The sequence below is a fragment of the Choloepus didactylus genome, chromosome 4 (assembly GCF_015220235.1).
Source record: "Choloepus didactylus isolate mChoDid1 chromosome 4, mChoDid1.pri, whole genome shotgun sequence".
NCBI classification, from domain to species: Eukaryota; Metazoa; Chordata; class Mammalia; order Pilosa; family Megalonychidae; genus Choloepus; species Choloepus didactylus.
Genome location: NC_051310.1, coordinates 458,103 through 516,144, shown reverse-complemented (window position 1 = coordinate 516,144; position 58,042 = coordinate 458,103). Strand labels below are relative to the sequence as shown.

Sequence of the window (58,042 nt, the reverse complement as noted above, 5' to 3'; positions counted from 1 at the left end):
GATGGACCAGATGACCTTGATAGAAAGATTGAGGAAGATGAACAACCAGCAAGTGATATGTGAGAGGTGGGATTGAGGGAGGAGCATGAGAAGAGACCTCAGTGTGCCTGTGAGTATGTGCATAGATACGTGTGAGTGTGTGATAGAGAATGTATGTGTGAGTTTGTGCTTTCCAGTGCTAGTGTGTGTAAGTTTGTGGGTGAGAGGATATATGTGTGCCCACATTGTGTGTGATTGCATATACTTGTGTATCTGTGTGTGTATTTCATGTTGTAAAACTGTATGTGTGTATCTGAGTGTGTATGTGTGCTACTGTGTACATTAATGTGCTACATGTATGCACATGCAAGGTATGTGTGAGGATGTGCATGTGTGCATGAGTGTGCAGCATCTTTGCTCCTCCCCTGTCCCATGAAGAGCTGGAGGGCAGTGATCTACCTGCATGGCATAAATCCCGTATATATCCTGGAGCTCCACCCGGTCCAGCACATGGAGGAAACCTGGATAGTGCCTCCAGGTTGAATAAAGATGGAAGCTTCCTTACTCTCCCCAAGGATTTTTTAGCCTGTAGGATTAGTAGGGAATATCTTTAGACCTCACCTACTTATCCTTTTCCCACTGATTTGTAGTTAAGGGTACTCTATTGTTCCACAGGGTCTCAGAATTTTCTGTTGCAGGTTATGGAAACCCCACCTCAAATAGTTCAAACTATGAGGAAATGTGCTGTCCCGTAATCAGAGGTCTGGGGCAGGGTGGACTCAATGGTTCCCTCATGCACTGGTCCAATTGTGCCATGGGTCACCAGGTCATATCCATCTCTCATTGCTATCATCCTAAGGATAATGGCTTTGTGAACACACTGCCTCCTTAAACTGTCAACTAGGGAATCTTTCAGTTAGGGAGAGATGTCATCAAATCTTGGATGACTTTCCTAACACTGAACATATGATTGTTACTAAATTGTTCCCATGGGAAGATGGATAGACAAAGCAGCACCTTCCTCTGGTAGTGGACCTTGAGATGGTCCCCAAAAGAGAGAGGGTGCTCTTATGAGGAATCAAGAACATCATGTCAAAAAGCTTTTCAACAGTGCCCACTGCACACAGACACTAAAAAATCTGTCAACTGCAGTTTATGACTTCTAGAACTGCTGCATTTGGGAACACACCAAAAAAGAAAAGGACACAATAGTGGCTATTAAGAATTTAAAGAGTAACTAACTGACTTAAGATAAATATCTGTGGATTAAATTCATCCTGAAATTGCTGGAGAGTTATTGGTAGTGGAAAATAACAACTAATTTAATGCTTCTTGAGAAACAAAAAGAGGGAGGATGTGAGAGCATTGAAAAAGGGCATATGGATGGAAAGAAAGAAGGAACGTAAAATGGAAGTAAGGGAGGATATAAGGTGCAAGTGAATAGAGAGACAGAGGATGGATGTATGACATGAGGGGATCTGTTCTGGAAAGAAGGAGAAGACGGAGAAGGGAGAGGAGGAGAGAAGATACAGGACAGAGAATGGAAGAATATATGGAAATGGTAATGGATATATGGAAGTGAGAGTGAAGAGGAGGATACAAGCTTGGAAGGAAGGACACAGGGAGGATGGGAAGAGAATGGGAGGAGTTAAAGAAGGATGGATAGAAGTGGGAGAGAAACAGGGAATCAGAGGGAGGAATAGCAGAAAATTTATGAATAAATGGGTTGACGGATGAAGGAAAGGAAGGGACAAAGAGATATGGAAATGAACATGAAGATATGATTGATGAACAGAGGAACTAGAAGGATGTTGTGAAGGCAGCCATGGGGATGTGTGAGGAGGGGGTGAGGCAGGTGAAAAAGTGGAATGAGGAAGGTCTGCGCGGAAGAATGAGAATGATGGAGGGAATGAAGTGACCTAGGAGAGTAGCAAGGAAGAATAAGTCAAGGGCGATGGGTGGGATGGATGGATGAATGGGATGGCAATGCGCTTGTGTGAGAGGGCAGGTAAATAGAAAAGGGATGGGATGGATATTATCATTTACAAGAGATGTCTGAGCACTTGAGTGTACACCTCCCATCTTGTATATATGTCATTGTCTCTTGAAGACAGTGGATACCACATGCTGGTCTTTGCCATGAACAACAGTTTTGCATGATTGAGCATAGAAATAATTTTCAAAATGGTAAAGTATGGTCACCACAGAAGACTTGTGCCTGCTTTATGATGGCTCTGTGTGATAAAATCAGTAAAGTGCTACTTCTTTTGGCTCTTCTGAAGAACCAAAGGCACAGATGCCTCTTTCTGAGGTGCTCCAAATACAGTATTGGCTATAGGTACAATAGGATTTCAGAGAAAAGCAGACCCTTTGCCAACTGCTTTGCAAGTGTTTTCATCCCATGTTTTGCCCAAAGGTTATAAGAATCCTGCTCACCAAACCCAGTCTCCACAACACACACACACACACACACACACACACACACACACACACACACTCAAAACTCCAGGAAAATGTCAAGTCATATGATAGACACTTCTTGTCAAGGACCTCTGATCAGTGAGCAGAATTTAATGTGGAGGAAAAGGACCATCAAGAGATATGGAAGCATCCAGGCTGTTATGACATCCACAAAAGTCACAAGAGGAGTTTGTACTACCACACACTGAAAGGAACATTTATACCAAGGAACAAATGACTCAAAGCCATCTAGTGGGCCATTACTCCTGCAATTACACATCAGCATGGCAAAAGAATGACCTGAAAAGTAACATTTTAGCCACAGGTTTCAGGAGGAGTTAGAGCCACCTGGGATGGCCTCTTCCCCTCCTCAAAGATCCGTACTGGTCTTCTCCTAATCAGCCTGTGACTCCTTGAGGTCTGACATTCATACTTGATGGAAGTAAGAATCATCCCTATCCAGCAGTACTATGTGGACAACATTTAATGTACATGAACTGCTTCTGCAGACACCATTCTTGGCCAAAAGAGGCACTCTAGATCTTCATGCTTTCCACAAATGCTCCTTAGAGTAATGCACGTTTCAGACCATGGCATGGGTGATGGGGGTTGGGGGGATGTACACATTACCCTCATTCTGAGTCTGGGGTCTCCTTGAGGACAGGCTCATGCCTTGGCATCTCCACATTCCCAGCATTTAACGTAGAACCTGACTCAGAGTCTGTTACTAACAATTAAATGGTATAATAGAAGGATCCTTAATATTAATACCTTCAAACAGAAAATGTAAAATGTGAGCACCCCTTGAAATTTTAACAAACTTCTAGATATTATGAATACTGGATGATTTAGTACAAGTCAATGTTTCTGAGATATCTCTAGACTCCTGAGCAGCACGACCATGCCATGCTGGAGTCCCTAGGGTGGGTGAGGACCTCTGGGGATGAAGACTTCTGTCTGGTGCTCAAGGGTGAGGACGCTGGTCCTCTCAGTGCTGGGCAAAGTTCTCCTTGGTTTCAGGCAGAGTTGAGATCTTTTAGGAGCTTACCTGGAATATTTCATTCAAGAAAAGACCTTTGTTCTTTTTTGTTGCATCTTTTGTTTTCTTTATTTTCACAGGTTGATTAATCCCTGCAAAATAAGAGGGATAAACTTCACTGAGTCTGAATTTGGGGCAAAGTCCCAGGATCCTGGAATCTTTCCTGCATCACAAGGACAGAAATGAGTTTACTTGAGCACCGCCAATGCTTAGTGAGGGAGTTCCAATGATCTTCAAAATGAAAATGGAGAGTGTGGATGAGGGAAAAGGAGCAGGATTTTCCGGCCCCTCAATCCCACGGGGTCTCCAGCCCACACAGGGAAGCACAGGGATGATGGGGAGTGGGGGTCAGAGCAGGACACCAGCCCCTCGCTCACTCTCCTGCTGTGCTCTCTCTGCGACCTCCAAGGGAAGCCCACAAGTAGTCCAGGGAGGTGCCGGAAGGGGCTCCTAGTCATGTGTTCTCTCCAATTTCAGGAGATGAGGCATTTTGTTTCAATGAGAGTTAATGTACAATCTTGCCCTAGATTGCAGATACATTTCTGTCAGATTTCAGGATAATTCAGGAATCCACAATGCTAGATCCCAGCATCCCTGTGGTGAAGCCCCCAAGCCCTGCTGTACCCCTGAGCTCTCCCACCTCCTGTTCCTGGGGAACCTGCTCTCACTTCTCCTTGTCATCCCCTAACACAGTGTGAAATGTCTGAAGGCAGAGTCTCCACCCCCCATCTATCCCCCACAGATCCTGCACACTGCTGGGCAAGTGCTGGTGCCCCTCCTGCTGCAAACCTAGAGAAATCACCCTCATTTTCTCACACTTCCATGATGTCGGACCAGCCGGGACGAAGCCCCCATAGGCCCATCACTGACTCTGCTCTGCCCTGGGCAGGGCTATCCCGGACAGACCTGCAGGTGTGCAGGGCATTTGCTCCTCTTGGGGGGGGGGGGCATTTGCAGGTGAGGTGTGGGTGAGTGCGGCTTCTGGACAGGGACATGGTGCTGAAACCAGCCATGACTTGAGGGTTCCATCACAGGTGTTAACCTGGAACCAGAGTGTTCTTCCAAAGGCTGCCAGCCCCTAAGCTATTTAAAGAGGCAGGTGTCTGGGTCATCTCTGGACTAAGTTTTCCAGATAAACACAGGATGCCCAGTTAAATTTGACTTTCAGATAAGCAATACGTAACTTTTGTATGAGAATTTCCCATGCAATGTTTGAGAGAGAGACAAAATATGTGTTTGTTGTTTATCTGAAATTCAAGCTTATCTGGTCATCCTGTATTGTGTGTGACATCCGGCAAACCCTATTTCAGACACACAACAGGCTCAGTCCCTGACCAGTAACCTAGTTATGCCATGAAACCCAGCCTTGGCACCTGCAGGGTCCTCTGCGAGATGGGGTGTGGCCACAGTGTACTCAAGGGCAGCAGCAGCAGGGCTGACAGGCTGGGAGTTAAAGTGAGTAAAGAAACCACCCCTGGACAAGGTGCCAGGTGTGTGTCTAAGATTTGAAGGTGTGTTACTTATTACACTTTTGTTTTGTTTTTGGTGTGGGAGATGGGTGAGCACTGAATGGCATGCTGCAGTGGAAGCTTGTACAAACATTAGTGATTTGCATAGAGCTGAAGCAATTGGGGAAGTTTAAATGGCCTTTAAGAGACAGACACTCAGTGTTTATCCTTCAGGGACATTTGTTGCTTGCACCTCAAAGACCCAGCATGTCTGCACTGAGCAGTTGGACAAAGCAAATCTGGGGAGGTCAGGATGGCAGCTGGGTGCCCATGCCACGTGCAAAAAACGCCTCCAAAACAACTGGGACAACCACAATAGTCTGCTATTCTCTGGTCTATAGCAAGCTTTGCATAGGAAATAGCCAAAATATGTATTTTGTGTGTATGTAGTTATAATTTTCAACCTCATTATAATGTTCATATCATATTAGCCAACTTGCCCTTTCAGTGTGACAGCAGAGGAGCTAGTTGCTTCACACACACCCTAAGGTAAGTGTCAACCCCAACTGGACCCTGATTACTAAGCTAATACACTTGATACACAGATGGGTTCCTCCATTTGGCTGCACCTCCAGGTTACAGAGTCTGGCTGGTGGGACTCACCTGTCCTGATTGAATGGCCTATGCAAATAACTCCCATATGTTATATGTTGATGGACACTGGGTTTTTTCCCCTTTTGGCTTTTGTTAGTATTTTCCCATGTACATTGGTGAACAAGTATTGGTTTGAGTACCTGTTTTCATTTCTTTGTGGGCTATAGCTAAAAGTGGAATTGCTGGGTTAATAAATAAAAAGTTTCAGTTTGGGGTAATGAAAAAGTTTTAGTAATAGAAAGTGGTGGGGGTAACACAGTGTAAAAGTAATTAATGCCAAGTATTATGCACTTAAACATGTTACTTTGACAGTTATATGTTGCAAATATTTTTTACCACATTAACTATAACAATAATTCCCTCCCCACTTGGTGGAGAGAACCTGAGCTTGGGTCATATGGGCCCCGATTCCATGTTCCCCTCTGTCCCACACCTCCTGGCTTTCAGGTGTTCCCAAGATCAGGAAGAAGCTGATCTTGACTGGCTAGTGTGGTTCTAGAACACTTGCTCTGGAATCTCCTGGGCCAGCTCCTGAAATGCAGGGTCCTGAGTAGGGTTGCAGAACAAGGTGTGGGGCACAGGTCTGAAATGTTAAACTTGCTCCAGGAAGGTGGTAAGGCTCTGGGTAGTTGCCAGTGCAAAGGTTTTCACAGCCCAGAATGTGGCAGTCAGCAATGCACAAGCTCATGGAATTCAGGTGGGGTCTCCTCCTAAGTGCCCAGAAGCAGCTGCTGCCATGTCTTCTGGCGGCCTGAGTCCTGTTGACCTGGTGGCTTCCCTGTGCTTGCACATCCTGGAGGCAGGTGGCAGCTCCTGGGAGTCAGATTCCTGGAGGGATGGCCTCTGGGTCCCTCCGTGAAAAGGGAGGTGTGTCATTCCCAGAGGGCCTGCTACTGTCTGTACCTGCACAGTGCTTGGTCACCTGCGTAGGGTAGATGTGTGCTTACTCCTTAAGGGGCAGTGTGGAGAGCAATAGCACCAGAGCATCAACTTTTTCTCCAGCTCCTCTGCCTTCTTTCTCAGAGTTGCCATTACATTTTGGGACACTTTCTCCCCAATTTCAATGCCTCCCATATAGGGGTATCACCTGATGGACTGGCTGGAGCATTGTCTTTCTCTCCCCTCAGGTAGGGTGGAGGCTTGTGGATGTGAGGCCCCATTTGCTTTGGCCTCTGGACCCTGGGAGCCTGAGACCAAGGGGTTAAAGTCAAATGCCTGAAAGTGCTCAAGGACATGAGCCACCTCCTTTGGCTCCTTGTCATGTTTGAGGTCTTCTCAAGGCTCCAATTTATCCATTGCTTGAATGGAAACTCCAAATTCCTTATTTTCCTTTCCAGAAAGGAGTGCTCATTAAAGGAAATCACACTTTTTTTTTAGTTAAAATAAAAACCCCCCACTCCTGACAAGGAAGAGGCTGGGGCTGTACCGCCCCATCACAGGTGAGCCAGCTCCACCCATAGGCGTTGGAAATAAGACAGAAGTGACTGTGTTCATGCTGCAGAGCTTCACCAAAGACCCTGGGCTCCAGGCCACCCTCTTCTACCTCTTCTTCTCCCTCTTTGTGGTGGCCTTGGTTGGAAATGGACTGATCACCATGGCCATCCACTGCAGCCACAATTTACACAGCTCCATGTACTACTTCCTGGCCAGCTTGGCCATGCTGGACATTATCTGCACCTTGCTCATCCTGCCCAAGGTCCATCAGAGCTTGGTTGTAGAGAGGGTGGAGCACATTCCCCTGGGATTGAGGACAACCTGGCCAACACTCCATTGTTCAGGGAGGGGAGATCCTGGGCTCTGGTGATGACAGAAGGTCTGCATGGATATTTTGGAGCAATCACTCCAGAATTTAGAGGGAGCAAGGCTGCTGCATGAGGGTGGGACAGCTGCTCTGTCAAGCACAGAGGACAGAATGTCTTTGTGTAAATGAGTCTCAGACTTTGACATCTGATGGAGTTTGCCTTAGGGTCTGGGAACCCCTGTTTTCCTTACAATTTATCCCCAATGCAAAGAGAACATTTATCCTATGACTGTCCCTCCTTTGAATATTGGGAGCAGATAACTTGTTCTACATTGCACGGTCAGAGGGGAATTTTGCCTTAGAACAAACCATGCCTGTAATTGATTTTGATAACACTTTGTATATAATATTGTATTGAAATGATTTAAGGTTTTTGTAATATTGTGACAGAATGAATGCATTTTGCCTATGGAAGGAACATATATTTTTGGGTTCCAGAGGGTGAAGTATGCAGGTTTGAATCTATTATGTGCCTCACAAAAGCCATGTTCCTTTAATCCAGTCTTGGGGAGGCAGACCTCTATTGTGGGTCAGGTAATTTGATTAGGATATTTCCATCAAGAATGGACCCATCCATTTGTGGGTGGGAACATTTGATTAGATTATTTCCATGGAGATGTGATCCCAGCCATTCATAGTGGGTCTTTTCATTACAATTCATTTTTATTGAAATATATTCACATACACTAGAATCATACAATCAGTTGTTCACAGTACCATCATATAGTTGTGCATTCATCACCACAATCAATTTTTGAAATTTTCATTACTCCAAAGAAATAAAAATAAGAATAAAAATAAAAATATAAAAGAACACCCAAAACCTCCCATATAACACCACACTCTTGTTCATTTAATTTTGTCCCCATTTTTCTATTCATCTGTCCATACATTGGATAAAGGGAGTGTGAGCACAAGGTTTTCACAATCTCACAGTTACACAGTGTATGCTATATATTTATACAATCATCTTCAAGAATCAAGGCTACTGGATTACAGTTAAACAGTTTCAGGTATATTCTTCTATCTATTCCAATACACCAAAAATTAAAAAGAGATATCTATACAATCCATAAGAATAACCTCCAGAATGTTCTCATTACTCCATTTGAAATCTCTCAACCACTGAAACTATTTTGTTTCATTTCTCTTCCCCCTTTTGGTCAAGAAGGCTTTCTAAATCCCACAATGCTGGGTATAGTCTCATCCCTGGGAATCATGTCCCACATTGCCAGGGAAATTTACACATGTAGGCATGAAGATCTTTGGTCCATTTTGAGTTAATTTTTGTGTAGGGGGTGAGGTAGGGGTCCTCTTTCATTCTTTTGGATATGGATATCCAACTCTCCCAGCCCCATTTGTTGAAAAGACCATTATGGCTCAGTTCGGTGACTTTGGGGGCCTTATCAAAGATCAGTCGGCCATAGATCTGAGGGTCTATCTCTGAATTCTCAATTCGATTCCATTGATCTATATGTCTATCTTTGTGCCAGTACCATGCTGTCTTGGCAACTGTGGCTTTATAATAAGCTTCAAAGTCAGGGAGTGTAAGTCCTCCCACTTCGTTTTTCTTTTTTAGAGTGTCTTTAGCAATTCGAGGCATCTCCCTTTCCAAATAAATTTGATAACTAGCTTTTCCAAGTCTGCAAAGTAGGTTGTTGGAATTTTGATTGGGATTGCATTGAATCTGTAGATGAGTTTGGGTAGAATTGACATCTTAATGACATTTAGCCTTCCTATCCATGAACATGGAATATTTTTCCATCTTTTAAGGTCCCCTTCTATTTCTTTCAGTAGAGTTATGTAGTTTTCTTTGTATAGGTCTTTTACATCTTTGGTTAAGTTGATTCCTAGGTACTTGATTTTTTTAGTTGCTATTGAAAATGGTATCTTTTTCTTGAGTGTCTCTTCAGTTTGTTCATTTCTAGCATATAGAAACATTACTGACTTATGTGCATTAATCTTGTATCCCGCTACTTTGCTAAATTTGTTTGTTAGCTCTAGTAGGTGTATCGTTGATTTCTCAGGGTTTTCTAGATATAAGATCATATCATCTGCAAACAATGACAGTTTTACTTCTTCTTTTCCAATTTGGATGCCTTTTATTTCTTTGTCTTGCCGGATTGCCCTGGCTAGCACTTCCAGCACAATGTTGAATAACAGTGGTGACAGCGGGCATCCTTGTCTTGTTCCTGATCTTAGAGGGAAGGCTTAGAGAGAGAGGCCACGTCTGAGCAACAAAAGTGGATCTCTGGGGATGATCCTTAGACTCAATTGTAGGTCAGCTGAGCCTACAGTAACATGCTTTATAAGGGCAAGCCCCAAAATTGAGGGCTCAACCTTCTAAATTGGTAATCCTCAATGCCTGTGAGAATGCTATAAATTCCCCAAGTAGGGAAGTTTAATATTTCCACCTTTTTCCCCAGTCTTCAAGGGGGCTTTGCGAATATTTTTTTATATTCTGCCCAAATTACTTTGGAATGTTTCATGGTTTCATACTTACCTGTACAAACCTACCAGATCTCACTCCCTATTCAAAGTTCCATGTTATGGTGTTTGAATAAACTGAGCATACAAGTTAAATTAGAGAGTGTGCTACAGAATTTTGCATCACATCTGTTCCTTTGGCCTCACACAGAAGTTGAAGTTTTAAACTCCATCAATATGATCCTTTACCCTTTAGTCTGATTTGCCTTAGTCCTTACTAGATCAGCATAATTTGTATCTCTAATTGAAGTCTGAACTCTTTTTCAGCTTTTATGAACAGTTGCTGTATGGGGTAATAGTGACATTCATAGCTGTTGAACTTTAGCTCTGAGTCTCAGGTGTCACACAGATACCTGAAGCTCCAGGGACCGACCAGGATAAAAATATAAAAGAACACCCAAAACATCCCATACCCCATACCTCACTATTATTCATTTAATTTTTGTCCCCATTTTTCTACTCATCTGTCCATACTTTGGATAAAGGGAGTGTGAGCGAGCTCAGCATGTCAGAATTTAGAGATACTCAGGAATAGATGTGACTGCTCTAAGAGCTTACAATTTACATACTTTTACAATAAGCCTTCCCCTGATAACCTATGCTCTAAATTTCAGTTCTCACCATTTGCACATTATAGTTAGTCCATATTAACGTGACATTATAATATTTTTCTTTTCATTTTTGGCTTATTTCACTCAAAATGCTGTCCTCAAGGCCCATTCACCTAGTTGCATGTCTCACAGCTTCATTCCTTTCTGCAGCCATTCAATATTCTTTTGTATGCATACACCACAGCTCACCATTCTTTTCATCAGTTGCTGTACCCTTAGGCCACCTCCATCCATTGCAAATTGTGAATACTGCCTCCATAAACACCACTGTGCAAATGTCCATTTGTATCCCTGCTCTCAGTTCATCCCAGTATATGCCCAGTAATATGGTTGCAAGACCTCATACTTAGGTTCTTGTGGAACAACCACACTGCCCTCCAAATGGGCTGCACCATTCTACTTCTATACCAACAGTGAATAGGTACAACTCCTCTCTCCACATTTGCTACAGCACATGTATCCCTTTCTTTATTTTTCATCCTGCAATTTTATTGAGATATATTCATATACCATACAAGTTGTATGGTATGTGAATATATCTCCATAAAGAATTTAAATTACTCCAAAAGAAATTAAAGTACTCCATAAAGAAATTAAATTACTCCAAAAGAAATTAAAGTAAGAATAATAAAAAAAGGAAAACTGAAGTAAAATAAGCTAAAATACAATACAAAGGTCAGACAACAATACCAACACCAAGAATCACATACCCCTCTCTTACACCCCCTCTTACAGACATTTATCTTTGGTACATTGCCTTTGTTGCAATTAATGGAAACATATTACAATGTTACTGCTAACTATAGACTCTGGTTTGCATTGATTGTATTTTCCCCAATACCATCACATTTTCAACACCTTGTAAAGTTGACATTCATTTGTTCAACTTCATGTAAAGACATTCTTATATTTGTACATTTATTCACCATCCCTGACCAATCTGGGTTTCACTAAGTTATACAATCTCAGTCTTTGTCTTCTATCTTTCCTTCTGCTGTCATATATGCCCCTACCCATCCTCTTTCAACTGTACTCATAGTCATCTTTGTTCAAAGTACTTACAATATTTTGCTGCTGTCACTCAGTATTGTGCTATCCACTTCTAGGTCTATACAATCTTATCGAGCATTCTATACTCCTTCAGCATCAAATGCCCAAAATCTGCCCTCCTATTTTCTTCTGATAACTTGTGTTCTCAGTTTTAATTTCCAAAGTTTGGTCATTAATGTTAGTTCATATTAGTGAGACCATACAGTATTTGTCTTTTTCTTTCTGGCTATTTTTGTTCAACATAATGTCCTCAAGTTTCAAGCACATTGTTATGTGCTCTGTGACTTTATTCTGTCTTATAGCTGTGTAATATTCCATTGTATGTATACACCACAGATTGTTTATCCACTCATCCATTGATGGACTTTGGGGCTGTTTCTGTCTCTTGGCAGTTGAGAATAATGCCACTATAAACATCAGTTTACAAATGTCCATTCATGTCCTAGCCTTCACTTCCTCTGAATATATACCTATTAATGGGATTCTTGGGTCTTAGTTTCCTGAGGAACCACCACACTGCCTTCCAGAGTGGTTGCACAATTCTACATTCAAACCAACAGTGAATAATTGTGCCTCTTTCTCCACATCCTCTCCAGCCCTTGTAATTTTCAGAATTAAAAAAAAAATAATGGCCTTTCTAGTAGGTGTGAGATATCTCATTGTGGTTTTGTTTTGTGTTCCCCTAATAGCCATTGAAGTTGAGAATCTTTTCATATGTTTTGATTCATTTGTATTTCCTCTTCAGAAAAGTGTCTGTCCATATCTTTTGCCCATTTTTAAATTGGTTTATTTGTCTTGTTTGCCTTTTTGTTGTTGAGTTGTAGGATATCTTTATATATTCTGGATATTAAACCCTTATCTCATAAGTGATTTCCAAATATTTTTGCCCACTGTGTAGGCTGCTTTTCTACTTTTCTGAAAAGTCTTTTGATGCACAGATGTGTTCAATTTTGAGGTGATCCCATTTATCTATTTCTTCTTTCATTGCTCATGCTTTGGGTATAAGTTGGGTCTATTTCTGAACACTCAATTCAATTCCATTTTTTAGTATATCTATCTTTATGCCAGTTCCATGCTGTTTTCACCACTGTATCTTTGTAATATGCTTTAAAGGCAGGTAGTGTGAGACCCCTACTTCATTTCTCTTTCTCAATATATTTTTGGCTATTCAGGGTACCCTGCCTTCCAAATAAATTTGGTTACTGATTTTTCTATTTCTGCAAAGTAAGATGGAAGTTTAATTGGTACTGCATTGAATCTATGAATCAATTTAGGAAGAACTGACATCTTAACTATATTTAGTCTTCCAATCCATAAACATGGTATGTACCCTGTTTATTTAGGTCCTCTGTGGTTTCTTTTAGCAATTACTTCTAATTTTCTGTGTATAGATCTTTCGTGGCCTTGGTTAAGTTTATTCTTAAATATTTGATTTTTTTGCTATTTTAAATAGAATATTTTCTTGATGTCCTCCTCATGTTGCTCATTGCTAGTGTATAGAAACACTACTTAATTTTGCATGTCAATTTTGTACCCTTCCACTTTGCTGAATTCATTTATTAGCTCTAGTACCTTTGCTATAGATTTTTCCAGATTTTCTACATATTGGATCTTGTCATCTGCAAACAGCGAGTTTTACTTCTTCCCCTGCAATTTGGATTCCTCTTATTTCTTTTTCTTAATTAATTGTTCTAGATAGAACTTCCAGCAAAATGTTAAATAATAATGGGGACATTGGGCATCCTTGTCTTGTTTCTGATCTTAGAGGGAAAGCTTTCAGTCTTTTCCCATTGAGTATGATATTTAGCTGCGGGACACTGTTATCGAGTTCTGACTTGGCGGGCCTGGGCCAGGGGAACTGATCAGCCCCTAGGAAAGGTAGTGGGCACGGACAGTACTATCCTCCACGGCCCCCCGGGCCTGAGAAAGTGGAGCCGGATGCAGGCCCCATTTCCTCACCCCAAAGTACAACCGTTGGGGAGGGCTTGCCGGAGAAAACCCCCCCCCCCCCCCCGTGCCTTACCCGCACCCTCCACCCTCTTCGTTACCGGAGCAACTCCCGCCCCTTTTCAAACAACCTCCGCGCCCTCTCAGAACCAATCCAAGCCTTTAACCCCTACAGCTACCCCGCCCTCTAAACCGCCCGATATAAGCTTGTACTCTCCCCTAATAAACTCTCTTGGCTTCCTCACCCTCAAAGAAATGTGTCCCGCCTGTTTCTTCTCGCTGCCCTCCACACCTTGCACGCCACCGCCGGGGACCGGGCCCAGTCCCCCGCCTCGCCCTCGCCTCCGGGAAAGAGCCCCCGCTGCCGGTAACCTCCGAGCAATCCCGAGAGCCTAGGATTTAGCAACCGGCCGCCACCCCCCCCCCCCAGAAGAGTCAACAGCGACCGCATTTAGCTGTGGGTTTTTCATATATTGCCTTTAACAAATTGAAGAGGATCCATTCTGTTCCTATCTTTTTGAGTGTTTGCATTAAGAAAGGATGCTGAATTTTGTCAAATTCCTTTTCTGCATCAATTGAGATAATCACTTGGCTTTTCCACTTTGATTTATTGTTGTGGTATATTACACTAATTGATTTTCTTGTGTTCAACCAGCCTTGCATACCTGGAATAAATTCCACTTGGACATGGTGTATAATTCTTTTAATGTGCTGCTGGATTTTATTTGTGGGTATTTTGTTGAGGAATTTTGCATCTATATTCTTAAAGAGATTGGTCTATAATTTTTTTTCTTGTACTATATTTGGCTGGCTTTGGTATTAGGGTGATGCTGGCTTCATAGAATGAGTTAGGTAGCTATCCATCCTCTTCAGTTTTTTTGAAGAGTATGAGCCAGATTGGTATTAATTCTTTCTTGGATGCTTCATAGAATTCACATTGGAAGCAATGTGGTCCTGGGTGGCTTTGATGAATCACTCAGTCTCTTTACTTGTGATGAGTTTGTTAAGGTCTCTATTTCTTCTCAAGTCATGGTTGTTCCTGCATTTCTAGGAAGTTGTCCATTTCATCTAACAATTATTAGCATATTGTTGGTTATAGTATCCTCTCATTATTTCCTTTATTTCTGAGGTGTAGAAGTTGTATCCCCTTTCCCATTTTGGATTTTATTTATTTTCATTCTCTCTCTTTTTTTTCTTAGCCTGTCTAAGGGTCCTTTGATTTTTATTGATTTTATCAAAGAAAAAACTTCTGTTTTTTTTTATTTACTCCATTGTTTTCATCATCTCAATTTCATTTATTTCTGCTCAAATCTTTGTTATTTCTTTCCTTCTGTTTGCTTTGAGGTAAGTTTGCTGTTCTTTCTCTACTTCCTCTAGGTGAATGGTTAATTTCTTGATTTTGCATTTTCTTTTTTTAAAATATACTCATTTAGGGCAATAAATATCTCTCTCAGCCATGCCCTTGCTGCATCCCATGAGGTTTGAAATGTTATGTTTTCATTTTCATTTGCCTCAATATATTTACTATTTTCTCCTGTGATTTCTTTCTTTCCACACTGGTTGCTTAAAAGTGTGTTTTTAGTCTCCATGTATTTGTGAATTTCCTCTCCTGGCTTCCAGCCAGATGTTTGGGGCAAGTCATTCCCAAGGGGCTGCATTCAAAATGGCTGAGCTTGAGGGTTCACTATATTCTGGACTAAAAACAGTGTCTCCCACTTAATTTTGTGAAATATATGATCAAAGAACTGAAGACTTGGTTCAGGGTGAAAGTTGAAATGATATCTCAGAGATCCCAAGCAAAAAAATAAACAACAACAACAAAACATTCCCCATGTAGGAACAAGTAGTTTAAAGAAAAGTAAAATATATGAATATAAAAGACATTGGAATAAAAGTTCCCCAATATCCTGTTCTCTGTAGGCCTTGAGGTCATTTATATCCATCTCTCTACCCATTCATTCATCTATTTATTTACTCATGTAAAAATATTTACTGCATTATGTATGTGTACGTGTGTGTATGTGCATGTGTGTGCTTCAGGCATGTTTCTGGGTCTACAAAGGTAAGCAAAGAAATAATTTTGGAACTTATATTATAGTTTGGTGACTGATGCAAAATAAATGACTTGCAAACATGTGACTTCAAGATGAGGTAAATGATATGAAAGAAAACAACCAGTAAAAAAGAGGGTGGTGGTGGACAGTCATGGGGGAACTGATCTACATTAAGAGGGGCACTTAGAAATCCTGTCTGTGGGTGGACTACTTGAACTGATTTCTGAGGAATTAACTAGATGAAGACAGGATGTCCAATTGGTCCAGAATCATTTGTTGAAAGGAATAATTGTTGAAAATAATTTGTACCATTACTTAATCCAAGATAAAATAAAATTGCTCCTATGGTTTCTTCTAATAATTTTATTGTTTAGCACTTATATTTAGTCTATGATCTATTTTAACTAAGTTAAAATTTAATTAATTAATGTGTGAGAAAGGAGTCAATTTTGTTCTTTTGCATGTGGATATCTCATTGTCTATAGTTAGAGTGGAAAAATGATTCTTTTCTCTTTGAATTCATTGGAGCCCTTGTTTAAAATAAAGTGACCATAAATATAAGGGTTTATATCTGGTCACTCAATTCTGTTCCATAAGCATATGTTTATGCTTATGCACACTATCTTGCTTACTTAGGTTTATGCTTTTTTTTTTAATGCAGAAAAAAATGTTTTACTGGAAAGATCTCAGGAAGCAGACATACAGCCAGGTTCAAAAAGGGACAGTATACAAAGTCGCTCTAGAAATCAACTTAGTAGGAACTCATTGATGATCTTGGTGGGACTCTGGGACAAGAATGAATTCTCACATTTCCCATCTGATTCATGTGAGATTGAATTGCATACTCAATACTGGAGGAGAGGATCCTATTACCCAACAATGGACCCAATACACAGCTTTGGCTATTGTGCCGGTTTGAGTGTATTGTGTCCCCCAAATGCCATTATCTTTGTGGTCTTGTGTGGGGCAGGCGTTTTGGTGATGGTTGGATTTGCTTGGAATGTGCCCCACCCAGCTGCGGGCAATGATTCTGATGAGATGTTCCCATGGAGGCGTGGCCCCGCCCATTCAGGGTGGGCCTTTATCGGTGGAGCTACATAAATGAGCTGACTCAAAGAGGAAAGAGAGTGCAGCTGGGAGTGATGTTTTGAAGAGAAGCAAGCTTGCTAGAAAGGAACGTCCTGGGAGAAAGCCGTTTTGAGGCCGGAGCTTTGGAGCAGATGCCAGCTGCCTTCCTAGCTAGCAGAGGTTTTCCGGACGCCATTGGCCATCCTCCGGTGAAAGTACCCGATTGCTGAGGTGTTACCTTGGACGCTTTGTGGCCTTAAGACTGTAACTGTGTAGTGAAATAAACCCCCGTTTTATAAAAGCCTATCCATCTCTGGTGTTTTGCATTCTGCAGCATTAGCAAACTAGAACAGCTATTTTAAAGGACACTACCACAAGGATGAACACAACAGAGATATTTTTCTCCAAAGAAAACTAAGGTACACTTATCAACAAATAGGGAGCAGATACTGAAGTTCAAAAATATAATAAACATTCATTATGATGTGTTCTTTTAAGAGACAGCCTGTAACAATTGCAAAACCTCCTTATGTGGACTATTGAGTAAGAAGTAAGAAGTTATTTGGAGTGAAACTGTATCCTTTCATTATGAAATATATGATTTGTTATAAATTATAACACAAAGAAATAAAGAGATGCTGCTGCTATTTCACACATAATATGGAGAACACTGGGAGATGTTATTCTACACACTATCAAATATATGTATAAAAAGTTACATTCAAAAATATCAAATTTTTTTTAAAAAAACTATTTAATGTTACTTGCGAAAGTCGCACTAAATATCCCATAACTTTCAGGATATATTACTGTTGTTTTTTTTTTTTGATCACTGGTATATGTATACTTAAAACAAAAAATTTCATAGTCTATCATGAAAGTCTACCACTTATAATGGACATTTTCTGTACTCTTTACAAAAACATACCTTCAAGTCTGGAATGTGATTTTTTCCATGTAACACATTCTATGGGAAAATGCTTTTCTGATTCATTCAATTTATAAGGTGTTTTCAGTTATGAATTCTCTGAATTAAATCTTCAAAATGATGCTACATTAGGAACATATACTCCTCCTCATTCCTTCAATTATTCTCTTGTCTACAAAGATTTGTATGACTTATTACTTCTGAAACATTTTGCACATTCTAAACATGACAGTCTCATATGACTTATCTGATGTAAGTATATTTTTAGAACCTCCTGCCTCCTGCTTGTATATCCTGTCTATATGATCATCTGAAGTCTCCTGAGGATCAGTTTTTGTGAGAATGCTTCCAACATTCACTCCATCATTCTGATTCTTCACTTGTGAGTTTTCCAATGTATAGAAAGCCCTGAATTCCAACAGAAGGATTTCCCACATTTGGAGCATTTCCATGGTTTCTCTCCTGTATGAACTCTGACGTTCACTGAGGTACGACTTATGAGTGAAAGCTTTCCCACATTCACTACATTTAAAAGGTTTCTCTCCTGGATGAGTTTTCTGGTGTACCTGGAGTGAGGCCTTCCTTGATATGCTTTTTCACATTCATTGTACTCATAAGTCTTTTCTGTTGAATGAGTTCTCTGATGCATAATGAGTTGAGATTTCCCACAAAAGTCTCTCTCACAGCAACCACATTCGTAGGGTCTCTTTCCAGTATGTGTTCTCCTATGCATAATGAGGTATGACTTGCTGCTGAAAACTTTCCCACATTCATCCATAGGGTCTCTCTCCTGCATGAGCTCTCAGATGGGCAGTGAGCAGTTCCTTCCTACCAAAGGCTTTCCCGCATTCACTGCATTCATAAGGATTATTTACTGTGTGAATTCCCTGATGTACAACAAGTTGTGTCTTCATATTGAAGGCTTTCCCACAGTCACTGCATTGATAAGGTTTCTCCCCTGTATGCATTCTGATGTGTACAAGGAGATATGACTTACTCCTAAAGGCTCTCCCATATTTACTGCATTTATGGAGTTTCATTCCAGTATGAGTTCTCTGGCATACAACAAACGGTGACTTCAAACTAAAGTCTTTCCCACATTCACTGCGTTCATAGGGTTTCACTCCTGTATGACTTCTCTGGTGTAAAATAAGCTGTGACTTCCAATTGTAGGCTTTCTCACATTCACTGTAACCATAGGGTTTTCTTCCTGTGTGAACTTCCTGACGGACAATGAGCTGTGGCCTGAAAGAGAAGACTTTTCCACATTCATTACATGCATAGGGTTTTTCTCCTGTATGAACTCTCTGATGAGCATTAAGTTTTGACTTGGCACTGAAGGCTCTTTCACACTTGGTGCACTCATAAGGTCTCTCTCCTGTATGAATTCTGATATGTACAATGAGCTGTTATTTACAATGAAAAGCTTTCCCACATTCACTACATACACAGCTATTTTCTACTATATGAATTCTTTGACATTTAAGAAAATATGACTCCTCACATCCATGAAATTTATCAAGATTCTTTCTTACATAACTTCTGGTAGAGCCCGAGTTTTGTGTCAAACCTTTTCCATGTTTGTTATACTTGTGGAGTCCTTGTCTTGAGGAAACACAGCTTGTGCTCAGATGAAGTTTTCCAAAAATATTATAAGCATAGCCTCTCTCAATCCTTGCAAGCTCATCTTGATTTTTTTGGTGCCATTCCTCCAACCCTTCTGAACAGCTCTGACTGGAAATGTTGGCATTTATTATCCGTGGCTCTTCTCCTGGCTCCAACTTGAGGATTAAATCAGGTTTGGTACCATGATATCCCACTGATACTAAGTTGTTATAATTTTCCAATATCACATCCCTATATGGGTACTTCCGTGCAGAATCCAGTAGCTGCCACTCTTCCCGGGTGATTTCCACAGATACATCCCCAACACTAAGCTGTCCGGAGCCTGAAGGCCACCCCCGCTTTAGTTCCGTGTGCCCGACATAGGGGAGAAGTGGGGCAGGGACCAAGACTGCCGAAACAGCCCCAGCACCTATCAGATCCTGGGATGCCAAACCGGAAACATTCCTGCAGGCACACGCCCTGCTGTATGCTAAGTTTTTGAAATAAAATTTTTTGAATTTTCCAAATATATTCTTTCTTGTCAAGATTCCTTTGGCTATTCTGGGTTCCTTTCATTTCTACATGGATTTTAGGATCTGCTTTTCATTTATCTACACATCCATCCGGCATTTTACTGGGGACAGAATCTGTGTTGAATCCGTAGATCAATTTGGAAAGTATTGATCTCTTACCAACATTCAGTTTTCTAATCTGTGAATGTGAGGTGTCTTTCCATTTATCCTATTTATTATCTTTCAACAATGTTTCATTGTTATCAGTGTAAATGTCTTGCAGATATTACAGGTCCAGGCTGCTGTAAAACCTTCTCTGCCACTTAGCCCATATGGTCCAGAAAATTCAATGGTAGCAAAAGTTTAAGTGGCAATTGGAGACATTGATTGATGGAGTTCAAGGACATTAGGACATTTTGAAAAATATAGGGATCATATGGTTTTTATTTTGCAAAGTTAAGAACAACTTAAATTAGTAATGGACTTCTCTTTACCTATTTTTTAATGACAAGTGTTTCATGTCATATTCTGCATATGGTTGCTTAGATAAATTGCTAGATTTTCCTTATCTATATTATATTCCTAGTTCCATCTCTGGGGCACATTGTAAGGAGAAGGTCATCAGATTCCTTATTGATTAGCTGTGAACCTTTTGGTCAGGTGGGGCAGGCAGCTGGCTGCAATGAGCTTACTGCACCATCACCCAGACCAGCAGCACTGAACCGGGCTCCATGTCTTTCTCCTCTGAGCATCCTGGGGGCTGAGGGCTGCCTGGCCCAGCACTGGGACTGACCCTGCCGAGTTGCCAGGAGCCAGGGCAGAGTCCATGGATGCTGAGCCTCCACCCTCATGGATTCCTGAGACCACCTCTGACACAGCCCTCAAGGACAGGCCAGTGTCTCTCCAGAGTCTATGGGCACACAGCATGTTGCTGACCATAAAACCAGAGTGACTAAACAATCCCATCTTATCAAGGTCAACATCTTCAGTGGGGCCCTGTTGAGAGCAGGCACCCTTGACAGGACGTGGTGGGATGGGCACTTTACCTCTGGGGTCTTCCTCTAAAACCCATATCCCAGTCTACTTATAAGGAGAACCTTAGGCATATCCCCCAGAGGGGCCTCCTACAGGGTCCCTGAGCTATCCTCCTCAAGTGGCCAAGGTCATCAAACAAGGACAGCCTGAGAAGGCTTCAGCAAGAAGCTGAGCCCAAGAAGAAGTGACCACTAAAAGTCATGTGGAGTCTGGTATGGATGCTGAGACAGAAATGGGGCATTTTGGAAAAACTGAGGAAATCTGAATAAGCATGGACTTCAGTTGACCATAATCTATTAATATTGCTTCTCTAACTATGACACATGCTCCAATCTGATGCAGCACACTACTTGCAGAGCACTGGGTTTGAGGTACCCAGGAGGGCTCTGAACCTCCTTCCCACACTGTTGTAAATCTACATTATTAGGAATTAATTTGACTTAAGAAATACCCTCCCTTCCTACCAGATGGGTTTGCACAGTCCCTTGTCTGCATCAATAAAGAAGGAGCATATGACCCAGTGGTCTGGGCAGGGACCCCAGCAGCTCCTCTGCTGGGCTCAGGCCACAGGGCAAGGGGCTTGCCCCAGGAGACAGGCCTGGGAGCCCCTCTGCATGACCTCAGGGCCCATCCTGCCCTGCCCCTCCCTCAGGTGCTGACTCATCCCCTCTGGATACTGCACCCTCAGGGGATTGTTTACCTGAAGCCTGGGGTAATTGCTCCCAGAGAGCCATTCCTGCTTCTCACCCAGGCTCCTCAGTGACCTTGGTGTCCACCCTGAACAGACAGGCTTTTTTAAAGGACAGCAGGAAACAAAGGAGGCACCAAACGGGAGGAATCGGTGCTTTTCACCCCAAAGATCATTCTCCCCTTTAATCGGGGTAAGGATATTGTTCATGTGTCATGAAAATGTGAACTGCTTCTATTTAGAGAATAAGCTTTTTGGGGACACATCCGTTATATGGACAGGGAATATATTAATCTGCACATCCACCCGTCAGTTGATTTTTGAGCTATCTTTCCTAATATTCTTTTCAATGTTTCTGAATCTACAGTTTTACTGTGGAAAATATGCCCCTTCCTTGGCTTTATTCCTGTCTTTCTCTATTTCAGTGTGGAATTCTGAGGCCAAGATTCTCCCAGCTCCGGGGCTGCACTGCCCCGGGCCCCATCCCTGTGGCTGATCGATAAGAGGGCAAAACAGTGCCTGGGGTTTAGACTCTAGAGAAGGTCAAGGCCTTTAAAACAAGCTGCTCTGGGTGCGGGAGCTGGAGGCGCTGACTCGGCTCCCTGCGAATCTGGGGTGGGAGCTGCCGCGGTGAACGTGCGCATGCGCAGGCAGAGTGCGCCCTGGATGTTAGCGGTGGACGTGGTTTGCAGTGCTCAGAGGAGCATCTGTGCCTGCAAGGGGGGTATCCCATGCATAGGGGAGAAGGGTGTGTGCGGTGGTTGCTGCATGGCCCTGGTGATGACCCTCAGATGTGAATCCCTTGGATTGAGGAGCCCCCACACCATCCTGCTGCCCCTTAGTGCTCCAGTTCTGCAGGGACACAGCTGGGGCTCCTGTCAGCAGCCTGTGTAATCCTTGGCCCGAGTAAGGGTGGGGGGCAAACAGGGTGAGGGGAGTGAGCAGTTCACAGTGGGCACTGTCTCAGAACATGGGGCACACCTGTTCCTGAGCTCTGCCTCTGGATATTCTCAGTCAGGTGCATATTTCTGAAAATCCACAGCATCTCTGTTCCTGGGGCCCTGGGGAGACCAGCCCTGTGGTTAGGGCACACACATTGGCAGCTCCATGTGCTCGGGCAGTCCTTACCCAGGGGAAACTCCCAGAGCAGGTGCTCAGATCTTCCCTCTTCCCTGGGTGCCTGGACCTGGGGTTCAGGGGATCAGAGAAGGGAGGGGAATGTTCAACTTAGGGTGGATGGATCAGCAGCAAATTAAGCCCAGGGTATGAAGGTCAGGAAGATGGCATTTTGCCTTCCCACTGCCTTCTCCTGCCTTGGGTCCAGGGTCAGGGTGGAATGACAGAGATGTGTGCGAGGTCAGGGTTGTCACAGGCCTTGCAGCTGGGTGATTGCATTGGCAGCAGGTCCCAGGTGGCTCCCAGGCTGGGTCTGTGCCTTTCTTTCCTGCATCCCCAGCCTCTGAAACAGCCTGACCCTCACGGAAAGGACCAGCTTCCCACATAGCCCAGGAGAACAAGGAGTGGGTTAGAGCCTGGAGTCAGGATCCTGCTGGCAGCTGATCTAGCTGCTCAGATGCTGCCCTGGGAGCCTCTCACCCAGCCATTCCCCAGACTCTGGGGAGCAGCACAGAGTGGATGAGGCAGGGTTGGGTGGCCGTGGCTTTAATGAGAGCCTGACAGCAGGTAAAGCACAGGATGTCTGACAGTGCCCGCTGCCTGCTCCTTTACTTGTGGCCACGCCCCAAGTCTCAGACTGTTCTGGAGTCACAGACCACTTCCCAGTCTGCACCCTGAGGTGCTAGACCCCTCAAGGCACCTGAAATCCCCACCTGAGCACCAGTTCTGCCCACTTTGCCTCCTTTGCAGGTGAGAATTCCATCCAGTCTTTGAGGCAATCTTCTCCCTGAAGCCTCACCCAATCCCCAGTTGGGATGATTTTTCCTCTATGGGAGGACAAGACCTAGAGCCACCTGGCCCGTGCCCTGGGCATCTGTGTCTTCTGAGCACCATGTACCACCTCCAGTTTACTTTCTGTGTTAGGTTAACCTAGGAAATATTCACAATTAACCTGAAAACAGGCTGCACTTTCTAAGTAAACTACTGAGTGTTGCTGCCCAGGCCACCACCCAGGAGGAGAAGCTGTCATGGCAGGGTAGTTCTGAGGGCAGAGAGTGATTCTTAGGATTGGGTGGGTCTGTAGGGGAGAGTTAACCCTCAGATCATCTCCCTTAGTGCAGGGACACACGTTAACATCTTTGCCAAGTGCTTCCAGGGCAGAGGCTCCACCACACACATCCCTGAGAGTCTTAGCAGGACCTGAGGGCAGAGAGGACACATCACTCACCTGGTCCTTGTGTCTTCCTCTGTCAGGTGCTGGCCGCTTCCCAGGAACCCCCGGAGACCCTCCACACCTAATGGCAGCAACCAACCACACGGCCGTGGTGGAGTTTCTCCTGCAGGGCCTCTCAGATAACCCCCGGCTGCAGGGTGTCTTCAGTGCTCTCTTCCTCCTCCTTTACCTGACTGCTCTTGCAGGGAACAGCCTCATCCTCATGGCCATCTACCTGAACCCGGGGCTCCACACCCCAATGTACTTCTTTCTTACCAACCTGGCCATCTTAGACATTGTCTGCACATCCACGGTTCTCCCCAAGTTGCTGGAGAATCTGATGGTTAAGGGCACCATCTCCTACAGGGCCTGCATGACCCAGACATTCTTCATGACATGGATCCTGGGGGCTGAGCTGCTGCTCCTCCCAGTCATGGCATATGACCGCTATGTGGCCGTCTGCCAGCCCCTGCACTATCACACACTGATGAGCAGACCCCACTGTGCCCTGCTGGCAGGCAGTGTGTGGGCAATCAGCGGGGTCAACACCTGTGTCCAAACTGGCCTGATGACACATGTAACATTCTGCGGCAACAATCAGATTCATACCTTTCTTTGTGAAGTGCCCACAGTGCTGTTGCTTGCCTGTGGTCCAAAGAACCTGAACAACATCATGATATTTACTGCAGATGGGTTCTTTGGGGTGTTCAACTTCCTGCTCACCATGTTGTCCTACGCCTTCATCATCGCCAGCATCCTGCGCATCCGCTCGGCCGAGGGCAAGCGCAGGGCCTTCTCCACCTGCTCCTCCCATCTCCTGGTGGTCTGCCTGTACTACTCCACTCTCATCTACACCTACTTCCTCCCAGGGTCCACCTCCTCCATGGAAAATAACAAAGTGGCTGCCATCATATATACGGCAGTCAGCCCCACCCTGAACCCACTCATCTACACTCTGCGCAACAAGGATGTAAAAGTGGCCCTCGGGAGGGTGCTTCCCACATTCAGGAAATGAAAGGAAAGGGCCGAGGTGAATTTTCACAGATGCTATGGAATTAGTTAAAAAAATAATTTTTGGAATCTGGTACCTGAGTCAAGGAGAAGGTAATTCATGTGATAGCCTTCTAAACAAAGTGCTCCCCCAATGGGAACTGGCCATTTCCTCTTTGATAGGGGGTCTCAGGTTCTCAGATGGGGCCAATTACACACACTGCAGGGTTCATTTGGACATGGGTTCTCTTCATGTCCTGCTTTGCAGAGCCTCACCTGGACCGAGATTCTGCAACTCAACTCCTCTTGGTGAGAGTTTGGGAAGAGACAAGAGTCACTGCTCCTCACCACATCTGTAAGTGTCATGGCCTTCATGCTGTGAAGGGGATGAGAGATGGCGTCAGAGCCTTCCGTTTTAGTGACCTGCACAAGAGAGGTTTATTTTAACTGATTTTTTCCTTTCAGAAAAGGGCAGTATCATTCTTTAACCAAGGAGCTTTGCTGTCCATCACAGGAAAGATTTGTTTTGGTTTTCAATTTGTGCAAAAGCTTCCTCTTCATTATTTTATGGGTTCAGTTCTACCTCAATCTCTTCCTTCTCCTTCTCTTACTCCTCCTCCTCCTTCTTCCATCCTTTTCTTTATTAGTCTTGTCTTCTGCTTCTAGCCTCTCAATATTTGTGCTCTTCACTGCTTCAGCCTATACTCTCCTCTCTTCTTTTGTAATTGCATTCAAACACACATCTGCATTTAGCATTCATATTTGCCAGCAATTTCTAAGTTTATAGCTGTTATGGTGCCTGCAAGTTAAAGTACGAGACAGCCAAACAGAATTTAAAGAGCCTTTATCAGCCGGCCGGCAACTGCTCACTGTCACTCCGCGCAGGGAGTTCAGTAAGCAGCCCCGACCTGTGTGTGCTGGTGCCTTATATAGACAGAAACCACATCCTGGAAACACAAGCAAGCTATTTTAACAGAAGCAGAGTTGGCAGTTAGCTATTGGTTACAAAAGACAATTTAGCAAGGTTGGCATTTAGAAATCTTACAAAAAGTTTCACTTGGTTACAAAAGGTTTCACTTGGAAATGGTGCAATTGTTGATTGTTATAACGGTTATGCTTGGCTGATGCTATACAACCGCAAGTTTCACTCCCTAAAACGGTACAGTTTCACTTCCTTCTTCTCAGGGCTTAATGCTTACACAACATTTTTTACTTTGCAGTCATTGCCGGTTGAGGGGGAGGGGACCCTCCTGTTACAGATTAAGGGGAGGGAGCCCACTTCAATAGCTAGCAACTACTCCTCATCTACAAAACCAGAATTATTGATCTAACTGCAGAGCTTACATAGCACTTGGCAGTTTTACAGGGATCTTATTCGACAGTCTGCATGTATGCTCATCAGTCCCCAATTCTGATCTAACTGTCAGGGTCAAGATAACTGAAAGATTCTCAGCCTCTTTCCCAGCCCCTGTCTGCAAAGCCTCCTCACAGGTAGTGATTGAATCTCTCACGTCTGCTTCTCCCTTCTCTAACCCTCACCCGCAGATGCCAGAGCATCCCTGCTGGATGTCTCAGCACTGCCACCTGGTCTGTCCACATCTATCCTTGACCTCCCAAGATCAGGTTTCTGTCCTGTATCCAGAGTTTTAAATTTCATAGCATTTCGTAATGTTAACATTTCAAGCATATAGCAAAGTTGAAAGAATTTTGCAGTGAACACTCATTTGCCCATCATCTAAATTCTACATTAGCTTGTTCCCACAGATATTTTACTACTTATCCATCCATCCATCAATTCAACTTGTTTCTTATGAATTTCAAAACAAGTTTCAAATGTTCGTACATTTTCCTTAAATAAAACTTTGTGATTATCTTTTATTTGTGTTCAAAATTTGTTTCATTTCTTTTCCCTTTGATGTAAAATTTTCAATGAAATGTATAAACAAGCATGCACATTTTCTGAGTTTTGACAACTGCATACAGCTGTGTAACCCAGACCCCCATCAAGGTATAGAATGCAACTCCCACCCTGAAGGTTCCCTCTGCCCTTGTCCAGTCGATCCCCACCCCACTCCTTGCTGAAGTCATCACTGTTCTGATTTTTTCACCATAGATCAGTTTTTTATGTGCTAGAACTTCATATAAATTGAATTACAGAGTTAACAGGGTTTTTTTTTTTACTTCACTTACTATTTTTTTTTGAGATTCATTCTGTATAATTAGTTTGTTCCTTTCTTTGATTAGTGTTAAATTTTATGAACAACACAACATTTTATTTATCCATTCACCAGTTGACAGACTTCTGTATTTTTTCTAAATCTGGCTATTATGAATAAAGAAGACATGCATATTTGCACCCAGACCCTTCTGCAAACATGTTTATGTTTCTCTTTGTTAAATGACTTGGGTGGGGTGTTCCTGGGTCTTAGGGAATGTATATATTTGCTTTTGTAAAAAAAACGTTTTCCCCAAAACGGTTGTACCATTTTACAGTCCCACCAGGAATGAGTGAGAGTTCTGTTTCTCCACATCCTCACAAACAATCTGCATTGTACAGAGAAGTGCTTTAAAAATAGAAATCTAATTGTGCTATTCCCCTGCTTAAAGTCATTGAGTGGCTTCCAATTACCCATGGGTGAAGTTAGAAATTCCATAGGATCTGTCCTGTACTTACTTCTTTTCTAGTATAGGGGTATAGTGCTGTAAACTTCCCCTTAAGTACAGTTTTAGTGACATCACGCAAAATCTGGTATGTTGTTCTACTATTTTCATTATGTTCACAATGCTTTCTAATTTGTTTGTGATTTCTTATTTGAACATGTGTAATTTAGTTTCCAAATATTGGGGTATTTTCCTGTTATCCCTGTATTGTTGATTTCTAATTTAAATCATTTATTATCATTGAACATAGATTGTGTGATTTGAATCCTTTTAAATTTGTAAGACAGGTTTTATAGTCTTTCTTGGTAAATGTCATCGAATGGTGAAGAGGAAGTCATAATAAACAGAGTTAGGGAAGAGGTTGGAGATCAGCAAACTGCTGCCCAGTGACCTCTCTCCTTTCCCTACATCTTCATCCAAAATGCAGGCTGCACAATTGTATCTGTCACATTCATTACAGTGTATCCAAGGTCCCTGTGATCCATGATCTTGCTTCCCTCTCCCCTCACTCCACTGCAGTCCTATCATCTGGCTGTCCATCTGTCCATCTGCCTGCCAGCCCCCTCCCTTGCATCTGTCACTTCTCCTGGCCCAAGTGTGTTGGTCCTGCAGGTCTCAGATGAAATGCCACCTCAGAGAATTCCTTCTGCCACTTTTTCTATACATTTCCTCCAACTAGGCACACTGAAATTCTGTTTATTTCCTTTAAAGCATTAATCACTATGTGAAATTACCTTGTTTATAATTTAGACATTCATGTTTTACTCTAATATAGGTTCCATGAGGGCTTGGGATTCCTCTGTTTGTTCCGCTGCTGTGCTCCTAGCATCCAGGACAGTAACTGGCATGCAGCAGATATCTAGTAAGTACCTGTAGAGTGAGCGAATGCCTCCCCACAGGGGAAGTGAGTCCCAGCAGTGTGTGGACCTTCTCTGCCTAATTCAAGCTGAGCATGAAGCAGAGGGCCTGGCACAGAGGAGGTGCCTGAAAAACACTTGTGGAGTGAATGGCACTCCATGTCCTTCTGGAGAACTCTGTGCTGACTACTTCCTGTAAATGTGATCTCTGTAGGAGACTTAGAGTTGGATCACTCATCTGCGTGATGTTTTATGACCAAAGTCAGCTTTCACCGATGACTAGGAAGTCAAAGAAGCCAAATGGCAGGGTTGACAAAACTCCACTGCAGTGGACAGGAGGGAAAGATGATGGCATAGGAAGGGTGGAAATAGTCAGTGTCCATTTTTTGAAAGTAGGACTGAAAAAGCACGTTTCCCTCTAACAGGAATTCAAGGAGGGGTGAACTCTGCAGATCAAATAGAACTCATGTGAAAGTGCAGTGAGGATAGGTAGCCCAGGAGGCTCCCCTCCAGAAGTGCCCATTTTGGGGAACATGAGTGTCTTAGTTTGCTAATGCTGTGGAATGCAAAACACCAGAGATGGATAGGCTTTTATAAAATGGGGGTTTATTTAGCTACACAGTCACAGTCTTAAGGCCACAAAACGTCCAGTAACACATCAGCAATCGGGTACCTTCACCGGAGGATGGCCAATGGCCTCCGGAAAACCTCTGTTAGCTAGGAAGGCAGCTGGCATCTGCTCCAAAGCTCCGGCCTCAAAACGGCTTTCTCCCAGGACGTTCCTTTCTAGCAAGCTTGCTCCTCTTCAAAACATCACTCCCAGCTGCACTCTCTTTCTTCCCCCCAAGTCAGCTCATTTATATAGCTCCACCGATCAAGGCCCACCCCGAATGGGTGGGGCCACGCCTCCATGGGAACATCTCATCAAAATTATCTCCCACAGCTGGGTGGGGCACACTCCAAACAAATCTAACGAACACCAAAACTTCTGCCCCACACAAGACTACAAAGATAATGGCATTTGGGGGACACAATACACTCAAACTGGCACATTCCACCCCCTGGAACCCAAAATGACATTATCTTTCCAAATACAAAATACATTCATTTCATCACAGTATCACAGAAACTTAAATCATTTCAGTAACAAAAGTACAAGATCCCATCAAAATGAATTATAGGCATGGCCAGTCCTAAGGCATAATTTTTCTTTAGCTGTGGATTTGTGAACTTAGAACAAGTTATGTGCTCCCAATATACAAAGGAGAGACAATCATAGGATAAACATTTCCATTGCCATAAGGAGAAACAGTAAGGAAAACAGGGTTAACAGGAGCAAAACAGTTCCTAAAACCCGCAGGACAAACTCCATTAGATTTCAAAGTCTGAGCGTCATTAACAGAACGATGTTGCATCCTTGGGGCTTGAGAGAGCGGGAGCCTAACCCTTCCTAAGGGCCTTTTCAGCAGCCGTTTCCTCTCCAAACGCTTAGGTGAGTGCTCCAACATACCCACACATTGGGGAGACCACCTTCTCGGCCCCACCCTCCTCAAACATTGGGGCAGCTCCCGGATTCCTTTCCATCTCCGGGGCACACGCTCAACCCCTTCAGAACAGTGGGGTGGCAGCCAGGCTCTCCCCAATTCCCTGGAAATGTGCTCCACCCTCTTTGGGACCTCGGGTGGCAAAACTCTTCCAGAGCATCGAGGTGGAAAGCCCACCCTCGACCTCCAGGGCAAACTCACCCTTTCCATGCATGTGGGCTGCTCCGCTCTCCCAGCCCCAAACCTCCTGACTCCAGACCTCAACCTCCATGGCTCTGTCTTTGAAGAGATTTTTCCTTTAATGTTTTCCTTGTCTGTCTCCTCCAGTCCAGACCGGCAATGGCTCTGTCTATAAAGATCTCGCAAAAATTCTGTTGGCTTTGCATGAAGCATGCAGGGGTCAAAGCCATCAGACAATAGGACTTTCCACAAATCCTTTCTGGATAATTCCATCTCCAATCCTGGCTTGTACTGAAATGGTAGCTGGGTTCCATGTTTGGTTACATCCTCACGTTGGGCTGTAGCTTCTGGGATTCCACCCCCGGGAAGCTTGTAACTTTCCAAGCCATCAGCTTCTGGTTTCTTGGAACCCAAGAGTTCAGTTCTAAGTTTATCTCTCTCTGCTCACATTTTAATATAAGCTGCAAGGAGAAGCCAGGGTATATCCTCCACATGTAGTCTGGAGATCTCCTCAGCTAAGTATTCCAGGTTATCACTTTTAAATTCTTCCTTCCATCTGACAACAGGACTCAATTTTGCCAAATTTTGTGCCACTTTAAAACAAGGATCGCCTTTCTTCCAGTTTACAACACATTCATCATTTCTGTTCAAGTCCTCATCAGAAGTATCTTTAGAGTCCATATTTCCACAAACAGTCTCTTTAAAGCAGTTTTGGCCTTTTCTATCAAGCTCCTCACAACTCTTCCAGAAATTCCCCCTTATCCATTTAAAAAGCCGTTCCAACATGTTTGGTATTTGCAAACTCAGCAGCAAAAGCACCCCACTCCTGGTACCAAAATCTGTCTTAGTTTGCTAATGCTGTGGAATGCAAAACACCAGAGATGGATAGGCTTTTATAAAATGGGGGTTTATTTAGCTACACAGTCACAGTCTTAAGGCCACAAAACGTCCAGTAACACACCAGCAATCGGGTACCTTCACCGGAGGATGGCCAATGGCCTCCGGAAAACCTCTGTTAGCTAGGAAGGCAGCTGGCATCTGCTCCAAAGCTCCAGCCTCAAAACGGCTTTCTCCCAGGACGTTCCTTTCTAGCAAGCTTGCTCCTCTTCAAAACATCACTCCCAGCTGCACTCTCTTTCTTCCCCCCAAGTCAGCTCATTTATATAGGTCCACCGATCAAGGCCCACCCCGAATGGGTGGGGCCACGCCTCCATGGGAACATCTCATCAAAATTATCTCCCACAGCTGAGTGGGGCACACTCCAAACAAATCTAATGAACACCAAAACTTCTGCCCCACACAAGACTACAAAGATAATGGCATTTGGGGGACACAATACACTCAAACTGGCACAATGAGATCCCCACTGACCACATGATCATCTGGACCATAAGAGCTTTCTCTGCCTGGACACTATTCATGCACCCAGCAGGGCCAGTGGCAGGCTGACCTCAGAGGGTCTTCCTAGACTCAGACACAACTTGACAGTGACCAGGAGCTGAGGCTGTCCACCAGAGGTCAGCAGTTTGGCAGGTCTGAGAAGAGCTCCTGCCCCACTAGCCACTGTTTCCTGCACCAATTGGCTTAGAATCCTGATGAGTCACCAGCTGGAGGATGAATCCTTTCTAGAAGATGGGATTGCTCTGAAGGGTCTCATGTGATCATAGACCCTGCAAACAGGGCTCTCTGACTCCCTAGGGGTCAGACAGGAAAGGCAATGTGAGGCCCTAGACCTTCCTTGACCTCATAGGTGTGGGCAGGGTCTCCTTTGGGCAGTGGAATAGAGTGAGGGCTGGTATGCATTTTCCATAAGGGTCAGACAGTGAATAGCTTGGGGTTTGTGGGCCATACAGTCTCTCTTTGGGCTACTCAAACCCGATGCTACAGTGATGAATCAGGCGAACACAACACGAAGAAACAAATGAGCAAGGTTAGGCTCCAATAACAATTTCTTTATGGACATAGAACTGTGAATCACATATAATTTTCACCCACCCTGAAACATCTTTTTCACTTTTTCAACCATTTAAAAAGGTACAATCTTTTTAGCTTGTGAACCCTACCAAACAAGCACAGACCTATTTGGCCAAGGCTGCGCATCTCCTGAAATTGGCTAAGCAGCCTGAGGCACAATGCGGACTTGATTCCACAGAGCTTGGACTTGCTTGTTGTGTGAAGAAAGCAGTTATGGAGCAAAATGCAGAGGCCATGCCAGCAAGAGGCCTGGCATGTGTGGCCCTCCCTCCTTGAAGCTGGACCTGGTGCAGCCAGATGACCAGCTACCCAGCCGCCCCATGTTTGCCATCATCTGATCATGAGGGCTGTGTCAGCCCTGGGAGAGTATGGGGGCCAGTTCTCCAGTTAGTTCATTGACTCAGAGCAAGAGAACCTCAGCATCTGACCCACCAGTCAGGCCACGTGTTCTCCTGTACTTGATGGTGTAGAACAGCCAGGACCTGGACATTGGTCCCCTAAAGCACCAGCCTTGTTCCAGCCAAGAACCACCTGCAGGTGCCCAGAATGTCATCAGTTCCAACTCAGTGAGGAGACTGCCTCTGAGACCTGGCCACCTTCTTGGTTCTGACAGATCAGGATGCACAATTTCTGTGTGAGTTGGTCCCTCAGGCCCATAGCCAATTACCTTTGAGGGCACATCCCTGGGGTGATTTCAGGTGATACAGGGATTCTCTAGCCCTTGTCACAAATCTTCTACAGTTATGGTTGGTGTTGCAGAGAGGGAGTGCAGAACATGATATATGAATCTAACTTGCTATGAATAAATCATATGGCCTCTCCAAAGGAGACAGGAAGGAAGAAGATGACACACATGACTTTGGAAAACAATGTTATGACTCAGCTATATAAGGCAACAGCAAACAGAACCATGAGCAAGCACAGTACTCCACTTGGTAAATTTACTTCTCACTGAGTACAGGGTAGCATTTCAGCAACTCCTTTTTTTTTGTATATTAGAATTGAGCAAATTATAAATTTATCATAGACAATCAGAACTGTGTCTCTCATAGTTTGGAGGAAGAAATTACAAATGGACCTGGAGGGGTGGGGGGCAGAATAAACCCCATGGTGTTGGATTAATGATGGAGGTATTAATATGGACACTTGTTTTTTTAAAAAAATCATGTAGTAATAACTACAGATGAATTTTGTGTCTGGATTTGTAGATGTGCATTTACCAGCTTGGTCCACTGACAAAGACTTGAAGGCTTAAAGCAGGGAAAGCCCAATGTCAACAGACAGACCCATACTTAGATCTTGGTTTGTAAAGGAAATTCTCAAACAAAAGGAGCTGATATTTGTCTTCCTGGGGTTACATCACACAGCTAAGTCGTCTCTATTTAAACAAGGGTTTTCTGAGTCATATTCTAGAACCGAAGCAGTGAGACCATGCCATGCTGGAGCCTGCTTGGTGTGGGAGAGGCCAGGAGAAGACTTTGTCCTGGGTAAAGGGCACTGATGCTTGTCCATGCTGTGCTGGGCAAATCTTCAGTGAGTGCATATGAACACGCATTGGCCATCCCAGAGTTGAATCCCACAGAAGCTTATCTGAACTATTTTGTGTGTTATAAGGTGTCCTTAATGTTCATCATGCTGTTTCCTGCATCCCATCTGCATACGTGGAGCTTGTACACCTTCACTCCCATCTCAACATCCAGGAGAAAGTTGGATATGCTCAAAGTTGGATACACAGCTCTTCTTCGATCCATCAGAGAATTGAGGTCACAGATCAATTCATCTCCCAGAAAGCATGAGAGAGGTGAGGATAAGGCCACGGATCAAGCTGTCTGTGAAGTCAGCATGGGTAGGAATGGTTGCCTGTAATTGAGGAGCTGCAGGAGGCACGGTTTGGACTAAATTGAGAGATAAAGACTCCATGGGCTCAGATCAAGGGGAGGTCACTCAAATTCCAACATTTTACTTCCAAGAGCCCCCAAGGTCTCACTGTGAAGAATGGAGGAAGTTCTCATGTGGCCAGCAGTGGCATGGTAAAAGTCACCACTTCAAAATCTGCCCAGGGTGGTTGGTTCTTACCAAAGCACTGGCTCAGAGCCACCCATTTTACCAGACCCTGACTGTTAGGGAGGTGGAAAAACACTCACTTCCAGCCCTTCCAGCCTTTGATGAGGGGTAAGGAAAATACCCAATTCCAGCCACCTCTAGACATCCCATCTGACCCATGGGGGCAGGTAGCTGAGAATCATTCTTAAATATTATTGCTCAGAGGCAAAGGCCTATAAAATATTGCTACCAAACCATAGGATTATAGAACTTTTCTCCTCACCCACCCACCCCCACTACGTTATAGGGCTCCTGTGTAAAAGCAGGCATTACAGCAGAAGGAACTGAGAGGCTTGGACCCTTTTTATGAGGTCTCTAGGGAAACCCAAAGACAACAGGGGACACAGAAGCAAAGACACAAGTGTAAATGTTAGCAATTATCTCTTGCCGCTTGCACCTAGCCAAGTAAACATTATACTGCCCACTGAAGGTCAATGCACCTCAGTCCTTTTACCCAGTACATCATATCTACATTCAACAAAATCTTACACAACATACTACATCAGAAATACAGAAAAGAGGCAGAACAAATATCAAAATCAGACTCTGATGTGGCAGAGATATTTGAATTGTAAGGTAGAGAATTTTAAGTAACTACGATTAATATGCCAAGAGCTCTAATGGGAAAAGTGGACAATGTGCAAGAACAGATTGGTAATGTAAGCAGAGAGATTAACACTCTATGAAGAATAAAAGAGAAACCCTACAAATCAAAAACGCTAGCAGAATTGAAGAATCACTTTGATGGATGGATCATGAAACTGGACAGAGCCAAGGAAAGAATCAGTGAGCTTGAAGATGTGTCAATAGAAACTCCCAAAACTGAATTGCAAAGAAAAAAAGAATGAAAAGTTGGAACAGAATATCTGAGAACTGTAGAACAATTATAAAAGGGAGAACATATGGTAAATGGGAATATCAGAAGGAAAAGAGTGAGGGAAAGGAATAGAGGAAATGGATAAAGCCATAATGGCTGACAATTTTCCAAAATTAATGATGGACACCAAGGCACAGATCCAGGAAAAGCAGAGAGCACCAGGCAGAATAAATAGTTGAAAATCTACACTTAATATCTTCATATTCAAACTGCAGAAAATCAAAGAAAAAGAAAATCTTGAAATAAGCCAGAGGCAAAAAATACCTTCCTTACAGAAGAACAAGAATAAGAATTCTCTTCAAAACCAGACAAGCAAGAAGAGGTTAGAGCAAAATATTAAAAGTACTGGAAGAAAAAACACCAACCTAGAATACAGAAAATTATGCTTCAATAGAGAAGGAGAAATAAAACTTGCTTGAAAAGTAAAAATTGAGTGTATTTGCTCCTGCAGACCTGTGTTCCAACCCAGCTCTTGAAGGTCTTGGGTTGGTGCAGTCCCCAGGCCAAAGAACTTGCTAAGCACAGAGTCAGACATGGGTTTTATTAGGACTTATGAACAGGAGGAGATTTTTCCTGGTGGTGGCCATCCGGAAAACGGAAGTAGTGCTCCATAAAGGTGGGAGGCAATGGGCAGCTTTTAAGGGTTTTGGACAAAGACATTCCATGGGGTATGAGAACAAAGGTTTTGCAGGGTTTCATGACACAGGGGTCTGGATATTTATCAACAGTGATCAGTGGAGGGGAGTTTCAGTGCTTTACAAGGTAAGTGGTTTGCACTACCATTTGTACATGCTTTCCTCCTTTTGGAGGTCTGTTGAGCTTCATCTTCTGTTCCTGTCATGCAGGCTGCAAAATGCTTTGGGGCCTCATTCCACAATAGGAAGTGGGGGCCCTGGAAGCAGATTACATTGACCACATGACAGACATTGCATCCATATTACACAAAAAAAGTATAAGAGAAAACAGCACACTAGGAGCCCCACACAGAGATAACCTCACAAAGAGATGTTGCCATGACCAAGAAAGGGGATTAAACCACTTAGATAAGGGGTCTACTGACACTGAATCAATATTATGTATGTGCTCTTGCTTATGATCTAAAACTCATGAAACATTGTGTGAATGATCAGGAACATATACACTGCACTGCACATTAATTAAGGCACAGGTGATGCCCTGTGCTGCAGTGAGGATATCTAAGGCCGTTCTATTTTGTAAAACTACTTTCCTAAGCTGTGTGGTTTCTTTATTTAGTAAGGATATTGCTATTCTTCAACCATTAAATGCTTGGGCAGTGTGACTGGCAAGAGCTGTCACATTTTTTTCAATCACTACTGCAGCTCCACTTGGTGCAAAAATGGCTAAAGGATAATACCACCAGGCAGTGCTTTATGTTCTATATTTAGCTTTAACCTAAAGCTAAAGCCCGATAAGAGTATCGGGCAAAGAGTCATATAAGGTAGTGGGTATGTAGGGTTGTCCCCACGTATAAAATCCTTTCCAGTTATAGGGTAAATAGGGCCAACCATATTGCCCACAGTCCATAGCCATCCCTTAGGGGAAGGATATGCTCCATGTTGTTTGGAAATATTTTGCCAGTGGGAAAGACTATTGTTTTGTAGCTTAACAGTAAAATTACACAATTTGGTGGGTAGCCACCCCCATTGTGAATTACATCAAGTCATTCCATACAGACAGGGGCAACATGGCCCACTGTTATAACTTCTGCCATCAGCAACTCTTAACCATATACAGCATATCACAATAGAGGTCAGGGCTTGGTCACCTGTTCACATACAAGGGAAAAGATGTAGGTTCTGGTCTTGTTATAGGATGGTAGTTGGATTTCAGTCTTAAATGAAAAGACTCACTTCCAGACTTTCCAATGCACTGAATTCTGCCTGGTCAGCATGCTATTCTATGCTCACCCTTTTGAAACAGCAGATGGTGCCCTGTTGGTTCACCTTCCCCACTGGGAAAACTACAAAAGTCCTATAGCCATTTCCATGGCAGTAGAAACATACCTTGCCCCCTCCAAGAGGAGAAGGGTACCGATGTAATCTTCTTGCCGCTGGGTCAATGGGATTTGTGACCAGCAAAGGTATCCCATCTGATGTGGTAGCCTCCGTGGTCCATGCAGGGAGCATGAAGGGCAATCTCTAGTAATGTCCACTAGAAGCTGGTGCATGACTGGCAACTGGAACTGCTGGGCCAGATGCCACAGGGCTTGAAACCCTTGGTGTCTGCTTTTCTGATGAGGCCATTCCACCAGTTCAATGGTTACAGCTGCGATGCCCTGATACTGTGTGAGTGCATCTGCTTCCATGTTCCTGGGTAACATGTTGGGAGTGTGGGCAGGGACATGATAGACAGTTACCTTTTAATCATTGGCAAGTGTCCCAGATGTCATTCCTAAATTCTTCTCCCCAGAGGGGGCAACCTATGACTGTCCATTGTTACTGCTTCCAGGTTACCATCCAGGTCATAAGGCCTTTATAAATAGCTCAGCTGTTGGTACAGACATTGGCACATCTCCTGTTTCATGCACTATTACCATCCACACTGCTCTTAGCCCAATAACGGCTTTGCATAGCATCAGTCTCCCAACATATAGGGCTAATACTAGGTTGTACCATCATAGCTAGCCATCTAGAAGGCTGCTCACTCATGGATTCATCAGTGTACCAATCATATTCAGGAATGGTACCCATGCCTTCTATAGTAGATACTTTAACAGCTATTTCAGGTGCAGCAACTTGAACTGTTGAATTTTCTATATAGGAATCTCATGCATTTCTGAACTCAAAGGGCTAGTATGATGTGCTGTAGCAGGTAAGCTTTCCATTTGGTCATTGTGCTCAGCTCTGTACTTCCAGCACATGGCTTAGAAGCCCTGTTGGTTACCTAATCCTGAATAAGGATGGCCATTTTCAAGGTGATGGGGCATCTTTGCATCAGACATTCCACTTGCAATAAGACATTGTATGACACAAACAATTGCTTTTCCAGGGGGCTATATCTCAGTTCTGCCTCTTTCCATAATTGTGACCAAAAGCCAGGGGGCATTCATTTAGAATATTGCCTCTGCCACAGATCCCACCTTTGATGGTTCATGTGTCAACTTGGCCAGGTGATGGTGGCCAGGTGTCTGGTCAAACAAGCACTGGCCTAACAATTACTGCAAGGAAATTTGTGGCAGGTTAGTAGACCAGAGGATTGGTTTATTAAATCATCAGAAAATTGACTCCATCTGTGGCTTATTAGTGAATGAAGGGAGTGTCTTCCACAATGAGGGAATTCAAACAGCTGGATTTAATCTAATCAGTTGAAGACTTCTAAGGGAGAAGATAGAGAAATTTCATTTCTTCTTCAGACAGACAGCCTGTCCTGGAGAATTCATTGAAGACCCTCATTGGAGTGCCAGCTCACAGCCTACGCTACTGAATTACTCTTCTTCAATTAGCCAGGCTCTCATGGGGTGTACACTGAAGAACTTCATCAGAGTTGCCAGTTCACTGCCTGCCCTATGGAATTTGGACTCATGAATCACCACAGGTGCATGAGATACTTCTATAAAATCTCATATTTACAGATATTTCCTGTTGATTCTGTTTCCCTAGAGAACCCTGACTAATACAACTTGGAACCAGGAGTGGTTCTTGAGAAATATAATCTTAAAATGGGCTTCTACAATTGGTTTTCTTATCAGGTTAGGTTCAAAGGCACTAATGACTCTATTTCCAATAATCAAGATGACACTGACAGTCCATGGCATGAGTTGGCAATGGAGATATGCAAAATATCACCATTTGATTCTCCTAATCATAATTTTATATGAGGCAAGGCTCTGGGTGACAGTGTTTTTGGTACTTTAACAGAGTTTTGTAGAGTTTAGAGATATAATGATGTTAGCTGGTTGTTCTTAGCTATGCTGGATACAGTTATAAGAGAAAAGGATGTATTGAGCTTCTTAGAGTAATTGTTTTAGAAAAAGCAAAAAGGATTTAAAAAAAAAAAAAAAAAAAAAAAACGGCCCTCCTCAGAGATCTAATGGGTTATTGAAATGCTAATAGACAAAGCATATGACAACATGGATGAACCTTGAAGACATAATGCTGAGCGAAATAAGCCAGGCACAAAAAGAGAAATATTATATGCTACCACTAATGTGAACTTTGAAAAATGTAAAACAAATGGTTTATAATGTAGAATGTAGGGGAACTAGCAGTAGAGAGCAATTAAGGAAGGGGGAACAATAATCCAGGAAGAACAGATAAGCTATTTAACGTTCTGGGGATGCCCAGAAATGACTATGGTCTGTTAATTTCTGATGGTTGTAGTAGGAACAAGTTCACTGAAATGTTGCTATATTATGTAACTTTCTTGGGGTAAAGTAGGAACATGTTGGAAGTTAAGCAGTTATCTTAGGTTAGTTGTCTTTTTCTTACTCCCTTGCTATGGTCTCTTTGAAATGCTCTTTTATTGTATGTTTGTTTTCTTTTTAACTTTTTTTTTCATACTTGTGATTTGAAAAAAGAAGGGAAAGTTAAAAAAAAAAAAAAAAAAAAAGAAAAAGAAAAAAGACAAACAAGGGGAAAAAAAAAAAAAAAAAGATGTAGTGCCCCCTTGAGGAGCCTGTGGAGAATGCAGGGGTATTCGCCTACCCCACCTCCATGGTTGCTAACATGACCACAGACATAGGGGACTGGTGGTTTGATGGGTTGAGCCCTCTACCATAAGTTTTACCTTTGGGAAGACGGTTGCTGCAAAGGAGAGGCTAGGCCTCCCTGTATTTGTGCCTAAGAGTCTCCTCCTGAATGCCTCTTTGTTGCTCAGATGTGGCCCTCTCTCTCTGGCTAAGCCAACTTGAAAGGTGAAATCACTGCCCTCCCCCCTACGTGGGATCAGACACCCAGGGAAGTGAATCTCCCTGGCAACGTGGAATATGACTCCCAGGGAGGAATGTAGACCTGGCACCGTGGGACGGAGAACATCTTCTTGACCAAAAGGGGGATGTGAAAGGAAATGAAATAAGCTTCAGTGGCAGAGAGATTCCAAAAGGAGCCGAGAGGTCACTCTGGTGGGCACTCTTATGCACACTTTAGACAACCCTTTTTAGGTTCTAAAGAATTGGGGTAGCTGGTGGTGGATACCTGAAACTATCAAACTACAACCCAGAACCCATGAATCTCGAAGACAGTTGTATAAAAATGTAGCTTATGAGGGGTGACAATGGGATTGGGAAAGCCATAAGGACCAAACACCACTTTGTCTAGTTTATGGATGGATGTGTAGAAAAGTAGGGGAGGGAAACAGACAGACAAATGTACCCAGTGTTCTTTTTTACTTCAATTGCTCTTTTTCACTCTAATTATTATTCTTGTTATTTTTGTGTGTGTGCTAATGAAGGTGTCAGGGATTGATTTAGGTGATGAATGTACAACTATGTAATGGTACTGTAAACAATCGAAAGTACAATTTGTTTTGTATGACTGCGTGGTATGTGAATATATCTCAATAAAATGATGATTTAAAAAAAAAAAAAAAAAAAAAAAAAAAAGAGAAAAGGATGAGCTGAAAGCTTCAAACTTGCAACATAAGTGACGTATGAAAGATGTAAAGGTTTCTATGTATATCCTGAAAGAAAATCTTATTTCCTGTGGCTGCAGACTTGAGATTCTGCAAACCAGACCCAAAGTCTCATTGTGCAAGTAGCAGATTTACAACATAAACTAAAGTTTATGTTTAAGTTGTTGGATGTTAAAGTAAAGGCATTGATAAGAAAAGAATGGGATCCTGAAAATTGGGATGGGGACATATGGATTGATAATGATGGCAGTGGGGATATTGGAACTCTGGATTCTGCAGAGTCTTTGCTAGATATACCTGCAGAAGTGAAAATGATATACTTGCAGCAGTGAAAATAATCTGACTCACAGGGACTTATGGCATTGTCTAGTAGATCATGGGATACCTAGAAGTAAAATAGATGGACAGTCTACTAAACTGTCATTTGATCTGTATAATCAGAAGAATTCTAGATCAAGTGAAGAAAAGTCTAACTTGAATTACAAAAACAGAGAACCACAGCCCTTTATTCAATTCCCAGACTTAAGAGAGTTTACAGACCAAGAGCCCCTTGAATGAGGGGAAGGCTGGGTACCCTTGAAAGGACCCTGCTACACTGCAAAAAATTAATCCTGTTAATCTTCCTCCCAGCCTTCCCCAAGGGGATCTACAGACTTTACCAGGATAATTATGAATTGAGGAAAAGGAAATGATCAGATATTTCAGGCATTATTAGACACTGGTTCAGAAGTGACATTAATTCCAGGATACCCAAAATATCTCTCTCTGGTCCACCAGAGTGGGGGCTTATGCAGGTTAGGTGGTTGATGGAGCTTTAGCTCAGGTCTGTCTCACAGTGGGTACAGTGTGACCCCATAGCCATTCTGTGGCTATTTCCTTAGTTCCAGGATGTGTAATTGGAATAGACACAGCAACTAGCAAAATCCCCACATTTGTTCCCTGATTCATGGAGTGAGAGTTATTATGGTAGAGAAGGTCAACTGGAAGCCACTAGAACTGCCCCTGCATAGCAAAATAGGAAATCAGAAGAAATACAGGATTCCCGGAGGGATTGCAGAGATTAATGCCACTTTTAATGACTTGAAGGAAGGGTGGTGTTTCCCACCACATCCTCATTCAACTCTTCTATTTGGCATGGGCTGTTAGTAAGTACCACCAGAAACAGTTTACTTTCAGTTGGCAAGGCCAGCAGTATACCTTCACTGTCCTACCTCAGGGGTATATCAACTCTCTAGCCCTATGTCATTGTCTTGTCCACAGGGACATTGATCATTTTATCCTCCCACAAGACATTGCACTGGTCCATTATATTGATGATTTCATGTTGATTGGACCTAGTGAGCAAGAATTAGCAACTATTATAGACATTGGTAAAGTATTTGTGTGTCAGAGGATGAAAGACAAATACAACAAAGCTACAGGGGCCTTCCACCTCAGTAAAATTTCAAGGTGTCCCATGGTGTGAGGCATGTCGAGACATGCCCTCTAAGGTGAAGTATAAGCTGTTGCATCTGGCCCCTCCTACAACCAAAAAAAGGGGTACTACACCTAGTTTGCCTCTTTGGATTTTGGGGACAACATATACTGCATTTGGATGTGCTACTCTAGCCCATTTGCTGAGTGACCAGAAATGTTTCTAGTTTTGAGTGGGGACCAGAAGAAGAGGAGGCTCTGCAACAAGTCCAGGCTGCTGTACAAGCTGCTCTTCCACTGGGACCATGTGATCCAGTTGATTCAATGGTGCTGGAAGTGTCAGCAGCAAATACAGATGCAGCAGTGAAAATGATATACTTGCAGCAGTGAAAATGTTTGGGGCTTTTGGCAGGCTACTTTATGAGAATTACAATGCAGACCCTTAGGATTTTGGAGAAATGCCTTGTCATCCTCTGCAGACAACTACTCTCATTTTGAGAAACAGCTTTTAGCCTACTATTGGGACTTAGCAGAGACAGAATGTTTAACCATGGGCCCCTGAGTTACCATGAAAACTGAGTTGACTATCATGAACTGGGTGCTGTCTGACCAACCAAGTCATAAAGTTGGGCATGCACAGCAGCACTCCCTCATAAAATAGAAAAGTTATATATGAGATAGGGTTTCAATGGGTCCTGAAGGCACAAAAAGTTACATGAGGAAGTGGCCCAAATGTCCATGGCCCCCACACCTGCCACATTAACTTTTCTCCCCAGCCCTGAGCTATAGCCTCTTAGTGAATTCCTTACAATCAGCTCACTGAGGGAGAGGAAACTTGGGCCTGTTTTATGGATGGTTCTGCATGATATGTAGGTAGCACCCAAAAGTGGACAGCTACAACACTGCAGCCCTTTTCTGGTATGTCCCTGAAGGACAGTGGTGAGGGGAAATCCTCCCAGTGGGTGGAATTTTGAGCAGTGCACCAGGTTGTTCACTTTGGTTTGAAGGGGAACTGGCCAGAGATGCTTTTCTATACTGATTTTTGGGCTGTTGCTAATGGTTTGGCTGAATGGTCAAGGACTTGGAAAGAGCATGATTGGAAAATTGGTGACGAAGAAGTCTGAGGAAGAGATATGTGGATAGACCTTTCTGAGTGGGCAAAGAACCTGAAGATATTCATGACCAATGTGAATTCTTACCTGAGGGTGACTTCAGAAGAGGAAGATTTTAATGATAAAGTGGATAAGATGACTGTTCTGTCTCTTTCCCCAGTCAATCCTGTCATTGCCCAATGGACTCATTAATAAAGTGGTCATGGTGGTACAGATGGCAGTTATGCATGGGTTCAGCAACATGAACTTCCACTCACCAAGTCTGACCTGGCCACAGCCACAGCTGAGTGCCCAATCTTCCAGCAGCAGAGACCCACACTCAGTCCCCAATATGGCACCATTCCCCAAGGTGACCAGCAGGCTACCCAGTGGCAGGTTGATTACACTGAGCCACTTCCATCATGGAAGGGCCAGTGAATTTTTCTAACTGGAATAGACACATATTCCATATACAGATTTGCCTTCCTTTCATGCAATATTTCTGCCAAAACTATCATCCATGGACTAATGGAATGCCTATCCACCATCATGCATTCCACCCAGCATTGCTTCTGATCAAGGAATCCACTTCACAGCAAATGGAAGTGCAGGAAAGGACACATCCTCATGGAATTCTCTGATCTTACCATGTTCCCCATCATCCAGAGGCAGCTGGGTTGATAGAATATTGGAATGGCCCTTTGAAGTCTGAATTATATTTGCCTTCCGGGTGGCAATAACTTGCAGTGCTGGGACAGTGTTCTCCAGGAGACTGTGTATGTTCTGAATCAGCATCCACTCTATGGTGCTGTTTCTCCCATAGCCAGGATTCACAGATCCAGGAATCAAGGGTTAGAAATGGGAGTGGGACACTCATTATTACCCCTAATGATCCACTAGGAAATATTTTGCTTCCTGTCCCTTCAACCTTAAGCTCTGCTGGTCTACAAGTTTTAGTTCCAAAAGAAGGGGTGCTTCCACCAGTAGACACAATAATTCCATTGAACTGGAAGTTAAGACTGTCATCTGCACACTTTGGGCTTCTTATGCCTCTGAATCAACAGGCAAGGAAGGGGATTACTGTACTGGCTGGGTTGATTCATCCTAACTATCAAGCAGACATAGCACTGCAACTACACAATGAAGGTAAAGAAATGTTTTCCTGGAATACAGAAGATACCCTAGGGCATTTCTTAATACTGCTATGCCCTGTGATTAAAGTCAATGGACTCCTGTAACAACCCAATCCAGGCAGGACTAAAAATGGCCCATGGCCCAAAAACCAGGAATGAAGGTTTGTGTCACCCCACCAGGCAATCATGGCTAGCTGAAATTCTTCTTGAGGGTAAAGGGAACATGGAATAGGTAGTGGAAGAAGTTAGTGATAAATACGAACTACAACCACATGACCAGTTACAGAAATGAGGACTATGGTGGCATGCAAATTTCCTCCTTGTTTTGTTATGAGCGTGTCTGTATTTTACAAAAAGCAAATATCTTTGTTCTCTTCTCAATCCTATCCCCTTGTCATATGATAAGTTGTATTGTTCATTTTGTAGTATTTAAGTTATAGGATATCAAGCTTAAGAATAAATTTTACCCAAAGACTCGCACCATATTCCTTTCCATTTCATGTGTTTCCAGTTGTATGCAGGACAGCTGAGTATTGTTAGGCAAAATATATATTTGTTATTGTGTTCTTTATACAGATTAAGTATAGTTTAATGTGATGTGCATTGCTGCCAAGTTGAAAAGGGGTGTTGTGATGGTTAGATTCATGTGTCAACCTTGCCATGCGATCATGCCCAGGTGTCTGGTGAAGCAAGCACTGGCCTAACCATTGCTGCAAGTTCATTTGTGGCTGGTTTATAAACCAGAAGGATGGTTTATTAAATCATCAGTCAATTGATTGCATCAGTGGCTGATTACATCAATGAAGGGTGTGTCTTCCACAATGAGAAATTCAATCAGCTGGATTTAATCCAATCATTTGGAGACTTTTAAGGGACATTTCTTCTTCAGCTAGCCAGCCTCTCCTGGGGAATTCATTGAAGACCTTCATCAGAGTTGCCAGCTTGCTGCTTGCCCTATGGAATTTGGACTTGTGTAATCTGCCCTAAAGATTTAGACTTGTGCATCCCCACAGTTGTGTAATATACTTTTATAAAATCTCATATTTACAAATATCTCCTGTTGATTCTGTTTCCCTAGAGAACCTTGAACAATACACCACCCAAAGCCAATATCAGTGCTGGCTACGTACTCTTCATGGGGCAGGTCTGGATCTACAACCCCCATGCTCTTGCCTACACTATTCCCCTTTATGCCATTTCAAGCACAGTCTGTTGAGAGGTATCCCATTCCAGGTATGGCCTTTCCTAAGCAAAGGTTTTAACGTTTGGGCTAAGCAAAGAACAAAATGTTTCCAATACCCCAACAACCCAAGAAAACCATTAGCTGCTTTGGCATTTGTGGCATGGGGAAACACTGAACTATGAATTACAATAGTTTTTGACAGAGCAGCTAGGTGAGATAACAATGAGACTTAGGTTTCATTTAATTCTGAAAGAGAGTTGCTGGTTAATGTGACATCATCAATGTAATGAAATAGAGTTACACTTGTGGGACTTTTCCATTTAGCCAAATCCTATGCCACAAGACCATGACAGATGGCCATGCTATGTACATAGACTTGGGGAAACACAATAAATGTCAATTGTTGGCTTCCCCAAAAGGTGAATACAGGAAGGCTTGATTTTTCTTGGTAGATACTAAAGAAAGCATTAGCAAGATCCAATACAAAATAATATTGACACAATTTGGTACTAATCTTTTGTAATAAACCAGTGATACTTGGACTGCAGCACACAATGGTGGTGTTAATTTGCTTAACTTCAAATAATCTACTGTCATATGCTACATTCTGTCAGGCTTTTCTATTGGCCATACAGGACTATTGAAAGGGCTATGTGTGGGTATTATCCCCATCCACTCCAACTCTGATATTGGCTGAGATTTCTTCATTCCCTCCCAGATGTCTATATTGTTTTGTAGCTGTGACCTTCTGGGGCAAGGGCACTTTTACAGGGGACCATTTTTCCTGCCCCTTAAGACTGCTTTGATCACTCCCCACAGGAGGCAAAATTCCCCTATGGTGGTCTGCAATGTGGCATTCTGTAGAAGACCAAGTCCTAAAATGTATTCCAGTATAGGGAAAATATGTACTCTTTACCCTTGGGGGGTGGGGTAATCTCCCAATTTGTAAAGTTAGAATGTGCCACTTTGCCTTGATCATTCTCCCTCCATAGACATCTGTGCTGGTTTGGATGTATTTTTCCCCCAAAATGACATGTTCTTTAATGCAGTTTTGTGGGAGCACATGTGTTAGTGGTGATTAGATTGGAATCTTTTGATTGAGTGTTTCCATGGAAATGTGTCCCAACTGTAGGTGATAACTCTGATTGGATTATTTCCATGGGGGTGTTGCCCCACCCATTCAGTGTGGGTCTTCATTTAATCACTGGAGCCCTAAAAGAGCTCAGAAAGAAGGAGCTCACTGCTGCAGCTAAGAGAAACATTTTGGAGATGGCTGTTGAAAACAGAATTTTACTGACACTTTGGAGATGCTAATCCAGTGTTTGCTCCAGAAAAGCTAAGAGAGGACAAAATGTCCCAAGAGCAACATTTTGAAGAATGCACAGGAGCTGAGAGAGGGGATGGAACTCAGCCTGGGAGTAGCAGACGCCAGTCACATGCCTTCCCAGCTAACAGAGGTTTTCTGGATGCTACTTACTTTCCTTTTGTAAAGGTATACTCATGTTGGTGCCTTAATTTTGACATTTTCATGGCTTTCAGATGGTAAATTTGTGAACAAATAAACCCCCTTTATAAAAGCCAATCCATTTCTGGTGTTTTGCATGATGATAGCATTAGCAAACCAGAACACCATCTATAGCTAGTACCTGCCCATGGACTTTGGCTACATTCCCCTGGATTAAGGAGGTACATTTGGCTCCTGTATCTACTAGCGCTAATACTTGCTGCATGTGGCCTCTGATCTTCCAGGTCCCTGGCTATTGTTTGCACCTGGGGATCTCAACCTCCCTGCTATGGAAGATGGAAAGGGCCTTGACAAGCCTTTTCTGTGGGACTGAGGGCTCACATACTCAGGCTTTGAACAGTGGTTCCTTTCTGGACTTTTTTGTCCCTCAGAGGCTTGGGAGCTCACTTTAGTAAATCTTTGCTCCTTTAGGCAGTTTTCACCAGAGTTTTATTAGGACTGCATTAAGTTGCTTATCTATAGCTTTTATTTTTGTGCCTGCAGTGATGAGATCCTCCTACATCTGCTTGTGGGATACCCGACAAAGGCTAGTCATGTCCCTGGGGAGCTTTTCCCATTGCCTGCCCCCCTTTTCCACAGACTCCCCGACTCTCTGAGATCGGCTATAGACTGAGTGGCAAGGGAAACATGCTGTCCTACTAGAAAACTTTTTTTTTGGCTCTTGAACAGTTTATAATCTCTTCAAGGATAATAGTTTAAGAAGAAAATCCTGATTATGTTCTTGGCTGGCCCCCAAATCTTTTTTTTTTTTTTTTTTTTAATCATCATTTTATTGAGATATATTCACATACCACGCAGTCATACAAAACAAATTGTACTTTCGATTGTTTACAGTACCATTACATAGTTGTACATTCATCACCTAAATCAATCCCTGACACCTTCATTAGCACACACACAAAAATAACAAGAATAATAATTAGAGTGAAAAAGAGCAATTGAAGTAAAAAAGAACACTGGGTACCTTTGTCTGTTTGTTTGCTTCCCCTACTTTTCTACACATCCATCCATAAACTAGACAAAGTGGAGTTTGGTCCTTATGGCATTCCCAATCCCACTGTCACCCCTCATAAGCTACATTTTTATACAACTGTCTTCGAGATTCATGGGTTCTGGGTTGTAGTTTAAAAGTTTCAGGTATCCACCACCAGCTACCCCAATTCTTTAGAACCTAAAAAAGGTTGTCTAAAGTGTGCGTAAGAGTGCCCACCAGAGTGATCTCTCGGCTCGTTTTGGAATCTCTCTGCCACTGAAGCTTATTTCATTTCCTTTCACATCCCCCTTTTGGTCAAGAAGATGTTCTCCATCCCACGATGCCGGGTCTACATTCCTCCCCGGGAGTCATATTCCACGTTGCCAGGGAGATTCACTTCCCTGGGTGTCTGATCCCACGTAGGGGGGAGGGCAGTGATTTCACCTTTCAAGTTGGCTTAGCCAGAGAGACAGGGCCACATCTGAGCAACAAAGAGGCATTCAGGAGGAGACTCTTAGGCACAAATACAGGGAGGCCTAGCCTCTCCTTTGCAGCAACCGTCTTCCCAAGGGTAAAACTTATGGTAGAGGGCTCAACCCATCAAACCACCAGTCCCCTATGTCTGTGGTCATGTTAGCAACCATGGAGGTGGGGTAGGCGAATACCCCTGCATTCTCCACAGGCTCCTCAAGGGGGCACTACATCTTTTTTTTTTTTTTTTTCCTTGTTTGTCTTTTTTCATTTTTTTTTTTTTTAACTTTCCCTTCTTTTTTAAATCAACTGTATGAAAAAAAAAGTTAAAAAGAAAACAAACATACAATAAAAGAACATTTCAAAGAGACCATAACAAGGGAGTAAGAAAAAGACAACTAACCTAAGATAACTGCTTAACTTCCAACATGTTCCTACTTTACCCCAAGAAAGTTACATAATATAGCAACATTTCAGTGAACTTGTTCCTACTACATCCATCAGAAATTAACAGACCATAGTCATTCCTGGGCATCCCCAGAACGTTAAATAGCTTATCCGTTCTTCTTGGATTATTGTTCCCCCTTCCTTAATTGCTCTCTACTGCTAGTTCCCCTACATTCTACATTATAAACCATTTGTTTTACATTTTTCAAAGTTCACATTAGTGGTAGCATATAATATTTCTCTTTTTGTGCCTGGCTTATTTCGCTCAGCATTATGTCTTCAAGGTTCATCCATGTTGTCATATGTTTCACCAGATCGTTCCTTCTTACTGCCGCGTAGTATTCCATCGTGTGTATATACCACATTTTATTTATCCACTCATCTGTTGAAGGACATTTGGGTTGTTTCCATCTCTTGGCAATTGTGAATAATGCTGCTATGAACATTGGCGTGCAGATATCTGTTCGTGTCACTGCTTTCCGATCTTCCGGGTATATACCTGAGAAGTGCAATCGCTGGATCGAATGGTAGCTCTATATCTAGTTTTCTAAGGAACTGCCAGACTGACTTCCAGAGTGGCTGAACCATTATACAGTCCCACCAACAATGAATAAGAGTTCCAATTTCTCCACATCCCCTCCAGCATTTGTAGTTTCCTGTTTGTTTAATGGCAGCCATTCTAATCAGTGTTAGATGGTATCTCATTGTGGTCTTAATTTGCATCTCTCTAATAGCTAGTGAAGCTGAACATTTTTTCATGTGTTTCTTGGCCATTTGTATTTCCTCTTCAGAGAACTGTCTTTTCATATCTTTTGCCCATTTTATAATTGGGCTGTCTGTACTATTGTCATTGAGTTGTAGGATTTCTTTGTATATGCAAGATATCAGTCTTTTGTCAGATACATGGTTTCCAAAAATTTTTTCCCATTGAGTTGGCTGCCTCTTTACCTTTTTGAGAAATTCCTTTGAGGTGCAGAAACTTCTAAGCTTGAGGAGTTCCCATTTATCTATTTTCTCTTTTGTTGCTTGTGCTTTGGGTGTAAAGTCTAGGAAGTGGCCTCCTAATACAAGGTCTTGAAGATGTTTTCCTACATTATCTTCTAGGAGTTTTATGGTACTTTCTTTTATATTGAGATCTTTCATCCATTTTGAGTTAATTTTTGTGTAGGGGGTGAGGTAGGGGTCCTCTTTCATTCTTTTGGATATGGATATCCAACTCTCCCAGCCCCATTTGTTGAAAAGACCATTATGACACAGTTCGGTGACTTTGGGGGCCTTATCAAAGATCAGTCGGCCATAGATCTGAGGGTCTATCTCTGAATTCTCAATTCGATTCCATTGATCTATATGTCTATCTTTGTGCCAGTACCATGCTGTTTTGGCAACTGTGGCTTTATAATAAGCTTCAAAGTCAGGGAGTGTAAGTCCTCCCACTTCGTTTTTCTTTTTTAGAGTGTCTTTAGCAATTCGAGGCATCTTCCCTTTCCAAATAAATTTGATAACTAGCTTTTCCAAGTCTGCAAAGTAGGTTGTTGGAATTTTGATTGGGATTGCATTGAATCTGTAGATGAGTTTGGGTAGAATTGACATCTTAATGACATTTAGCCTTCCTATCCATGAACATGGAATATTTTTCCATCTTTTAAGGTCCCCTTCTATTTCTTTTAGTAGAGTTATGTAGTTTTCTTTGTATAGGTCTTTTACATCTTTGGTTAAGTTTATTCCTAGGTACTTGATTTTTTTAGTTGCTATTGAAAATGGTATCTTTTTCTTGAGTGTCTCTTCAGTTTGTTCATTTCTAGCATATAGAAACATTACTGAGCTTATGTGCATTAATCTTGTATCCCGCTACTTTGCTAAATTTGTTTATTAGCTCTAGTAGGTGTATCGTTGATTTCTCAGGGTTTTCTAGATATAAGATCATATCATCTGCAAACAATGACAGTTTTACTTCTTCTTTTCCAATTTGGATGCCTTTTATTTCTTTGTCTTGCCGGATTGCCCTGGCTAGCACTTCCAGCACAATGTTGAATAACAGTGGTGACAGCGGGCATCCTTGTCTTGTTCCTGATCTTAGAGGGAAGGCTTTCAGTCTCTCACCATTGAGTACTATGCTGGCTGTGGGTTTTTCATATATGCTCTTTATCATGTTGAGGAAGTTTCCTTCAATTCCTACCTTTTGAAGTGTTTTTATCAAAAAGGGATGTTGGATTTTGTCAAATGCTTTTTCAGCATCTATTGAGATGATCAATTGATTTTTCCCTTTCGAGTTTTTAATGTGTTGTAATACATTGATTGTTTTTCTTATGTTGAACCATCCTTGCATGCCTGGAATAAACCCCACTTGGTCATGGTGTATGATTTTTTTAATGTGTCTTTGGATTCGATTTGCAAGTATTTTGTTGAGGATTTTTGCATCTATATTCATTAGGGAGATTGGCCGGTAGTTTTCCTTTTTTGTAGCATCTTTGCCTGGTTTTGGTATTAGATTGATGTTAGCTTCATAAAATGAGTTAGGTAGTGTTCCATTTTTTTCAATGTTTTGAAAGAGTTTGAGTAAGATTGGTGTCAGTTCTTTCTGGAAAGTTTGGTAGAATTCCCCTGTGAAGCCATCTGGCCCTGGGCATTTATTTGTGGGAAGATTTTTGATGACTGATTGGATCTCTTTGCTTGTGATGGGTTGGTTGAGGTCTTCTATTTCTTCTCTGGTCAGTCTAGATTGTTCATATGTTTCCAGGAAATTGTCCATTTCTTCTACATTATCCAGTTTGTTCCATACAGTTGTTCATAATATCCTCTTATAATTTTTTTAATTTCTTCAGGATCTGCAGTTATGTCACCTTTTTCATTCATTATTTTGTTTATATGGGTCTTCTCTCTTTTTGATTTTGTCAGTCTAGCTAGGGGCTTGTCAATCTTGTTGATCTTGTCAAAGAACCAACTTTTGGTGATATTTATCCTTTCTATTGTTTTTTTGTTCTCTATGTCATTTATTTCTGCTTTAATCCTTGTTATTTCTTTTCTTGTACTTGGTTTAGGATTGGTTTGCTGTTCATTTTCTAGCTTCTTCAGTTGATCCATTAGTTCTTTGATTTTGGCTCTTTCTTCCTTTTTAATATATGCGTTTAGTGCTATAAATTTCCCCCTTAGCACTGCTTTTGCTGCATCCCATAGGTTTTGGTATGTTGTGTTCTCATTTTCATTCGTCTGCTATATATTTAGCAATTTCTCTTGCTATTTCTTCTTTAACCCACTGATTGTTTAGGAGTGTGTTGTTTAACCTCCAGGTATTTGTGAATTTTCTAAGTCTCTGATGGTTATTGACTTCTAATTGTATTCCATTGTGGTCAGAGAATGTGCTTTGAATAATTTCAATCTTTTTAAATTTATTGAGGCTTGTTTTATGTCCCAGCATATGATCTATTCTGGAGAAAGTTCCGTGAGCACTAGAAAAGTATGTGTATCCTGGTGATTTGGGATGTAATGTCCTGTAGATGTCTATTAAATCTAATTCATTTATCAGATTGTTTAGGTTTTCAATTTCCTTATTGGTCTTCTGTCTGGTTGATCTATCTATAGGAGAGAGTGATGTGTTGACGTCTCCCACAATTATTGTGGAAACATCAATTGCTTCCTTTAGTTTGCCAGTGTTTCTTTCATGTATTTTGTGGCACCTTGATTGGGTGCATAGACATTTACGATTGTTATTTCTTCTTGCTGAATTGCCCCTTTTATTAGTATGTAGTGGCCTTCTTTGTCTCTCAAAACATCCCTGCATTTGAAGTCTATTTTATCTGAGATTAATATTGCTACACCTGCTTTCTTTTGGCTGTAGCTTGCATGAAATATTTTTTTCCATCCTTTCACTTTCAGTTTCTTTGTGTCCCTGTGTCTAAGATGAGTCTCTTGTATGCAACATATTGATGGTTCATTCTTTTTGATCCATTCTGCGAATCTATATCTTTTAATTGGGGAGTTTAATCCATTTACATTCAACGTTAAAACCGTGAAGGCATTTCTTGAATCAGCCATCTTATCCTTTGGATTATGTTTGCCATATTTTTCCCTCTCTCTATTAATATCCTTTATTGTACCCATACCGAATCTCTTTAGTACTGAACCTTTCTCCAAGTCTCTCTGTCCTGTCTTTGTTTCTCTGTCTGTAGGGCTCCCTTTAGTATCTCCAGTAGGGCAGGTCTTTTGTTAGCAAATTCTCTCAGCATTTCTTTGTCTGTGAAAAATTTAAGCTCTCCCTCAAATTTGAAGGAGAGCTTTGCTGGATAAAGTATTCTTGGCTGGAAATTTTTCTCACTCAGAATTTTAAATATATCGTGCCACTGCCTTCTTGCCTCCATGGTGGCTGCTGAGTAGTCACTACTTAGTCTTATGCTGTTTCCTTTGTATGTGGTGAATTGCTTTTCTCTTGCTGCTTTCAGAACTTGTTCCTTCTCTTCTATGTTTGACAGTGTGATCAGTATATGTCTCGGAGTGGGTTTTTTTGGATTTATTCTATTTGGGGTTCGCTGAGCATTTATGATTTGTGTATTTATGTTGTTTAGAAGATTTGGGAAGTTTTCCCCAACAATTTCTTTGAATACTCTTCCTAGACCTTTACCCTTTTGTTCCCCTTCTGGGACACCAATGAGTCTTATATTCGGACGTTTCATATGATCTATCATATCCCTGAGGTCCATTTCGAGTTTTTCAATTTTTTTCCCCATTCTTTCTTTTATGCTTTCATTTTCCATTCTGTCATCTTCCAGGTCACTGATTCGTTGTTCAACTTCCTCTAGTCTTGTACTATGAGTGTCCAGAATCTTTTTAATTTGGTCAACAGTTTCTTTAATTTCCATAAGATCATCCATTTTTTTATTTAGTCTTGCAATGTCTTCTTTATGCTCTTCTAGGGTCTTCTTGATTTCCTTCATATCCCGTACTATGGTCTCATTGTTCATCTTTAGTTCTTTGAGTAGCTGCTCTAGGTGCTGTGTCTCTTCTGGTATTTTGATTTGGGTGCTTGGGCTTGGGTTATCCATATCGTCTGGTTTTTTCATATGCTTTATAATTTTCTGTTGTTTTTGGCCTCGTGGCATTTGCTGAACTTGATAGGGTTCTTTTAGGGTTTGTAGACCAGTTGAAGTCCTTATCTCTAATTTATCAGATCTAGAGCTTCGTGGAGTACACTTTCTCTAACAAACCAGCAGGTGGCGTCCACGAGCCACCTGTTCTCCACAAGCCAGATCTCCCCTGCTTAGCCTTTTTGGTGAGTGGGGGAGTGAGTCTTGTGGGGCCCAATTGGTGTACCAAGCTTGCGTGTGTAGTTGGTGTTGCCTGCCCTGTATGTGGGGCGTGTTTCTGGGCAGTCGGGGAGGGGGGGTGGCCCTAACAATCAAATCTCCCTGATGATCCTAGAGTTTTAAAGCTGCTGCAATAGTCTAATCCTTCAGTCAGTCCTGCCACAGTTTGTCTCTGCCACTGACCCACAAGTCTTTGGTATTGGCGTATGGCTCCTGAGACTTGCAAGTGGGCCCCTCTTCCAGGCCGTGCACCCCGGGTCCTCTGTTGACGGATGACTGTGCTATGTCACAGGTGAGTGCCGTTCCCCCAGGGCAGTTCTGGGCTGCTGGGCTGTGTAGGGAGGCTCCCAGTCTGCTCAAATGATGGCTGAATGGGGCTTTGTTAATTCACACTGCTCCACCTTCCCAGCTCTGGGACATTCAGCTGAGGTTGCAGGTAAGGCTAATGTCCACGCCCAGTTTTGTGGTGTGTGCCTGTTATTTGAAGCACTTCCGTCACACTGGGTTGTCTGGGGCAGCTCTGGGCTATGGGGCTGGTGATGGGTAGGAGTGTTTCCTGTCCACCAGGATGGTGGCTGTGAGCGGACACCCCCCTTTTCTTGGGAAGTTGTGTTGTTTAGTGAATTTTCTCAGCCACTGGATTATTGCCTTTTGTCTCAGAGCTCTCTTAGTTCTGCTCTTGACTTGCCGTGCCCAAATTGCAATTCTTTGAAGCTTTCTGTATTGAGCTTCTTAGAGTAATTGTTTTAGAAAAAGCAAAAAGGATTTTAAAAAAAAAAAACAAAACAAAAAAAACGGCCCTCCTCAGAGATCTAATGGGTTATTGAAATGCTAATAGACAAAGCAACCAGGGCCATTAAGGGAAGGTGCACAGGGCAGAGAGATCAGCTTTGCTTCGGGATTTGCATATGCGCCTCAAGGCCTGAGCTCCGCCCTTCCCCCCTCTGCGTTCACCAGAACTCCAAAAATCCTCTGCTTTTATTTTGGAGTTTTTCGTGTTGTTTTTTTTCTATGCCTGTCTCCTCTCTGCTGGGCTGGCTGCTCTCAGAGTCTCTGGTGTCTGGTCTCAGTCTATCTATGGTTGGAGTTTGAATCAGTAGAATGAGTTTCCGATAAGAGCAGCCACTGCAATTCTCCCTTCTCCTTCCCGGAGCTGACAGCCCCTCCTCCCCCGGGACTGAGCCTGGCAGGGAGGGGCGCGGGTCCCCTGGCCGCAAAAACTTACAGATTTCGCTGATCTCAGCAGTTCCACGTTTTCATGAGTGTTGTATGAAGTATGCCCAAAGTCAGATTGCTCTGTGGTGTCCAGTCCATGCAGTTCCTGGTTTTTTACCTACTTTCCTGGAGGAGTAGCTAAAACTTACAGCTCACCAGTCTGCCATCTTGCCCCGCCTCTTACTGTGACTTTTTATCCTTGTGGTAAAAGCTTCAGAGTCAGGAACTATGAAATCCATGGCATAAATGGCATATTTCCTTCCTATCCCCTTTAAAGCACCTTGTAGCACCTCCATAATTTGCTAATGGGAGTATTGTGTGGTATATTCCCTTCATTAGGCTGTGCAGACTTACACCTGTCAACCAGCCATACCAATAAGGAGGCAGTTTTTGCATCAGGTGAAGTAGCATACAAGCATTGTTGTAGTGAAGGGTGGACACCAATTTACTCACCTCCATTTCAGAAAACACTGCCCACTCTTCTCTGGTCTCCCATAACCTCAGAAGCCAAGTGGGTAGGGACTCCCTAGTTTTTGTCTATACCACTGCCCTAAATTGCCCAATTCAGCAGCAGTATAGTCTCTCATAATAACATGTAATTTCTGTTCTGCCCTCCTGGATGAATGGGGACCACCATGAGAATGTAGGGACGTCTTGAAAACTGCTGGGGTTGCTAACTGTTTTGCAACAGACAGCAGGACAACCAAATTTTAGAAGAAAGAAAAAAGAATGCCACGTAGTGGTGGCCATAGCCTGTTCCCTTTTAGGAGACCCACATATGACCACAGAGGAGAATTGTTCTTGTGATGCCTTCCATTTCTGTTGCATTATAAGGCATACCTACTGGGCTCTTCATCCTACTTGATATCCCATTCCTCCTCCCCTTCCTTTTCCAAGGAGGAGTCTATGAAATCCCATGCTTTAGGGTCCCATCCCAGAATAGTTAGTAATCTCCAGACTTGAACTTGGGGCAATTTGCTACCACATGTTTGAGCCTAACCACAGACTGATATTTCTAATTGATTATCCACACTATGGCAAAAAGTTTCTAAGCTACATTCAGAGATAACACTTCTTGGGCTACAACAGCAAAAAAACTCTAGGATGTTTGAAGTCTTTGGAAGCTCCTATAAGTCAACTAAAACAGGAAAATTGGCTATTTGAAGAAAATGTCAAGATCATAGAAAACCACTTCGCAACATATGAATTACTATGATATAAAGAGGTTTTAAAGCTTTAACTAAGCTTTTTCAGCCAAACCAAAATTATATGTATAATTAACTTTTTAACTTCATTTCAATGGAGCTATGAAAGTGCTCTAATATTATGGGCTACATTCTGTTCTTGTTATGCTCATTTTGGAGAAACACTAGAGAAATTTTTAACTATATTATTCTTTGATAATTTTCCAAATTAAAGTTAGAATATAGTAAGTTATATGGTTAAGTCATAAAATGAGAGAAAACTGCAATATGGCAAAAAAAGGGGAGAGGAGGGCAGAATAGAAGCCAGGCTCAGGAATCAGACCTGCTTTACCATTGCCTTATGACTTAGACATTTACTTATCAAACTGAGCCTTTGTCCCTGCTCTGCAATTAAGGGCTTTTAGTATATCTGTGATGTAGTCCATTTCTTTATAATTCTTTCCCTTTCTATAAGGGCACTTTTAACATAACAGTTTTTCTATAAGATATTCTATACTTCCATATTACTAGAAGCTTGTTGGAATTCAATATTAGTAACTATTGGAATATCATAAATATTTGTTGAATTCTGAGTTTGACTTTTCAGCTGTGTGTACATCTGTACTATAAAGGAAAACACCACTTTTATAACTTTATTCAGTTGAACTAAAATAAAGGGTAACTCATTAGCCCAGTTCTTAGGAGAGGCACTTTAAAGAATATATATTTCAGTACTTTATATGTGATCATCCATTTTAATACATAGCCTTTTAGCATCCTCTACCCATTAGGTTATATTTATAAACAAAAAAGATGAAAATGAGGTAAATATATATACAGAGATTTTAGAATTCATAATTTGTATCTCTTTCTTAATATGTGTAGCTTTTTATGTTTGTGCTTGTGTCACTTTTAAGTTCCATAATGATACAGAAATACCTAATACTACACATTCCCACTTCTACTTATTTTAATGAAATTTATAGGCAAGAAATTATAGATATATGATGAAGACCTTAGGGTGAAAAGTAGGAAAGAGAAGTAATGGTGATGTAAATCAAAACAGTGCTTATATCCACAGGAATTTAAGAAAAGTGAATGTAAAAGCAAATACTTAGTGGTGGTAAGACAAACGTGAAAAAAAGTGATATATTCTCAGTATAATTAAATAGGACAGGCAATAATTGTCCTATTTCTTATGGGAAAGTTCCTATTAGTCTGAGTCTTAGTTTCTCATCTGTAAGATAAAAGATACTATTACCTATCTCATAGGATGGGGTTGAGAATTCTATAAGGTAATATGTTTTTGGTCCTTGAACAGGAGATGCTCAATAAATATTGGTTGCCTCTGAACAGCAAATGGAATGCTAGTTTTTTTGTAAATGTATGATGACTATTTGGGGCCAGATTTCCCTTATATTCCTCAGGCTAATAAGATTGCTATGTATGAATGTGTATTGTCTAATTATAAAATTTTCTTGGAGGTGTTCTTATTGGGTGACTGTGGGGGACAAACTATTAATGTTTTTGCATACATTATGTGCAGATAATTGGTAGAATTAATATACTATTTTTAAGTATTCCTACATAGCATTTTATAATATGGGTAACTAATTCAAATAATACAGATGAAATAAGAA

At 42.3% G+C, this 58,042-nt stretch overlaps 1 protein-coding gene and 1 pseudogene across 1 annotated transcript; one reads left to right on the top strand and one right to left on the bottom strand.

Annotated features, from left to right (window-relative positions):
- Positions 1-17,902: 17,902 nt before the first annotated feature.
- On the bottom strand, positions 17,903-21,412 carry LOC119530951 (annotated as a pseudogene).
- Positions 21,413-23,780: 2,368 nt separating this feature from the next.
- LOC119530950 (olfactory receptor 13A1-like) lies at positions 23,781-24,710 on the top strand. Its single transcript, XM_037831606.1, has one exon. It carries the CDS (start codon positions 23,781-23,783, stop codon positions 24,708-24,710), a length of 930 nt encoding a protein of 309 aa, XP_037687534.1.
- Positions 24,711-58,042: the final 33,332 nt, after the last annotated feature.

What these genes read in the sequence shown, in the direction of transcription:
- LOC119530950 (XM_037831606.1), top strand. Translation starts at nt 23,781, where the DNA reads ATGGCAGCAACCAACCACACGGCCGTGGTGGAGTTTCTCCTGCAGGGC.